Raw genomic sequence first — 72,089 nt, forward strand, 5'->3', positions numbered from 1 at the left:
TCTAATGGTTCATCCAAATTAATTTCATTTAATAGTGCCCAATCAATATGTAATGAGTCATCGTCATCATTATGTTCTCGTTGAACATTTTCACGATTTCCCGTAAATGAAAAGAACGCGGATACACTTTTATCACTCACTCGCTCTAACTGCTCCTTCTCAGAGGCCATATAATTTAAATATGACATAAATGCCGCATCATACAATCGATCTTCACGGAAAAAACCGTGGTCAAAGAGGTCTATAATGTCCGCTGCTGAGCGAACATTATTCAGTATGATATATTGATTATTTTTAAAATACATGTACAAAAGCGATAGTAGGTCACTTACAATTTCAGAAGATCCAATATACCCTGGTGCTTGCAGGTCCACTACCTGCTGCCACGTATGTAAAACCCCATCAGCATTATCCAAGCCTCTCAGTTTTCCTTGGAAAATGGTTTCATCAATAACGTTAACTTCTTCGAAGTAAAACTCCATTGTCTGTAAAATACAAGATAAAAAAGTGCAATCAATATATGTATACAATGAATAAAAAACCTGAAAACAAACAAAATTTTGAAAATAATAAAAATAATAATAATAATACCGAATGTTAGTTTATCCCTGTTTAAGTAATGATCCAATTGAAATCCACGTCTTTCGTCGCTCTCTGCTTTTTTTCTCGCTTCTATCACTTATTATCTGCTTCAGCACCTAAAACAGAAAGGAAAAAAACTGTAATTAGTTACCGTATTACGACTTTTCAAATTACAAAATATGATATTCAACGTAGCACTAACGTTCTCAACCATATTGGCTTTGCATATAAGAGAGCCATGGTTCGATTCGCGGTGCAGTTTCTGTTAACTACCTCTCCAATATAAGTTTGTTCATACACAGTAACAATATACCATTTATAACTGAGAAAAGTCTACAGTGCAAGCAAACGTGCGGTTCTCCACGTGTGACAACCCTGGTACGAGTTCCGGCAGTGTCATGGCTCCCTACCCAATAAAACTTCCTTGTTACCATATACTTTCTAAATACCAGTTATACGTCTTACACAATTCATAGCTACATACAAGTAACAATACCTGTTAAGCACAAGGTTTATCGTACGGTTTTTCACGTGGAAGAGTCCTGGTTCGATTCCCAATGCGGATTCTGTTGACTTCCTGTTATGTCTTACAAAATTCATAGCTATATATAAATAATGAGTTCACACTTCAAGCATAAATTTTAGCGTACGGTTCTCCACCTGGGAGAATACTCATTCGATTCCCTCTACCCTCAATATTACATTATACTATATCTCAGTCAAGTTATAATTCCATGAAAGTACACCGAGTCATATCATTTTCAATGCCGGAAAATCCGCAATCAATTTCCGATAAAACCAAACACTTCCGTCCCCTTATAATCTCAACAATTACAATATGTTTCACATGTATTTCATTTTCCAATGTCCCTTTCCCATATAAAAATGAACAAGTATAATACAAGAAAACTACAAAGTTCGTACTTACCAATCTTCCAGTCTCTCCTAGTAGTAAAATATCTTCGCAAACTTAACACTTGTTCTTGGTGCACTCTTCTTTGTAAATGTACACATCATGCAAATGCATCAGTATTTATATACCCTTAAATCTTTCCAGAAGTTTCGAGTATGTTCTTTCCCCTATTCCAACAATAAGAAATTTAAAAAAAGACCTCGAAGTTTCCAGTACTTTCTTTCACTCATTCCAACGATCAAAATTCCAGAATATTCTCCAACAGCTGCCGCGTTACATGTGATGCATATTAATATATTAAATTCTTCTACGTGTGTGATCTGCATATTTTATTTCCGAAAGGTCTTTCTGTATTCTGCTTCTCCAATTAACATTTCTTTCACCGGAAAACATTTATTATGTGTCATGTTCTCTATACAGCTGCAGGTGTATACATTATCGTATTTCTTCTGTGTCATCACTATGCGGAAAAAAGGGTGTATCCATTCTTCAAACTGTCAACCGGCCGTGTATTACCAACTGCTACCATGTCAGAAAAGTACACACTCGTGAATATTCATGAGTGTTTACTAGATGCCAACAAACTACTCTCCTTTGTTTCCTTTTTTTTAAAAAAAAGTCCAGCCACTCGCGTCATAAACCACGTCAATCTAATTGCGTTTTCCACACCATACGTGTCCCCTTTCGCCTTGACATAAACAAAATACATTCTCATGTATACACCCTCCCTATCAACGCTGAGTTGAGTTGATTTTGAGTTTAACGTCCTTTTCAGTAGCGAGGCTATATGAGATGGTACCCACTGATTAACGTGGAATCCGAATCACATGAGCTCCCTCCGGGAATCGAACGCGGGTCTTTCATGCCAAAGGCATGTACGCTAACCGCTTAGCCACGAAGGAGCTCTTCCTATTATCATATTCGTCTCCAAAATACTAGGTTTCTTGCCACGTGTGTATAGTCAAGTGCTCCGATAGCACCCGGAAATGTATATTGTTCTTGCCACTCTGCCTTTGCTGTTTGCATATTACTCGCACTTCCGGAAACAATCAATTTTTAGATTTCGCAATAATCGCATCCATTACACTTGTAGTAGTCATAGACACAGTACTTTGAGCCACACCAGAATCCCCTGACATTCCGACCTGAAATCCCGGATCACTCACGTAAAGCAAGAAAACCCACATCTTCTCGTCATTACGTAATGCACCATCCCAAATTTAGGTTGATTCTCGTAAAAAAAATGTGCTAACCACTCTACATTTTCTTTCATGAACCTATCATGTTTTTTGTAATCTCCATTTGCAAAATTTCTATGTAGTTTATAAGTTTTCTACGTAGCAAAACAATCATATACTCTGCCATATTTCGCACGGAGTCACCTTGCTCCACAAATTTGGAGAAGTTACTAGCATCACAGAAGAGTCTTTGATTTTTATTGGTATCAAACGCGGAGTAGTTACTCGGATCGAGAATAGAGGTGTGGTTACTTCAAAAGGGCGTGGCTTCTCCGAGATCAGCCGAGACGACTATTGCTCAGCTCTCTTTTTATCGATACCAATGCGAGTAACTACTACAAAATTGGGAATAATGAGTAACTTCTTCGTTTTATTGATATCACCCAATACGTGCTCAATATATCCATCAATTCCATTTGGTTTCGTGGCACCTTCGAATTGGCTTAAATTCGACTTGATGAAGAACAGACTCTTCTTCAAATCAAGGCGTATTTCGTAGATTAATTAATTTCGGTGCAGAACTTGACAGCCCTCTAGAGTCATTTAGAAATCACAACAATTTTCAAGAGTACGTCAAAAATCACACAAAATAAGCTTCCCCATTGCATGGTTGAAGCATGCAATGAAGAAATCGCTATTATTATGTATAACAGTGGCGGAGCCAGGGGGCGATTGCCCCCACAGAAGAGGAAACTTTTATTTTATATATAAATAAAATCCATCTCAGAGTTTGGAGCTTTTAAAAGTATCTCTAAGTAGCAGTATTACAACCCACCTCCCCTAGAAGTCGTCCTGGATCCGCCCTTGATTTATATTATTATTATTTATATTATTATTATTATTATATTATTTATAATAATAATAATAATGAAAAAGGAGAGGTCATCCATTGTGCATCCTAAGATTCAAAGCACGAGCCGCCTGATATATATATATATATATATATATATATATATATATATATATATATATATATATATATATGAAAAAGGCAAAATTCAACGAAAAATATTTTAGCGACTTTTCACCCCAAATTGGAGTCATTTCACCTCCTATTTAGCGAGTTTTTGTAACAACTTGTTGGCAACACTGACACTGAGGCAACCGGTCAGTGATGCCAATTGAAGGGAAATTTCCCTTGGCGCAGGGAAATTTTGAGTAAATTTTGGAGAAAAGGGAAAAAGGGAAATTGCTTGTAATCTCTCAATATTGCAGGGAAATTTGAACCTCTCTTCAATCATTTACAGATTGAATGTATTTACGTATCTGACTAATCTAATTAAAATGCAGTATAAATTCAACATCCTATTTGTTCCAAACATAATCCGTTGCACATATTTCACATAAATTCTCACAAGTTATCTTGCTTTGCATTCGTTAATATTTATCAACATTACACATCGATCAACATATTCAGTTAAATTCGAAACATTGCAACAATGCTTATTTAAAATCTTTTATCAAAATTAATCTTTTACATTGTTGAATTAAATGCAATGCAATAAGATGAAATATTTCTCAATTAAATTATCACTCCAACTATTATAACAGTTTGGTTTTCCCAATCAGATGATGTTTTTCCCAACCAGAAAATTGATTGTGAAGAGGATTAATCGATGTAAGAGAAGAAAATCTGCCCGTCGTGAATGTAAATATGTATATATGGGCGAATACTGGGTCATTAGTGTATGTGTGTTTGTGTAAGTTTACAAATTTTCTGGTAACTGTGCACACAGAATTATAAATTCTTAAGAATTCCGCATCTCTAAACTTTGTATTGTGCTCACGAACATTCCTCGTGTACAGCCAAAGATAGTAGCAGCTAGAGTTTTCTTTGTAACTGTTCGTATTCGTTTCAGTAAATATGGGAGTGCTGTTCTTAAGTACATACCAAATATACACTTAATATTTTCTTTGTATCTTAGGTTACATTAATATTAAAATCTATCATGATATCTAGGATAAAAATTAAATTTACATAATATTTATTTTATATTTTTAATGATTTATTTAGGTTGTCCGTCCTGACCGAGATATTTATAGGGTTTTTCCTCAGTCACACCAGGCAAATGCACAGATTGCACCTTTAACATAGGTCCTGGCCTACACCTCTCCATATCCTTTCCCCTTCTCTATCGCGACGCCTTAGATACCTAAACAACAAATCAAGTTCAAATTCTGCGTAAGCTCAAAGGAAGGCTGTCAGGTATCTGCTTATATGTGGTTATAAGATTGGGGTGATGGGGTGGAAGCGAGTTGAGTTGATTTTGATTTTAACGTCCCGTTCAGCAGCGAGGCTATATGAGACGTGGACCTACTGATTAACGTGGAATCCGAACCACATGAGCTCCCGCCGGGAATCGAACCCGGGCAGGGGTGGAAGCGAAAATGATTAAAAATACATGTACTTAATACAGTACTTGAACAGTTTGAATGAAGGGAAATTTTGTCCGGAAAAGGGAAATTCTGAAGCTTGTGAAGGGAAAACGGTTCTGAAGGAATTGGCATCACTGCAACCGGTTTGCTGTTGCAGTGATGCCAGTTGGCGGGAAATTTCCCGTAAAAAGGGAAATTCTGAGCACTGCCGGGAATGCGGGAATTTTTCTTTAAAATAGGCTGAAAACGGGAAATTCTGACATTCTCAACTTTTCTGGTATGTTTTATCATTCATTCATTTTTTCTTCTTTTGTTCTTCTCTCTCACACATGAACAATTCCTTCACTGACTTATCTCAATGTTGACGAACTAAGCAGGCATATAGCCAGCACAAACGTGTAGTAAAGACAAAATAAAACAAAAAGGGTCTGGTACTATGGACTCCTGCTGCGAACTGACCGTGAGTAAAAGCTGATCTTTCCGCTGTGCTACCCTTCCCCTCGCACATGTGAGATTGGTTTATTGTTTCCAAAACAAATTGGTACAGTTGTCTGGTGGTTCTGTATTTTGGCACGCACACTGGTGTCACTGCTATGTTTCGATAATGAAAGGAAATATGAAACCCATCCGATACATATGATAGGAAAAAGCAGGAATCGGGAATCGATACCAAAGTTAGGTATAAGACCTGTAACGTCGAGCTCTTTTGTAATAAAAGTGAGCTTCAGTATCACACAATAAACTTTAAGCATCTAGTTAATGTAATGCAATAGCAAAATACCTTGTCTATTGCTACAGGTTTTTTTTTTTCTTTTCTTAGCAAAGAACGAGTAGTGCAGCAAAACAAAAAACTTGTTAAGACCAGAAAATTGTATTGTGTTTTTGCCGAACACAACATTCCCTTCCAAACCATAAAGAAAAACATGGTGTTCGTTAAAAAAAAAAGTACACAGTGTTCTTGAATTATTTTTTTTTTTAATATTATGCCAGCATCTTCGTGATATTATCATGCATAACTGTAAATAGTGGCTTCTACGTTACGAGAATGAGTTCAACTGCACGTTACAGGCCCTCTAAAGTGATATTTTCCAAAATTATTTATCACTAGGTGTTATAGATTGTATCTATTTTAGTTGCCGGGAAATTTTGCGTCTAATCGGGAAATTTCATTGCTTCGGACGGGAAATTCGCTGTTACAAAACTGGCATCACTGTGCTGTTGTAGTATAGGAAAGCACGGGGTAGCTCAGCTAATAATGGAAAATGATATACTTGATTCTTTGGATGATATAGGGTAAGAATACCACATAGTTGCAAAAGTTAATTTAATATTATTATTTTATGACTACAACCAGAAACACTCTGGAAGCATTAAAATTATTGGACACATCTTCCCTGCGTGTCTGCTGCAAGTTTTTTTTTTTTTTTTTTTTTTTTTTAACCCACGTTTATGCTCCGAGACAACGTAAGACGATAATGATAAGGAATGATAATAATGGAATTACGAAAATAGAAGGAAATGGAAGAGCCACGAAAAAACCCGTACACTGTTTTTTCGCTACAAAGCACACTACGGAAGCTGGAATCGAACCAGGGCCCCGTTTGTCAGTTGTGAGCTCTGCACTACTGACCAAACTCCAATACAACATTAGTACCAGCGTAGATGAAATTCAGGAGAACTACTGGCATTTAATAAAAAGCGAAAGTTACTTTTGATTCATCTGTACTTTTTACTAGCAAAATTTAACTCCGACAAACTGTAAATGAACGCAGCGTCTTAAAAGGGAGTCCCCACATTGATGTTAAGCCAGATTACTCACGGCCATGTCTACACTAGATAAACTTAATACTTTTTTTTTTTTCGTATGTACAAAGGAACGTGCAGATTGGCAGTACACCGTCAAATGAAAGGAAAATGGGCTAATGTTTAGCTGAAGGGGTCCAGCAATTGTTTCTAAAAAACGTTACAATTTCTGTTTACATTAGGTTAGATTATGTCAGTGTAGGTTAGATTATGTTAGTGTAGAGGTCCAGTGTAATTTTCCAAAAGATAATAGAATTTCGTTTATTTATACTAGTATTTGGTTATGTTATATTACGTTTAAGTACTTGCGTAATCCATTTCTCCTTCAAATTTTGTGTTTTTTACGTGCTTCTGGACCCCTTCTGCTAAACATAAACCGGAAAAATGAAGATTTTGCTCGAAAAGTATCGGACGCCCAACTTCAGAATAAATGCCCCGGAAAATGTATAGACCTGTATTTTTTTTTTTTTTTTTTTTCGTTTTTTGTGTTCTAAATGATGCCCTACGACATTCTCCATCCTTATTCCCTTATCGCTTACTTAAATAATTGCGTACAGATTAATATAAACGTGCAAATTAATTGATCCGTTACGGGTATAGTTATGCGACCAGACGCATGCCCTAAACAGTAAAAGTAACCCGTGCTAGGTGGACACTAAAAGACACCAACGCTATGTAACCGAATCGGTGGAAAAGCACAGTAAGTTCACCCGCACGGAGGTGCAGCCATAGGAAGCAGATGCGTCAGCGACGGAGTGTACGCGGACAGGAAAGGATAGTGGAAACATACTTTATATCGCATAAAAACATCCATCTTGTTTAGATTAGGGCTCGTGTCATGTTTCACACTGGTAACTCTATAGCCTAATATATATATATATATATATATATAGGGTATATATATATTCCCTACATTGTGCTTCTCTTATGTTGTAACCTTCTTTATAGTTACACAGGACCTCTTTTGGAAGACGATGCATTGGAAAAGGCAGTAGATGGAGGCCCTAAATCGGTTGACTATACAGAGTTGGTTGCATGGCTTTCCCAGGAGTTGAAAACATTATGTAAATTGGAGGAGTGTGTCAATGCTATTTCTTCTCCAGATGATTCCAGTTCATTTGTTCTTGAAGTAAGCAGCTTCCTAAAGGAGTTAGGTGAGGAAATACATAAGATCTGTAAGTATATAATTATAACACCTGTTAGAAATTTCGGTAAGGGTGCATTGAATTAGCTTCTGCTGTTACTGTCGAGTCTCTAGTAATAAAAAAATCATGTAATGTCTCTAATAGTATGCGTACACCTAGCCGACGACCTCTGACCAAAACTCTTAATTTAATGATTTCGTTGCGTAGAAATAGCCTTAATTCCACCGAATACTGAAAATCTCAATCTAATACTTCTTATTATTGGAAAACTGATAGCGTGGATCTATCTTGTTCATTACTTCTTTTTAGAGTTTCTTGTACTGTGGTTCTTGACACTTATACTGTGACCTTTACATGAATGTGGAAACATTTTATGAAAACATCTGACCTCTTGATAAACTTGTTTTCTGTAGGAAAAAAATTGCAGAGATTTCCATCTGAAACTACGGCAGATTTTACAAATCTAAAAACATGAAGTAGCCTACACAGTAGGGGTCAGTGTCACTTTCATATTATTTATTTCATTTCTTAATTTTAATTTTACAGATATAACATCTATGCAGAATTAAGGAAGAAAAATTAGTAATTTTACGTAATTGACAACATTGCAAATACTAAAATTTCATGCCTGTGTTTTATTAACTCTGACAACATTATGTTAACAATTTTGAACTTCTGATATAACCATTATTCTCTTGTTTTGCTGTTGAGTTGAGCTGAAGACTGAAGGCAAACTAGAAAACCACCAAATCTTGACCTAATGTTGACAAAAATCTTGCTATGTTTACCATATTGCATTAACGGAAGTTTGTATCATATTTGAGGTGTGCGAGTCAGAATGCTCCTATTTAAAAAGCCATTATGTCTAGCAGATAAAAGTAGAAATACATGATGATAATAAAATTCTCCTTTCTCTATCCAGGAATTAAATTTTAAAAATTTGAGATTGTAATGCCATTTTCAAGTAATGAGGTATCATCATTCCAAAAAATAATTTTTGTATAATGATATTTCATAATTTTCATAATTTTTGTGTAATGATATTTTCTCATTTAAAAATTCAATAAATTGACTTTGTTGTGAATCTGTGATCATCAGATAACTAATGTGTTAGCTACTAAGAAGAACCAATCGTAGAAAGTATATACACTCACGAAATTAGTTGGCTTACGCCCGTAGTGAACACCTTGAGATGGCAACAATGTATCTGGATCGTCTGGCAAGAGTGTAGCAGATTTTGCTATCCTAACACAACGAATACGTATAACAAACGATATACAGTTTCATTTGGGTAAAGTGATATGATATTTTTTGTATTAATATTTATAAGTTTACTTACATAGTGACAAGTCTTCTATTTCAAATGATGATGAGAAAATTGGGGTACAATTTCTACCAAAAGCATAAAATTGAAAATTGCACTAGCTTGTTTGTGAGCACATATAGCCTACTATTGCCTCCATAGCATAGTGGACCTAGATTCAGCGTCGGATTATTTATCGTAAATCCTTGTTTAAATGCTATTTTGTACGAATCTAGGTCCAGAATTTTGCGACAATTTTCTCATCATCCTTTGAGATTTAGGATTTGCCACTTCGTAAGTGTATAAATAGCAATACAATAAATATTATACGACTTTACCCAAATGAAACCTGCATTTCCTTCGTTACACGCATTAGTTATGTCAGAATACCAAGATCTGCTAAAACGTTGCCAAACTTAGCAGGTACATTGTTTCCATCTCATCAAATAATATTCATGCAAAGGATCAAACATATGCGAGCAAGCTTACAAACAGTAACATACAGGTGAGTAAGCAAATAGCATTTACTTCAGACGTATTTACTTTAGAGAACATTAGCATTTTCGTCATGCCGCTATTAATATATCACAGAATTAAAATGACTTAGTCATAGTGTACTTAATTGCATAAACATCGTGACATTATTTAATATTTCATTTTTTTACGCTGAAGTCTTATATTAACAATATATTAATTCCTTGATGTATTTTCCAGTCTCATTATTGAGAATACGTTACTGTTAATAATATTATACTAGTAGCAGCATATACTATCGGTATAAAAATGATACACTTATATACGTATTAATTCATCACACAACAGCATGCTTCATTAAATTAGATTATTCATGATGTATTTATAATGGATCTCTGATTAAGGCATTGGTATGATTATTTATTTATTTTTTATTTGGGGGGGGGGATATCAGTTCAAGGACGAGATATCATTTACAAGCGCATTATTTTCTTTCTAAACTGTTCACAAGACATTATTGTCGCAGTCGTTCAGAACTAACTTTGATTTAAAGCTCAAATTATGTGTATAGCGACGATTTGACAACCTGAGTTAAAATATTTTATTCAGATTTCACTTTTCTCATTTCATAACAATGTTCTTGTATATTCATAACTGGATATATCTGTAGATAACTTGTATATAATAAAAGCACAGAATGTTATATACGTTCTTCATATTTATATCTAGGTATGTCTTGGTTCATTGGTAATATAGCATAATTTAGATATGACATGCTAAAATTAATGACTAGGAAAATCAAAAGTGAAGTACAAGTGAACGTGGCAAATAAATATCTCTTGGCGCACACAAAAAATAATCTTTGAAACAATAAACACAAAGAATCGTGGATGCAGGTGAGAAAGCAACAGTATCCTACAGTGTAGTCGCAGGTCAAAATAAATAATCCGGGTCAGAGAAAAACGAAACGCAACTACCAAGGCAGTACACAGTTCGCAGTAAGGTGGCAGTATTAGAAGTGTATCAATATCTTTATCAGACACAGATAAGGTTCACACAGACCTTGAAAGTCAGGAAGATTTGCTATATTTCACAGAAGGGTCCGGATTTTTTTTTTTTTTTTTTCCGTCAGCTGTCTACATAAGATATGAACACTTCAAAGATTCAAGTCAAATTTAAGAAGATGATAAGAAAAGAGCTCAAAAGACTATCTTTAGAAGTAAAAAAGCTTGAAGTGCGCTGAAATGCACTAAAACTTTAAGCTTTGGAAGAAGAACAAATTAAAAATTCAAATGCTACAGAAGAAACAAAATAAGTTAGATTTGGCCAAATTGTAATGTGTTTGCTTCTTTGTTTATGCATATATTCAGATGCTGAGATAATAAAGATAGCTGAATATATAATTATTGTTTGACATTAGTGTTATATATATTACAAAAGCAGGAAGTCTGTCTGCTGATAAGCATTTATAGTAAGAAAGTAAACTTATACTGTATTTAAAAATAAAAGAGGAAAACGTTGGATATCTATGGACGTAGTGGAGGCCTTTTACAATAAAAAAAAATTGAAATGAAATAATGTGTGTATATGATGTTCACTTTCCTTCAGACTGTGGACTGTAAATGTACCACTGACTGGTGGTCGCGAACCTACTGGGCCCGGTGCAGGTATGCCACCAACAATCACCGATCCATTCAACAAACCAGTTGTTTCTGGAAAATAGAACTCAAATATGCCCAAAGAATATGATTTCAGGTCCTCTTCCATCTCAACTCGCAGCTCGGCATCTAGGCCTGCAGTCCGTCATCCGCGAACCTTCGAGTAAAAGGTTGCGAACCACGAACTACCGACACAGGAAGTCGACCTCCCAGTGGAGTTAGCAATGAGGACTATGGAAATCTTAAAATTAGTCTGTAATGGCCCTACCAGACAAAATAAAATACTTTTAATACAATCCCAAACTGAATTTAGCGCAACGGAAAAAAAAAAATTCCAAACTGAAATTTTGGAAAAGAAAAATGATTATAAACTAAAAGAATGAATTTCTTCAGGATTCGGTTATTTTCGTCTCCGGTCGCACTATACTCTTATTTCCTAAAATAATGTAATATTTTCAATTAAATAAGCGAAATTCTGAAATGATAATACTACATATATATATTTTATTGAATATAAATGAATATTATAGTTTTGGGCAAAATTTATGCAAATTTTGCGACTCTCTCCTATAATTCTGTGATAAATCGAGACATATATTTTTGAAATCTCTACTAATCGAAATCTTGCGAATATATATAGGATGTTTCAAATTCTCGGACCATGTTACATTATACTAAAGTATAAGGTAACAGGCCTATAAAGATTTTTTTTTTTTCAAAAACTTTGCCATAAAAAGTAGTGTTCGTGATTTCACGGGTCAGGAAAATTCATAATTCAGAGAAATCAGTACCATTGCTGCATTTTATTAATTTAGTTATCTGATGTCACTTCTCTTGCTTTGCCGACTTCAATTTGAACCCTTTTCCACTTCATTCTTTGAGAAATTAGTTTTCCCTCTCTCTTTGTATTGAGAGTTTAATTTCGAATACATGCAAAATATAAGCTTCTGAAGCCAGCAGTTTCGGCTGGGCGTTGATGTATGGCTGAGTGAGTCATCAGTTGCTTTTAACAGATTGATTAACAAGTAAATATATTTACAGTTTAAGGATTTTTTTTTTTTTTTAAATCGATTTCAGTAAGGTTTTCACTTGCATCTGATACCCCACTCGAAACCAGTTACGTTTCGAAAAGCACTGTAACAAAGTTCGTAAGTCATAATTGATTATTAGAAAAATTCAGAAAGAATAGTGTTTCATTCGTATTTATTAAACGTTGCGGTATATATTTACTAACTTTTGTCAGTTCGGGAAGTTTAGTTTACACACGGTAGCTTTTCAAAAATAGCATATAATGCTTTAGTTCATATTTCGTAAATCACTGTCGTTAATGTCAGTGAAATTAATGATTGGTTGGTTTGGAGTTTAATGTCCTTGTCAGCGCCTTGACAATATGAAACGTGGACCTACAGCTTAACATGAGATTCAAACTACATACCCCTCATCAGTAATCGAACCCATGTCTCCTGCGTTGATGGCACGTACATTAATCATATAGCTACGAGGAAGCTCTAATGAAATTTTGAGTTTTATATCCTATGTTTTGTCTTATAGGCTAAAAAGGACAGATGATTAACGAAACACAATAATTACGAAAAATGGTGAAAAGAGATTGTGGGAGGACACGGGAGAACCTCGAGGAAACCCACAATTACGATGGGGTCTGCTACAAACTCATTTGACCTTGAATCGAACGAGGGCTTTCTTACACCAGATTTGATTACTTTTCCACTGAGCGACCATGTCCCTTCATTAGATGTCAAATTGAGCAAGAAAGTTATATGATGTATCCGTGCTTTTTTATGTATGAAATGAAGCTCATTCATGTGACATTGTAGTGTGGTCCAGAGCGTAAAAGTTACTTTATGTTTGTTTTGTATCGTAATTTGCAGATATTTTTCAAGATGTGCAAAACCTACTTTCAGATTGGATTAGGAAAACTTCAGAAGTATTCAGTTTTTTTTTTTTTTTTTTCAACACAACCGAGAATCGAATTAGGAACTCGGACAATAATGCCGAAGGCTCAGCTGAATGGAATCTAAATGCAGATTAATGTAAAGTAAGATTACATTTATAAGCGAACTAGAAATTGCATATTAAATTACACAGTTCCTTAAATTTTTAAAATATAACAGGTCGATTTTCTTTATCTAAACGTAAGTCATTGGCTTCTCTAAAACTTGTTCCCATTAAGGGTACGCGTAAAATTCCTGCTGATCTCATGTACATCTTCTCTGGAGAACTTACATTAAATAGCGCGAAAAAAACAGTAGAATCGAGTTCTTCACGCCTGGAAGTTTGCTATCAACAAAGAACACATGCATTTGGTCATCATAGGTAACATGACCATTTTGAGATTCCAGTGAAGAGATTGGTGAAAGTTACATCGAAACTAATCGAGTAGTTTTTATTTCGTCCATACATAACCTATCCATTAAGTGTTGTGTAGAAGGCACAGACGAGATGAAGTAACTTTAACAGTTTGTTGTTTTCATTGTTTGCAGGATGTCCATATGGATCTCTTACCGAAGGCCACCTGAGCGACAGGTTACAGACCAAAGAAAGCCGTTTGCTTTTGCTCGACTTCCTGTTGTCTGAACTAGAAGCTGCAAGAATGCTGCACGTGAATAAACCTGAATTAAATAAAAGTATGCAAGTAGAACTGGTAAGATATAATACTGCCTAGTGAATGCTTTGAACTAATTGGAAATACTGACAACACACATCGTTTTAGTTCCTATCTTTGGAACCACATCGTATTTTCATCTCAAGCTAACTTGCAAGGGTCACATATAAATTCACATCAACATGTAGTTGTCATATAATTCTGTTCCTGAATGGTTTTTATACAAAGAAGTAAATGCTTAATTTTCAGCGTATACTCCGCATAATTTATAAATTTAAATTTAGGGGACGCGGTGGCTCAGTGGTAGAGCGTTCACCTCCGGTGCTTGGGGTCCCTGGTTCGATCCCAGCTCGCGCCGTGTGGACTTTGTGGTGGACAAACGCCGTGCTCGTGGATTTTCTCGGAGTTCTTCCGTTTCCTCCCACTTTCTTCATTTCACTCGTTTCTCATTATCACCGTTTCCTTCAGCCTAACCGACATAATCGTGAGACATTGAACTTAGATTTCATTTCATAAATTTAAATTTAATATACTAGGCTATAAAAATGTTGGGTATACATTGTACACTGTAGTTTTACATCACGTGGTTATTCCTTGTAGGCTAAAAGAGACTAATGAAAATGAATAAATATGAAGTAATTTGATGGATTGAGAATGTGGGAGGGTACGGAAGAAACCCGAGAAACAAGTGGAAATGATATAGTCTACCACAAACTCACGTTACCTGGAATTGGACCATAGAACCTCGCACCAGAGATGAACGCCGTACCACTGAGCCACTGGTTTTTGTTATAACTATTTTCAGTCCTAATCTGAAATAAAATTTAACTAGGTATGTAATAATTGCGAATCTGGAGCGAAGCGATCGACCTTTATTGATTATTCATAGAGTTTTTTAGTGCATCAGTTGTTTTCGTGGTCGAATACGACACACAGTGGTGCGAAATGCCTAAAACGTGGCCAAAAATGAAAACGTGAAAATTCGTATTTGATTATCTTTAAGTATCAGGTTGGCTAGTGACAATTCGTCTCTTAAACTTCACCCATGAAAACAGTCTATCGTTTATACCAGAGCTCGTATTGGAAGTCAGATTAAACCTACTTTTGTGCGTCTCGTAACAGCTGATGCGCGCGTGAAATATAGCTCAAATCATATGAAATAGTTCATTGTGTAGTTTTGCGATCTATTTAAATCAAAATGGACGTTGTTCCGGGAGGTTTGTGAAATATTTTAACATCATATATTATTTATAATACATTATTTGCTGTACATTCATTTTCATTAATGTTCATATCAAAAAAGTGTTGAAATTATTACAAAGTGGATTAAAAACTGAACTCAAAAGTTATATATGACGCTCCATTCCGCTAAATTTTGTATTGGCGCATAATCTATGATCGATTTACTACAAGAATGTGATAAAAACATCTGCGCTTTTTTTCGTACGTCACGAATGAATAAAAACTTGCAGTTAATGAATATTTAAGCATTTTGTAAATGTTGAGCAAAAACTAAAAAAAAAAAAAAAAAAAAGTTACAATTATTATAAAATAAGTGAAAATGATGTTTATAAGACACATACAAATAAGATAGTGAAGGGCAACAAATAAAGAAAGAGAAAGAATACTTCAGTATAACATAGAAAAGGATAGTGGATGAATACATATTTTAGTTTCCATTATTTTATATTTCATATGAAATATATACATAGAATTGAACTAAATAAAATTAAATAATTTAGCAATACAAGAAGTGATTATTTGACAATATTAATTATATTAATTTCAAGTTCAATAGATGAAATCATCCAATTATCGAGAAAAGATATTTATTTTGATGTAAGATCATTTGAAAAGCGATCTACAAATCATACTTGAAAATTCGGAAAATCACCTACCTTCGAGGAGTGTTAGTTGTATTAAAATATGTGACGATATGAACTGAAGAAATTCGCAATAATAATGACGTGAATACATTAGCATACGTTACGCAAATGAGTCTTCGCTCTTCCGGAAAATTGAGCACTTCGAAAGTTGTCAAAGATGTTTTATCGTCAAGTCCATCAAGAGCAGAGAAGTAGATGAAAGCTGTGTTATCAATGTCTTCACACACAATATGTATACCAATGATGAAGCGCTTTTTCTTGATATGCGAATATCAAGAAGAAAATATCAAACGTTGAGAAACAGGACATTGGTAAAAGGTTTTATATGTGCCCACCGTATTTAAATTTATTTATTTGATCTGCCATATTGGATCCACTATTTTCAATTTTTCCATTTTGATGTCAAATTTGCATTTAGTGAGGTGAAAACCTCAGTATACATTTTTTTGTTACTTTATTGCACTTCCAAAACTTGATCCGCTATATTGGATCCGATATTTTGAAGTTTTCAATTTTGATATCAAGTTCGTGATCAGTGAGGTCAAAATCCGCAGCATACCCATTTTTTGTGCACTTTGAAAGAGAGTTTGAATTTTGGCCACGTTTTAAGCATTTCATACCACTGTGCGACGTGCAAATAGTTGAATTTAGCAGATCAGCGAAAAACATAATGTTTGAAAAATTGTTTTCGCAGAACAAGACGAAAAGGTTTTCGCCGTATTTCTAATGCTGAAAATTCTATTTTCTATTGTTTACAATGAGAATTCGCGCGCCAAATGCTTTTCTAATGTTAAGTCTAGAGGTATTCTGCTTTTCGGTGATTATTCCTCAGTGGTATGTCCGATCGGAACATGCGACCTCTAACAACACACAGCGCGCACTCTCGAATCACCATGTCAAATTTAGTTAAGAAAGGTTCAGGTATGTCGTAGGAGTATCCGGACAAACAACTGCCTGAGTCGTGTAAAGTAGAGATTCACTTACTTCGCTCCAATTGCTTCTGTCCTTGACATTTTTACAGCATTTCGTTGCATTTCTAAATAAAGTTACCTATTTCCTGTTGTTTTACTACAGGTAAGAAGAATTAGGCATATTGGCAGCGTCATCTTTCCTATAAGCACGCATATGCAATTTACTTTTTAAATGTAAAATTAATGCTTTTATAAGTTTCAGTTTCTTTAATGATTTCAGGTTTTGATGTACTAATTCCTGAAATGGATAATCAATCAGGTCGAGGATCATCTTTATATACAAAAAGATTTTAACTGGTTCATATTAGCTTTGCTATCTTAAATAATTTGAACTAGAAAACAAATCACTGAAAAGAGCAACGTTTATTTTAAAATAATAACTGTAACAGTTTCGCCAACTAACTGAATATATTGGCTTCATCAGACACTGTAAAAAGAAGAGAAAGTTTTTATCTAAATATAACAGGCTATCGGAAAATGGTTCTGAACGCTTAAACGGATTCAGCAAATCATAACAGAAGTTGATAAAAGTGAAACTAAACACCACAAATCCACCTCCCTTCCTGGTCTGGTAGAAAACTCAGCTACAAATTACGTCTTTTCAACAACTTGCCCTACTGTTCGTCAATTATCTCAGTTGTCTTCTCCCATACTTTCTATTCCCCACCATGTCTCCTTTTCTTCCTCACTATCTCCTTCTGTATTTTCCTTTCTCTTCTTGCTGTTGTGGTCCTTTCTTCTTATTCTTTCCATCCTTAGCTTTCCCTTATCATATCCGTTGGTCTCCGTTGCTTGTGAAATTCCTCTACATTCTCTTCTGCCTTCCTTCTGTCACTACTAATCCACATTATATGACTTGTTCTCAATATACATCATCATCGACGTTGTCCGTTTCATTATCGCGGAAAATCTGGTGAACCGTTTGGAATGATTTTTTGAGTAGTTAGCATTTGCCTCGAACTTGCTTTTTATCTTGTTATTTTCTGAGAATGGATATTCTAAGGGGGGAAGGGGTTAACATTTATAACAAAAGTATTTATCTCATGAGCCCTTCAACTCGATGTACATTATTGTTATCGAAAATAGGTTAAGGCATGTCTCAGGCTTTTCGGAAATTCTACCTGTAAGGGAGGAACATTTCTGTAATATTTTAATTTCTAGTTTGTTTGCATAAAATGTCGAAAGTGTGGACATGATCGAACAGTTTAAAATGAATTTTTAAACGTAACTTGGGTTTACCAGGGTATTTATCTTTAGCTCTACACTTGGATTGAAATGCATATTTTAAGGAGAAAGAAGGCAGATTTTTCGCGAACAACAACGACCACACGATTTCAAAGGACTTTTTAAAGATAGCATTTGAGTTGAGTCGAATTTCTGTTTTTTCATTTGGATTCAAATATGGATCCTAAGGGGATGGAAAAGAGGGTTAAAATGTGTTTTTCACATATTTGGCATGGACTAATTCTTTTCGTATTAAGAACTAGCATTTCAGCTAATTGTTAATATTTTAAATAGGAAGAAAAATGTCAAATATATTTTATAATAATAATAATAATTAAAAGAACATTCTTCATTAGAAACACCTTACTGCGAAAAGATCTTACATACTATGGTATTATTTTTGTCATACTGGCTATAAATAACGTGAAATCAAATATTTATATTCATACACAATTCATGCTTGACCTTGAATATTTTTACAATTTTTAAGCAAAAAATACTGATATCTACTATAAGAAAGTTATCATAAAAGTAGTATAAAAAATTGTATTCAAATTATATATGTATGAAAAAACTTTCAGTAAATATATATACTCGCTGTGCAATCCAATCCGAAATTTTTGCAGTTTGCAAAATTGTAACATTTAATTCTGCATATTCTACTAGGTTCTTTACTGATTAAAATCCTTGAAAAGGAATACTACTATGATTATTTAGTTACCTTCTTTCGTCTAGTTATTGTGAAGGAAATTGTGGGGATCAATGTGAATATCCGATCTTATATGTTGGGAGAACAATAATGTACTGCTACTGAGTAACTGTCACTTGAGAGAAACACCTTGAAAAAAAACATGAATATCAGAAAACTCCAGTAATTTACCGGTTAGAAAAGGAATACATTTACATTGTCCTTTGTTTCTTTTTTATTTAAAAAAACATCTACAAGTAATTTAAATAAAAAAAATCAACAAAAATTATTTTTATTTTTTTTCAATACTGGTATAGAGACTGGACATTGTGTACATTAGTCATATTTTATTTCGATGAAGGCAGTTTCCCTGTTCCCATACACTTTCTTCTGAACTTTTATCTTTCATTCGCTATTTTTTTTATCGTCTTAATAATGCCAACTAGGTATTGGTGAAAATATGATACCACTTCAATTCTCATTCAAAAAATAGAGCATCGAAAATAAATGATAATTTATTAGTATTATTATTATTATTGTTAATCTTTAAGCATAAACCATTTCTGAAGGATTTAAATTAAAGAAAAAATTACGTTTGTCTACTAACTTTTAAAATGTTATTTAATTTTATGTATTGAAAAGTTTGTTTTCTGCTGTACTTACATTTCTTTTTCTTATTCTCGTAGCAAGAAAGTTCAACAGCAAATGATCTGAAAAATATGCTTATAGCTTTAAAATTTCCAAAGCCTCCTGCTAATATAACTCCTGCTTTACTTTTTGGAAAAGTTGAACAGAAGGTAAGTAATTTTATTTTATTTTATTTTATTTTTTTTTTAATCTTTTTAACTTTGTTTGTGTATGTTCAAACATAATTGTATTTATGTATTATTGAAGTGTTCTCTATACAATTCAGTGTAAACATTACACAGTGAAACCTCTCTGTGTTGGCTGCCATCTAGTCCATAAAGAAGTGGCCAACTTAGAAAAAGTATGTGTATTTTGAGGTAATAACTATTATATATGTACTAGAATCAATTACCTGCTTCGCTGGATTCAATTAAGAAAAATATGTCCCGTTAGTCAGTCACTTTTTACTATTACTAAAGCACTCTTTGATATCGGTCATTTTCGATGATTTTTATATATTTCGCTCTCCTCCCCATGTTGCGGGCACGACATCGGAAGTGTCATTGCTTATCTCAGCGACCCCGCAAACTATGAATTCGACACTGATATTAGTCATTTTCAATAATTTTTATGTATCTCCTCCCTCTCCCTCCGCCAAGTTGCGAGGTTGAATTTGTATTTAAACGGGATCGGAAGTGTCACTGTTCATCTCAGTGACCTCAAAAACTATGGATCCGACACAAATATCAGTCTTTTCGATCATTTTTAGATGACTTTCCCTCTCCCCTCCCTTAAGTTACACCGTCAGAGTGATATGACAGAAACCATCTCCGGGTCGAACTTCATCTAGGTTCAAAATTTGATCGAGATCGGTCGGGTGGTTCAAGAGTAATGAAGTCATAAATACAGTCACTTTCATTTGTATTTTTAACATTATCTCCCCTCTCCCCCTTCCCTACATTGCACCGTCAAAGTGAAATGACAAAAACATCCCAGGCCCGAACCTTATCTATGTTGAAAGTTTGATCGAGATCGGTCGAGTGGTTCAGGAGTTATTAGGTTTTATTCCTTTTCATATATTTCCCCTACTCCCCTCTCCCTCTTCTAAGATCTACCGTCGAAATGAAATGGTAAAAAAAAAAAAAAAAATCCCAGGTTCGAATCCCATCTATGTTGAAAATTTGATTGAGTCACTTTTATTTTTATATATATTGATTTCTGTTAGTTATTATCTCCCCCTCCTCTACGTTGCTCCGTCAAAGTGAAATGCTAAAAACCATCCCAGGCCCGAACCTCATGAATGTTGAAAATTTGATACAGAGCGGTCGGATGGTTCAAGAGATTAAGTCACAATCATAGTCACTTTCAGTTTTATAATATAGATTAGTTTGTTTTACAAATAATACATATCTTAGAATGGTTCAAAAATTTCGTGTTCCGAACAGTTTTTTTGTTTCACTCCCCAAAACTGTTTCTTTCTGTAGAGGAAAATTTTCTACAAAATTTTATCGAAATTTGTTGCTATTTACAAATCACTCATCAAGCATGAAGTATGCTAGATTGGCGCAGAGTATTGTTTCATCATGTAACGTTTCAGCGCAGCTTTACTGATAACAGCAATCCTAGAAAACATAGGAAAGCAAGTCAATGATTATTCTGTAAGTTACTCCATTATAAGAAAGGAGAAATAATAGATCCGCTGTTATTTCAGTCAATGTGCAAGTGCAATTTTAGCCAGAGGGATCTCTGATTATACACTAGGACGTAAAGTTGTTTGCAAGATATATCTAGAAAAGTTTATTATTATTATTATTTGTAAATAGTTTCCCTGCGTATTCTTTATATTTTCTTCAGAATTGATTGTTGCATAACTGCATAGAGCTCTTGTTTAGAGAAAGGTTTTTGTTGGTTCTAAGAAAAATTTCAGATGAAAGTGTGGCAGCGAGGAATGATAGTCTACTCTGTATAGAACACAAAATTTTCCCCCTCAGTCACATTTTGTTTCCCTTTTAAAGAAGTCAGCTGAGGTTTCCCCACCGGGGATGCTCGCTTTTCCCCCTCCCCAAACTATGCTTAGTATGACGCCAAATTTCAGTGATTTTTGTAATCTCTTGTAAGTTTAATCTTCAAGCTGTATTTCGAAGTGAGCGATGAAAACTATTCAGTTTTGGTCATTTCTACTTATCACCGAAATACACACTATTTTCACCGTTGTTTAGTTGAACTATATTATTATGACTACGGTTGTTACTTACAACCGTACCTTCGTACCCTTCAGTTCGTCATCGTTCTTCAATTTGAATGTACTAATTGCACATAACAAAGTCATATATGGATTTATAAATGCTCTTAGTGGTTGGCCAAGAAGAAGTAAACAAATAGCTTCTTCCACCATACTTGGCGAATTTCGGACATGTCATATTTATCCTCGACATTTGTATCGATTATCATCTTATTTTAATTTCTGTTATATTTTATTTTCCAGTGTATTCTTTGTTAGCACATGGTCCTCATTCCCTAGTAGTTTACGTGTGTGCAACTCAAAAGTTGCATTTAATTTATAGTAATTAACATAGTAATAACTGCTTTTTATAGTTTACGGAAGTGAACTTTAGAAACTGTAATCAAAATCTGAGATATAGATATTCTCTCGTAACTATATGTTAACTTACATGCCGGGGATGTGACTGTAGTGAGCAGACATGTTAGTGAAGGTGGATAAGCGCATAATTCAAGATTTGTTTCAGCATTTGTTAATACGACTGGTCAACAGCGTATTTAAAGGGTGACTATCGGGCCCAAGCCCCACCCAATAAATTTGTTATATACACAACTTCATTAAAATTTGTCTGTAGGGACCATTCCATACGAAATCAACAAATCAAGGTGGCTCGTGTGTTTTAAATTTTCTTCAAATTTTGTACAAATGTTGTGGTATTCAAACATAGCACTCCTGTCAAATTTTACAGCTCTACCTCAAAGGGGACTGCTGTAGGAGCCATTCGAAATCTGGGAGTTTTGTGCAAAAAGTACCTAAGTTCGCCTTCGACTTAAAGTACTTAAACCGCTAGATCTCTGGAGATATTGAAGCTATTTGAAAATGACTTTCACTAAAACAATCTTAGAATTTGTAGCATTTAAAACATTGTAGTAATGAACTGCCCAAGTGGGATTAAGCATATGAATTTCACCGTTAAAGAGAAAAAAAGAAGATAAAATGTCAAAATTTGACAACTATTTCTGAAAAAGGCCCACCTAACATCAACCTCAAATTTTCAAAATAAGTAGCTTTTATGTTCCTCTTTAACATATAAAAAAATTAGGAGGGTATTTTTTGGTATGTTCAAGAAAAACAAATTATGACACAATGTAAGTTGAGGGCGGATTTAGGCACTTTTTGCACAAAACCCCCAAATTTCCAGTGTCTATTTCCAATTTTCCGTGTTGAAAATGTTTATAACGCTCAAGACTGAGGTGATTGAATAATTGAATTGTGACAGAAATTTGAAATTTCAAGTACCATTGCTGAAAGGACTCAGATTCTGTCATTAGTTCCAAAATCATGGACGACTATGAAAACTATTGAAACATTTAAAACAACCGAGTATCTCGTTCGTGCATTAGAAGAACTGGCTCACTCATAAGATATAAGTACAAACAATGGATTGAAACTGACAAAACTCAAATGGAGACAATGATTAAAGATATAGACGACTTTGTTGAGATTTTGGTAGGAATAAAATGACAAATTAGCGCAGCATCACTTCATAGCCAAATCCCAGAGCAACTACTTCAAATACACACAATAAAAACTTTGGATGACAAATCATGCTTAATTATGGTTGATTTTGCTGAAAACTACTCCTCTATTATTCAAGATGAAGTTTAAGAGTAGCACTGGACCAACATTCTACTTAACTGTGCAACATTCTATTTTTTTTAAATGCAACATCTCAAGACATCCTGTAACTTCTGTTATCAAATGTTTCATTATGTTGTATCAGTGATATGTTAAAGCAGGATACAGTTATATTTTATGTTTTGCAAGTTATTCTTTTGAAATATGTTAACTATGTTTTTCCTCATATTAAACACGTTATCTACTTTGAAGACGGGTCAGCAGCCCGATATAAAGGCGCTATATATATATATATATATATATATATATATATATATATATATATATATATATATATATAAACTTTGTCAACTTACGCCTGCATGAGTGATTTTGGACTCACTTGTGAAAGTGTTTGCGATGACATAGTTGAGACGCTGAAATGTCTAGCGAGACATGATAGTTTACAGTCCACTGGATGACCGGATTGTTACTGTTGCCGATTTTTTCGAATTTTGTCAAACTATAACCAAACGCTTTTTTTATGCTGGAATATGTTGGAAACCTTCGTCCAATGCTTCAAAAGAGACTGGAAAAGCCATAACGTTGCAAGGGATGTGTGATATTCATCATTATGAACACATCAGCCTGTTGAAACTTGAAGCCAGTCGTGTATCTTCTTCAAAGACAACATTCACTCTAGATACTTGAGCAGAATCGAAAGAATCTTTCATGTGAGCAGTCTATTGCGTGCATTTCTGAAGAGAAATGGTGGATTGCAAAAATAGTTGAGAATTCACAAGAATATCGTGACTAATGTGAATTTCCTTCATCCCCATGGACACAAGTTTTATTATTATTATTATTATTATTATTATTATTATTATTATTATTATTATTATTATTATTATTTGGACAAAAACCACTGACACATGCTGGATTCCATACGAAAATTGCATCATTCAGGACATTTTTTAAACTACCTTTTTGTATCCAAATGGATACCCAGGCCCAGTACTTGGATACCCAGTGCGCTTCATAAATCATTAAATTACGGAAAGAGAACTTGAACAATACATTACTTAGTTGGGTTTTGCGAGTACATGTATTAACTTGTATTCTGTGGATAGGTATAAAATTGGAGAGCTTCAGTCTTGAAATTTCAGATACTCCTCTTTCCTTAGTTTCGCGTAATCATTTGTCTACCTCGAGACACTAGCACTTTCATTCTACTCCAACACAGAAAAAGTGCTAGCATCCGTAACATCCTTACTATTTGGTGTGTTTGCCACAGATCTGATCTTGCAATGGAGGACATTTTGGAGACTGTGTCCCTGAAGTGACACAATGGCTGTCAAGTTTGAAAAATGTTGCAACGTACTTCAGAACATCGAAAATAAAAACAAAAATGCTGCACAAAACAATACCTAATTTCCACACTGTTCCTGCCTATTTTGAGGTACGATTTGCTGAGCACTTGCGTACATTGGTTGCCGCCATACTCCACAACTTACCTGGATGCAAGATGGTTTGAGGGGACAATTGTCAGGGGGAAAGAAGGATCGAGCTGCTGCCAAAGGAATGTTAGACGGGTGGGCCGAAAATTCATATATGACATCACGCGTATCTTCCATCAGATGCAGAAAATTCTTCAACAGTCTGATCTACTGCCTGATATTCTTGCAGCAAGGGATTCAGCATTAAGGAAACTGAATTTAATGTTGAAGAATTCCTTTCCCGGTGGACAGGAGGACTGCGTACTTAACAACATGAATGACGATGAACAGAGGTGACAGTGCTATACAGGTCATAATATGCATGTGACTCGTCGGAACAGAAACTTCGCTATCTGTTCGAAGAGAAATATAGTGCAGTCTTGCTTAAACTTCCTTAGTGTTCGACTGAACATAGAAGAAGACGGCATTCTCAGATCAATTCAGACTTCCCGCATCTTCAGCACAGTCGATGATGAATGCTGCTCGTTCATTAGTAGAAGCAATATTTGGAAAAGGAGGAGTACAGACTTTTGCCTCATATGTATGCGACAGCTGGCCAGGAATTGAAGAAGTACCTTACTAGTGGTGCTGATGCAGGAATGTAATATTCTATGAGATTGAGGAGACTATTTCCAGTCTCCTCTCCAATGTTGCAGAAATTTTTTGCTGCCTTACTTGCAGTATCGCCTCACAGCATGTCAGTTGAACAAGCTGTTTCACACTATAACCTGCTTCGAAGTATTCATCGTTTGTCGATGAGTGAAAACACGACTACTGATCGACTTATGATATCACTAAATGGAATGGGTACTGCAAACTATGACCCAAGACCGCCTTGAGTTCTTGAAACAAAAGGACAGACGGGAGAGCAGGCCTGATAGTGGTATTTATAAAAAAAGGGAGTTTGTGAAGAAGTTTTTCAGAGTTGAATAATCTGTTATATTCAAAATCAACATATTTATATCACATAGGCCTCTGTTGCAATTTATTATCAGTCAATGCCCTTTATTCGGTGATAGTAGATCATGTATGAATTGCCGTGACAGTAATATAGGTGTTAAGACTGCTAGTGATATTAATGGTTCCGTCAAACCTATGGTAACTAGTTGAGAAACTTACTCAAGTATATTCTAAACGTGTAAGAAACCAAACACTGCAGAACACATTTAGATGTAGAGTGTGAAAATAATAGCAAGAGTGCAACTAATAACAACTGGGATAACACGCTTTAGAGCACATGAGAAACCAAACAGTGTGAAAATAATATCAAGAGTATTATTAACATTAACAAATAGCCTAAAATGTTGTAATACAGGTAAGAAACCAAATAATATGGGACAAGTTAAAATTTGAAGTGTGAAAATAATACTAAAAAATAACCAGTTACAAGTGTAATAACACGCTTGAAAACAGGAGAGAAACCAAACAATGTGAAACAGATTGAGATTTAAAGTGTAAAAATTATAGCAGAAGTGGAACCACTAACAAAAAAAAGCTTACATGCCATGATTTAAACCATTGATAAGATTTAAACCATAAAGATAAATTTTTGATTATATTTTCTTTCTTAAAAATTGAAGTATTGTAGTAATATTTAGTATTGAATACATATGTACACATAAAATGATTTCGTTAGAGAAATGTTTAGTCGAGTTCATGTATTGTTATTTCCTTGTTGAGTAGTTTCTGTCTTGTATTGTGTGTGTTTTTTTATCCTCTCCATCTGTACCAGTCGCATTTTTTGTCTTTGTCATGTCTATGCCTAACTTAAAACTATGGATGTAAAAATAATTAAACAAATAAAGAAAATTATCAAATTATGAGAGCACAGTTCGGTTTTATCTTTAAGTACCGGCGTGAAGGTGGATTTGAGCTAAAATGTAAAAAAGATAATGCCCGCTCCTGTATTGATGGCGATGTGTTGAATCGGAAATGAAACGGTTAGTAGAAGTCTGACATATACGTTATTTTGTATGTCATTATTTCAAAGGTATACATTGCACAAAAATGCACTTTAAAAAGATCTCTGTGCGTTTGAATTTTGCTGTGTGTGACAAGGGCTCTTTTGTGCCTGGATACCCAGTAGAGATTTCTTAAAAAAAATGCACTGGCATCATTAATAGTGAAGTACCCAGTATTTCAACTGGTACTGGCAGAAATTACAACATTTCTGAAGAAGAAATTCAAGTTAGTGAGAAGACCTTCTCTAAAATTAGTGATAAGAGATCTTAGGCTCAATATTTCAAATTGCTCACAATCAACCAAACATGTAAATGTTATTTGTGTATTACATAACGATAGTTCACTATTGTTCACTGTTTCTTTTATTAAATCAAACAGCACTATATAGGTTGCGTAATAGGCACATATTGTTTTAAAATAACTTTATAAATTACATTTAAGGAAGAGTTTCTACTTGTTTATTATTATTATTTCTTCATAAGAATCATCTACCATTGTAGAGGAACATACTTAACCATGCAAGTCGTATTACTAGAAAATTAAATAATATGAGACTTGAATTATGTTTTTTTTTTTTTTTTTCCTTCAACATATCAAAAAACACCCTCCGAATTTGTTTTTATATGTTAAAGAGAAACACCAGAGCTACTGATTTTGAAATTTTGAGGTTAGGTGGGCCTTTTTCAGAAATAGTTGCCAAATTTTGACATTATTTTTTCTTCTTTTTTTCTCTTTGACGGTGAAATTCATATGCTTACCCCACTTCTACAGTTCATTACTACAATGTTTTAGATGCTACAAATTCCGAGATTGTTTTAGTGAAAATCATTTTCAAATAGCTTCAATATCTCCAGAGATCTAGCGGTTTCAGTACTTTAAGTCGAAGGCGGACTTAGGTTTTTTTTTTTTTTTTTTTTTTTTTTTTTTTTTTTTTTGCACAAAACCCCCCAATTTCAATTGGCCTACAGCAGTTCTCTTTGAGTTGTAACATTTTACAGGTCTGTTATGTTTGAGTACCACAACACATGTACAAAATTTGAATAACATTTTAAACATATGAGCCACATTTTAGTTCGAAATTTGGTGATTTCATATGGAATGACCCGTACCCAAAAGAAAAATATAAATGCTTATTCACGTGTTGTGCATACTCCCCCCGAAACAAAATCCTAAATACGCCACTGCGACTGGTTGTTCGTGTCATTATTGTCCGTGTCTGTATAAACACTTCAACTGGAGCGGGGTTTTTAAAGTTAACCCTTCATTTTTCCATTTTTCCTTTCGCTGTACAGTTTACCGTCCACGCCAATAATGTCTGAAAAACTTCAATGTAATGTTTATACTCTATTTAAATAACGTAGCACATGATGAATCAACTCATCTGTAACAGTAAAGTAATTGTAAGTGTTGACTTCCCGAGCTCCGTCACGGAATCGATATTTGGAGGGGAAAAAAGCGTGAAAAGCGCAGCTTTAGCGGGGAATAGAAGCTCAAGCTCGAAATTTGAATTGAGAGTTTTTAAATATTTGGACTTCGATTTGACCTTGATGCCAGAAATCGGGACCAGCACCAATCCATTTCTCGTATGATACCTAGATTTTTTTTTTTTTTTTTTTTTTAAGTATGACCAGTTTAATATAATTTTTAATTTTAGTGGTTTTCATAATACTGAGGTAGGTTTTCTTTTGCAAGGCTGTGTATAATAAAGTAAAGTGGAAGATTTCAATATAAGCAGAAAAATTAACATATGCTTGTTATCATGGTTATCTCTTCGGCCGAATTATTAAGTAAATAAACCTTAGAGAGCTACGGAGACAAGAGTAAGTACAACATTTAAACACGTTCAGAAAGGTTCGGTGGGGTGTGTGCATGTCAGACAATACGTACATAGTTATTGTCGGTGGATTTATTGAATTAATAAATCTCCTATTTATTACAGATGTCATATATATATATATATATATATATATATATATATATATATATATATATATATATATATATATATATATATATAGATAGATAGATAGATAGATAGATAGATATAGATATAGATATATAGATATAAGCTTATTATCTCAGTTTGAATTATTGTACCTTTAGACTTTACGTCCCGTTTGTCTAATTTTATCCCCTCCCAATATAGATTATCTAATTCGGACACTGAGCTTAATGATATACCGCCTACCTTTTGCTGCGAGAAGGTTTTGGTTCAATCCTGGATTATGTCTTTTTTAGCCTAATGATCATAACCGCAAGTCGTTAAGAATTTCATTTTGGTTAATTTCATTACATCCTCCCGTCCCATGTTCTCTCGTTTGTGTTTCATTCCACCAATGCACCAAGAAGGTAGTGTAAGTTTTCGGAGAACGTATTTTTGTTTTGTGTTATGAATAATCGTGTAATCAGGGATGCATGTTCTTTCACACCAAGAAAGTAAGGATTTTTTTTTTCTTTAGTACTCAAGAATGGCACAGATACATTTAATAATTTATCTATTAGTTCTAAGCTGGCCAATAACTTCCTTTTGTTTTCAGTGTTGTGTGTAGTGATAAAATATTGTTATAGCATTATGTACACTCATGTCCAAAATGATTGTCGCATATCTATAACTGTCTTCTTGTAAGAATATAATTTGATAATGATTTTGCCTGGTACTTTTAATACTGATACTGTGTGTATAATCGAAAAAGTGATATTTGTGATAAATTTCATAGGAAAAGAATTATAAATACGAAAACTAGAATGAGTAAAACAAAATGTTGCTAAATGGACAAGGAACCTTTAATTTCGTTTTATTCGTATTTACTGCTCTTTTGACATTAAATTTGCCATGTTGCATTATACCTTGGTATAATGTATCCATGATCTACATACAGCCTGTATATATAGATTCACATTTTGTTACAAAATAAGTAGAGATTTTGAAATATGTAGAAATTAATTCTTGTACCGCAGAATTTAATTATGAAATTTTAAATACTATGCCAAAAGAGCAATATTCCTCTTTCCTTTCTCACGACGGGCTGTGGATGACGGACTGCGGGATGCCGAGCTGCGGGTTGTGATGGAAGAGGCTCTGGAATCATCATCATTGGGCAAATTTGAGTTCCATTTTCTGGGGACAATTGGCCCGGTGAATGGGCTAGTGATTGTTGGTGGCATACCTGAAGGGGGCCAGTAGGTGTCGCGGCCACCAGTCAAGTGATACATTTGCACAGTCCATAGTCCTAAGGAAAGTGAATATCATCACACTATTACTTTATATATATATACAGTATATATAAAGTAATGTGAGATTAATTGTTGTGTATAGTGTGATGATGTTCACTTTCCTTAGGACTATGGACTGTGCAGTTGCTCCAACGACACATACATACATGTCTTTGCTGATTTATACACATATACTAAAATTATAAGAAATACTGGGCAAATTTGTTATCAAATTATATTCTTACAACAACATATTTTAAGACATGCGACAATAATTTTGGACATGAGTGTACATGAAAAATGAAAATAATTTAATGCTTCTTTCTTTGAAAGAAATATTCTGTGGAATGAGGAACTGTATTTCTGGACTATCTGAAATTATTATGACTGATTTCAGTGTTTGTATCTCACGGAAAGTTTATCTTCATTATTTCCAGTCAGATTTCAGTGCCCTTTTCTTGTATTATGAATGAATTAGGTATATTCTTGGATATACGTATCAAAAATGGTAAAATTACATTACCAATTATAAGCTACAGAAAACGCTGGAAAGTACTTTTTTAACCTTTACAAAATGAATATACCTATATGAATGTTCATATCTTTGGTACGAATAATCCCTAGGTTCAGTTCACTGGGAGAATATAATTTTCATGTTGACTCAGTATCGTGAAGCAATTATGGGGCTAACAAATTAAGAAGTAACGAATTCCAGTCTAGTGTACCGAAAGAATGATGGAATTTATGTGCATATCACACATTACCTAACAAGCAGTCTGACGGGATATATCATCCATGACAGTAAAAAACAGGAAGCGCAATTTATCATTCATATATGCTTGATTATTGTTTCACGCATTATCTTCGCTGTTAATCGTAGAGTTTACTCCACAATAAATGATCTACCGCATCCTGCTTGAGTTGAACACTATGAAGACCGACCATACAGCTTTTAGTTGAATGATGTGTATTCAGCACATTGGTTCCCATTGGTGCTGTTTCTGACTTTTCGATCGATTATTTATTGAAGTTCATTTCATTTATTTAAAAATACTATAATGCTAATATATTTATTTCGGATAGTAAAAGTAGCATATTATTGTTTCATTTCAGTTGAAAGAAGTAATAAATAAAGCCTCACCGGAGTTAGTTGGGAAACCTCTTTTCACAGGAGTGTTAACAGAGAAACAATGGCATATTCTGGGAGAAATCCAAAGTGAACTACAACAAGAGTATCGTATGAGGAGAGAGATGTTAATCAAGAGATTGGATGTAACTATTCAGTCTTTCCAGGTAAGATTTTTCTCTGCAATTGTTCTCTCGTAAGTATAAAACTTCCTGTCGTCTAATATAGATTTCTGCGATTAAAAATACGTTCATAGAGAACTACACGTAATGTAAATAAAAATACACGTACCAGCCTTTTTGACCGTTATAAACGTTATGAAGCTAGTATTAACTTACACTGCAAAAAGTTTTGGTATTCCAGTAGTCAGACGTAAGATTTAGTCGTATTGCGTCATGAAGGTAAGTCAGTTTTCTGGAAAACTGCGCTGCATTTTACAATTTTATTTCGATAAAGACGCAAATGTTGCACAGGTCCGTGAAAAAATGTGTACTCTTTATATGATACGGTATCAAAAGCAACAGCCAAAAGATAATTCTCTCGTTTTCGTTCTGGACAATTAGATGTGCAATGTGCTTCTCGCAGTGTGCAACCAATCACAGCAAAAGTGGATGATATTCTGGCAAAAGTTGAGCAAGACCGGCGTGAAGCAAACATGACATCACCAGTGACCTAACATCCATCACCAACAGTGTTAAGCCATTTGGAGAAAGCTGTCTATAAAAAGAAGCTCGACGTTGGATGTTACATAATCTAACTGAAAATTATTTACTCGATCGAATATCTCTCTCCGAATCTCTACTGAAACAGAACGAATTCGAGTTATTTCTGAAGCAGTTGCTCACGAGTAATGAAAAGTATATAACCTACGATAATAGTGTGCGAAAAAGGACCGTAGTCGAAATGAGAAGAAACTCCGCAGTAAAGTCCATACTGATACACAGGAAGGTTATACTGTGCGTTTGGTGTAATTGGAAGGGTATCGTGCATCATGAGTTGCTACCGTTGGGCAGAAAAATAGACACGGACCTGTACTGTCGACAGGAAGCGCAACTGCATCTAGCAATTTAAATGAAACGGCCGGAACTGATCAACTGGCATAAGAGTGTCATATACCACGCTGACAACATCAGACCGTATGCACTTTTAACAAGCTGTCAGAAATTGAGAATACTTCGCTGAGAGGTTTTAATGCATCCACCTTATACAGTAACCCCGATATGGCACCATCAGACGTATCATTTGTTTCAGTTTCTACAAAACTCACTGAATGATGTTAAGTTAATTTCAAAAGGGGCGTGTAAAATCCACGTAGTGCACTTAGTTCTGTAGTGAAGGATTGTGGTGTTGCCGGAAAAATTGCAAGTCATAAAAAAATGGTGCATATGTGATTTCATAATGTATTTTCAAATGTAATAAATATCTTCTCAATTTTTACCTCCAAAGGCTCAATACTCTTTAGGCAAATTTTGATATTGGGCCATTCCACACCCAATCATCCATCGGAAATAAAATGTCCATTTCACCCCATGTCAGATTTCTATAAAATTTACTATAAAGCATGTATAGTAAAATATAAAACCATTTTTTTTCTCACATTACCTCCGGTTAATTAGTTACTGCTTCCGAATGATTACTGTGCTCGGAGGCTTTGTGAACGTTGATGTGAAAAAATAGAACATGTTCCTTCAATTTAGCAGTACAAAATCGTGATTGAAGCAAAAGTATTGAAATTCACCTTACTACAATAAATTTGATTAGGATTTCTATGTAGTGTGAAACGACATGAATGATTTCAAACCCATGAAGTATCTGTCGAAAGTGTTGATATGAGGTCATACTGAAAAGTAATGTTTTTAGTTGAAGTTACGGGTGTAAAAAAACACATGGATGAGAATATTACTAAAAGTTTAGTATACAGAGAACAGTAATTACACTGTGCAATTTTTTTCCCTTCAAATGAAATTATGTGATTTTAACTAAATGACAGGTGCTGAATTTATTGGTGAAAACCAAAATGTTCCATCACGTCACGTTTTTGTTGGACAGACCACAACACATTATACGAAATGTACATATTTTCGTATATTTACTATCTAATGTAGGCTAGGAAGAAGTATTATACTACTATTAAATTTTGTTTACTTACCCTTTAAAATGCTTTTTTAGTTGCTTAGCTTGTAGGCATCTTGTGGAGTCTCTATGATGATAGAACAGCAATACTCAGCAAGCATACTTTCAGTCCGTTTTCCACTGTAGTGCTTTTCAAATGTGCCAATGTCCTGATGAAACCGTTCTCCGTCTTCATCACTTACTGCGCCGAGATTTTTAGGAAAAAGTCAAGATGAGTGCAAGAAGTGTAATTCTAATGACATGTCGCATCCCGTGAGTTGAAAACTGCATACCACGTCACTTGCAATAGCTTCATAATTTTCAGTCTTTACATTTCCAAGAAAACCTGAACATACCGATTTAAATGACAGCCAGCTAATTTCTTAATTTCAGAGAACTTAATTTCAAAATCATCATCCTGCATGACTGTTTTAATCTGTGGACCACCAAATATCTCTTCTTTAATTTTTGCTTCAGTGAAGTTTGGGTATTTCTCTTTAAGGTGCGTGAAAGTAATACCTTCTCCATCTAGTTCTTTAACAAAAATCTTAATCAACCCAAACTTAATATGTAATGGCGGCCAAAATACATCTTGAGGGTTCACAATTCGTTGACGAGATATAGTCTTGGTGCCAGGAATGAAATCTTATCTTCGAGGACAGTATTTACGGATGTAGTACTTTGCTTTGTCACGGCTATTCATTACATTCTTGTGAGGATACTAATAACTTTCAAGTCCACACACAATGCCATTTGAATTTTTTATATTCAATGAAATCCAATATCCCACTTATAATTTGATACATCTCCTTTGTATGAGCTGCGTATACCACAGAAAGAGATGCGTGAACATCTTCAATATGGAGAAGCACTACCTTCAGACTTAGTTTTGAGGTGTCAATAAACAAGCACTAATCAGTGGAATTATGTTCATGTTCCAAAGACTGAAATAAGCCATCTATATCTTTGCAGTAAACAATGCTTCCATTTTCAACAAAATAGTCCTCAAAATGACTTTGTTTCCTAAGAAACTTATTTTAACATCTTGAGCTGAGAGATTCCAACCTCGAAAAAAATAAAAAAGAAAAAAAAACTGGAGCGCAGTAATTCCGCTTTTCTTTTAGAAAGATCTAAGTCTCGTACAAGATCGTTAAGCTCTTCACGTGTAATCAAATGTGATGACCTTAACTGGGATATAGATGGCTGAAAGTTTATATCTTCACTCTTGCTTGAAACGTTTGTGATATCTTCTTCTGAATCAGTAGTGTAATGTTCTGGAGATTTAGGTACTGAAAGATCCTCACTGTGGGGAACTGGTCGAATAGCTGACTTGGAAAACCATTTACATCTGTCAAGCAAAAGTAGCAGTCAGTCAGAAGATCCATTTGTTCACACCAAATCACAGGAACATTAAATTTCATAGAACTACGTTTTCCTTGTAGCCAGCTTCTCAAATTCCTGGAACACGTAGTGCAACATATGCGTGGGGCCCAAGGCTTATCCTGGTCTCCATCCCTACATCCAAAGTACAGTTCATAAGCTTTTAAACTAAAAGTGTAAGTCTGCTATTTTGAGTTTTAAATGTAAGTTCATCACACGCAACAAGTCGATTTTATTTTTACAAGCATGGAACATTGTACTCCACTGCACGTAGCTAAACGTTTATTCAGCACTTTCTTGAAACTCAGAGACACAGCACACACTACCACAAAAAGACACAACGTGGCAAATCTGACCCTCCTAACGAAACACCGCGCAGCAAATAACAATACAATCGAACCAAAAATTACTCAAATGCTAAAACATATGGCAGCAGAGATAGTCAACACAAATCTGAACTTACTTATCACGAAATGTTGATGGGTTACTACCTGAAATGAAGAGTGAGGAGAAATATGGGCAACTAGTATTCTCTATTATAACGCAGAAAAAGACTCTTACGCAGTAAGAAAAAATTGGGGGCGATGAGGAGAACCCCACTTTAAGCAGCGTATTCCTTCAGTAAAGAAGAAAAATTGCCACTTGGATGATTAAATGAGCGTATATTATAAGGTATATTGTATTACATATGGAAATTTTTTATTTTAAGCACATTTCTGCCCTCCCTGCTGGTCTAGTGAGTAGCACGCGCGCCTTCGGTGCACGGAGTCTCGGGTTCGAGTCCCGATAGGAGAACACTGAACGACACGGTGGCTCGGATTACACCTTAAGCTGTAGACCCGCGTTTCATATAGATTCGGTGCTGAAAAGGTACTGTTAATTTCAATAACAGGTACAGGTTCAGTAACAAAACCAAACATTAATCATATTTCATCATCATCCGTAAAAATATGGTATTTCACAGTACAAAATTTGAAACTTTCCAATTTTTCACGAAATTTGTATGTGATACATAAAAAGTAATTACAGATTTGATTTTCTTATACAAAAATACACAAGAAAACATATTTTCATATAAAGAACAGATTTCATGTTGCACAGTGTTATTTTTGCACATAAGTATCCACGTTCAGACGATCAACACATTTCTGCAAACTATTGACCATTTTCATAATCTTGTCGTAAAATTTGTTTATCTTGATAGGACCACAGCCTGATTTTCTGCTTCACTCCCATCATCAGAATCAAGATGCTCTCAGGTGTTTTTTAAGTTTCGGAAAAAGATGAAGAACTGATGGAGCCAGATTCTGAATTGTATTTAGGATGAGGTATGACAGTGGAACTAAGGCGTTGAATATTCTGAGTTGTCATTGCATTAGTTCAGGGCGAGCTTTGTTATGCTACCTGAGAGGTTCTGTTTTTGGACGAACTCGTCGAATCCATGGTTTCAGTTTTATGAGAGTGTAACTGTACTGATCAGAACTGATGGTCCAGTAAACGTCCCAGAAGTTTGTCAGCACAACTTTCCTTCTGATACCACAGTCTTACACATTTTTGGTGCAGCTGATCCTTTGTGGCGATATTCCATGGAGGTGGTCTTGTTTTCAGGGTCTAAAGGGTGTACCCAAGTTTCATAACCTGTGACAGTGTTGTTCAAGAACTCATTACCTTCACATTCAAAGCGCTGAAGCAATTGTTTGCAAATGTCCATTCTGTTTTGTTTCATGTTATGAGACTACTTTATCGCTACCCACTGTGCTCAAACTTTTGGGTATCCCAGATCTGTGATTATCGTTTGTACCCGCTCCTGCGATTTTCCATACTTCATAGGGGTTCTCGCGAATCAGACCATCAACACGATGGCGATGTAATTAATCGTTGCAGTGCGTGGCATCCACATCGTTTTTTGTCAGTCAAGATAAAGTTCGCTCCCATAAAGTTCTCTATATGAGCACGAACAACCCAACTTCTTATCGCACTGATGACTACACATCCCTCCCCGTAAACAGCCATTCTTCGATGCATATCAATGAGGGATATACCTTCTGCTCTGAGAAATTCGATAACTGTATACTGTCAGCCACACCGACACAGTGTTGTTATCTGCTCTGTTTCTTGTTATAGCTCTTGAACTCCAGTACTGTTCAGTTTGAAACCTGCAACATATCAAGAGTAAAGTGTCACTAATATATTTGTTTAAATCCTAAAAGGAAATAAGAGGCATTACTTTCGGGTTTTCGAACAGGGTTTAAAATATCATTGGATATTTGCTGTTAGCAATATACAGAAGGTATACGGTGAGTCAAAAGTCTCAGGACACTCTTCTTTCTTCGAAATGGGTTGAAAGCTATTTCAGGTTCACCGTTGTGCATCAGATACGGTACCTTATGTTTGAAGACACTTCCGGTTCAAAGCCGCTATCTTGAAATTCGCCGTATTTGATCGAGGATTTGATTAAAAAATGAAAAGGGGGACATGCGGGGTATGGTATATCACTTATTATGTTTAGATAGACCAAGATATTTCGAAAATCTGACACAGCAATATTTTCGTTGTTTCGTCCCTAATGTGGTCTTTAATTCTGGTTGCTGTTTTGCTTTTAGTCATTCCAGAGTATTATTCGGTACACTTACAATTTGGCTGATATGTCTGATTAATGAAAGATTAATGATGATAATTTTATTATCATTTTAATATCTCGAAATATTTTAATTTACCTAGACACAATTGGAGAAGTTAAAGTTTTACATAGTACGTCGTCTTACATTTATTTAGATGTATATATATATATATAAAGTTTTGTCATTTTTAATCAGAAGAAGGAACTCAAGTTGGAATCTGGACAAGGGAAGTTTGGATATGCCATGGGATTTCATCATTAATATTAATAATTCTTATATTCAAATAAGAATCTTTATTAACTTAGTATGTCAGATAAAAAAGTTACATTAAAATCAGATAAATAAAGAAAACAAAAAACAAAATTTTCTCTTAGTCATTTTATTAGCCGAATACACTTCTCAAAATCCCAAAAGATATAGGAGCAAAAATGAAAATAGTCACGATTTAGTTACTACTTACAATTTCAACAAATCACGACGAGACCCAACAATTAATTGAAGAAAGATTCCCATCAATTCAGCATACCGAAAAAAACACAAAAAATCACGATTTCAGAGCTACCTTATAACTAGTTCGTTAAGTATTTATTACATAATGTAAATATTTGTATAAAATTCCACGACATATAAAAGAAATGTATAATCATCTAAGTTTAACGTGCAAATAACATTTAACGTAGATTTGAGATTCTCTTTATAAAGTTAGAAGTGAGCACAGTTTCACAAAATTGCATTTTTTTTAACTTTCGATAGAAACACCTGAAGAACGCTAGTACTCACTGAACTTTAGAAAGTATAATTAATTGTATCATATTGTTAGATTTCAAAATCGCCTAAGCTTCTTCGAGAAATTCGCATGAGAAGTACTCACTCGCACTAGTATAATACCTCTGTTGTATTTTTCAAGAGAAACGGTTGGTGCTGTATGCAGAATTATTAATTAAATACACTCCCAGCCCCCGCCAAGTGAACTTTGTAATGGACAGACACCGTGTGCGTGGGTTTTCTCGGGGTTCTCCCGTTTCCTCCCACTTTCTTCATTCCACCATTTCATTCATTACTCATCATCACCGTCTCCTTTAGCCTAACCGGTATAACCGTGGGACGTAAAACTCAAAGATTTCCTTTTCCTTTAATTAAATACACATTTATTTATGAAATGAACACAATTGCCCGAGACGTTTTCAAGAAAAAGATGGTTTCTGGATTTCAAAATCATTAAATTACTATACCAGGATATTTTCTTGAAAAGCAGTGATGGTACATTGGCGATATTAATGACTATTTAATTTTTAAAATAAAAAGAAAATCGTTACAGCGATTGTGGAGTTTCACTCTATTTTTTTACATATAAGTAGAACATCCGAAATCTCCCTTTAAGAATGTTTATATTTAAAATTTGATCTTTATACGTTGAATGATGTCGCTAATGCTTTGAACGTAACGGACGAACGTACGTACATAAAACATTTTTTGACGTCTAGCAGTCATGAAACATGTAAATCGGGTGAAACGATCACAATACTTCCTTCACATCTATCCTTTGCATGCTTGATGGTTGGTGCTTCTTTTACGGTAAAGTGGTAAAGGGGAATTGTAGGGGTTCATTCCTACAGGAAAGCTGGATTAAATTCTGTATTATCTGTGGGCATAGCCTTGAACAGTATTTCAATTGCAAAAATTGGGTAGTATCTCAGATCCTTAGATAGCTCGTTAACAATAATTTGGACTATATGTTATGTGTTCTTATGATATAGTCAGCCACGCTCCTATTAGTTGTCGGTAGTGTGCAGGCAATTTGCCAACGAAACGAAAGCTTGAGGAGACATTGTTCTTAGTGTGGTAAGTAGCAGTCGATTTTTATAGTAACAAAATAAACAATAATAAAAAATAACTAGCTGAACCTGCGCTCTCTACACAGTGCATCATTCGCATATGAGCATAAATCTCCTCATTCCTCACAACATCTGTACATGTCCCTTTACAGACACAAGTAAAAGACGTATTGATTAAAAAAGCGAAGGAGTATCATAAAAGGGAGACTTTTTTCGATTATTTTTTCTCAAGACCAGTGTTTTCTTTCTAATTACATGCAGTATGTAATAAATAGACTTCGGATTTTTGCATATTTGCATGTTTTATTCCTGATGTGATATTGGTATGCTCTTGACACAGAAATTCGTTTCAGCTCTTTTGGGATAAAATAGCAGAGTTTTATAGTGCATATATTTGCATGTTTCAGAGGTTAATGGATGTTTATGTCGTTATTGCATATAAATGCATATTTAAAGGAATGACCAAATTGATAATTTTTAAACAACTTTCCTCATAAATGGAATTTCGAGTTTCTAATATAAATAGACTGAAGACCTTGAAATGGATCATTGTTGTCAGTTTAGAAAATCTTCCAAGGCCATGTTAAGGGATAATAAGAAGGGATGAATGATGTATGACTGTTACCTGTTTGGGAGGAAGTATAAATAATGGTGTCAAATCATGTACAACAAAATTTTCATGTCACCCATCTCAGAAGTTAAATCTGCTAGTGTTGTGTGTGTGTGTGGATTTGGAATTGTGTTGTCCTGTGGCAGTATAAGAATACCGAAAGAAAAATCCTCTAGAAGCTACGTTCTGAAACAATGGATTGAAGAAGAAAATATATTTTGCAAAGTGTATGTTAACAAGTAATATTTTCAAAGTAAGCAAGCTTGTTCTCAAAAAAGGACATTTCCATTTTCTTCGACAGTAAAAGCTCAAACTTCAGCAGCGCCCTATCTTTCGGCATTCTTATATTTTCGTAACAGTTTAAGTCTGGTAAGGAGTTTATACAACTATGAAGTAACCCAGATGTTGCGTTTTTCGCATACTCGACAGAGTGATTTAAATGTAAACTTGTGTTGTTTTGATACACACCTAGATCTCTCGAAACTTAACTTTCCTACTATTTAAATATAAACTTGTGTTGTTTTGATACACACCTAGGTCTCTCGAAACTTAACTTTCCTACTAAGTTTTCTGTTATGTTTTTGGTAAATTTATCTTCTTCCCATTCATACTCCATGTTTCCCTCAAATCAGTTTATTCCATTTAAAGTATCAATACTATACGTTGTAAATTATTGCTGTTTAAAACGGACAATGTTACGCTAAAAGAAAATATTCTATTATCCACACATAATTGGACACAAAAAGTAATTTCAAATAGATTTATTTTTTAAAAAACAAGAACATAAGGTTTTGAATACAGGCTTTTAATCCAGTAAAAACTAACTTAACAAGCCCTTTGTAAAACGGAAATTTATCTTAAACGGAAATATTTCACGGTCCCGTGAATTTCCCGTGAAAAAAGTGTTAAATTCTCTTGATTAGGCAGAATTTGTGTTGTGAACAACAGATGTTAAAATATACTTTGTAACGGAAACTTTCATGTTCCGGAATGCAGCGTTTAGAAAAAAAAAATAGACATTATGTGAGAGATTAGGGATATGAACTACGTTGGTTGTAAAGGTCTTCGTTTCTTTGTTACCCTACTTACAAATTTAACCTTTTGTCCACCACCATGTAAGGCCCTAGATGCCGTGCGAGTTTTTGAACGAAGTGCAATTTCCATAGTTTTTTCAAATACCAATTACTCGTTCTCTAGCTGGTCTAGAGACATGAAACAAGGAGCATAATATGCAAAATAGATCAAAAGAGAGCCAAAAGTAGAGGAAAGAACGCCGAAAAGGGCATAGCATTTACGTTTTGTCTTAGCCTTGGAAATAGTGAGTAGGCTTTTTTTTTCACTAAGTTTTATGCGTATTAATTCGTAGCATAAATAAATACTGTAATTGAATACGGTATGTACATTTTATTTTATCTCACTATGTCCATTGTATGTATGTACATTATTTATTTTTTTAAGCATAGATCTATCTTCTTTAATTTTAAAACCTTTAACGGGAAGGACCTGCACAATCCTTACGGAAATTGGATTTCAGTGGAATTGCTTGAAACCGTGATATGTTGTAGATTTTGTGATCCTGAGAAAAAGACTCAGTGGGCTCAATCACCAACTACTGACTGGCCACTTTTTTGAAAACAGCAGAATGTAACAGTATTCTGGATTTCGGTGGAAATGCTTGGAACCATGATACGTTGTAGATATTGTGATTCTGAGAAAAAGTCTTAGTGGGCACAACCACCAATCACTGACCGTTTGACCACTACAGGGCTAATTTTCACGAAACATTTCACAAAACAGCAGAAGGTAACAGTGTTCTGGATTTCGGTGGAATTGCTTGAAACCACTACGAGGCCTTAAAAAAACACGAGAAGGTAACGATATTCTAGGAGTTCGGTGGAATTGTATGAACCGTGAAAATGTTTAGATCTTCTCATCCGATCACACAGCCCAGTAAAGGGAGGTGGTGAGTAGCAGCTAACACCATTTAAGCATTGGTAGCATACCGATATTCATCTTGCGGGACAAAGGAAAGCCCCGGAAGTCATAGAGAAGATAATCGGCCTGGGTCGAACCTTCCGAATGTGAATAGACGCTCTACTAACTGATCTAACGTTACTCGGTAGCCACAAATTAACACAGCATCTACAACATATCAACAGTTTCATTCATTTTCACTGAAATTTAAAATATCGTTATACTCGGCTATTTTTAAAAATGTGAACCAGTAATGCCCAAACAGTCAATGATTGATGATTATGCCATTTAAGACTTTTTCTAAGCATGACAAGATCTACAACATATCAGTTTCATTCATTTTCACCGAAATCCAGAACATAGTTATACTCGACCATTTTTCAAATGACCCTATAGTGAGTAAATGGTCAGTGATTGGTGGTTGTGCCCATTGAGACTTTTTATCAGGATAACAATATCTACGATATACGGTTTCAAGCAATTCCATCAAAATCCAGAATACTGTTACCTTCTGCTGTATTCAAAAAGTTACCTTCTAGGGGAAAAATGGTCAGTGGTTTGTTTTTGTGCTCATTGAGACTTTTTCTCATGATAACAATATCTACAATATATCATTTTTTCAAGCAATTCCATCAAAATCCAAAATACTGTTACCTTCTGCTGTTTTCAAAAAAGTAGCCTGCAGCCAAACGGTCAGTGATTGGTAGTTGTGCCCATTGAGTCTTTTTCTCAGGATCACAATATCTACGATATATGGCTTCAAGCAATGCCACCGAAATCCAAAATTCTTACTTTCTGCTGCTGCTGCTGCTGCTAAAAAAAAAAAAAAAAAAGTCCTGTAGTGAGCAAACGGTCGGTGATTGTTCTCTGTGCCCATTGATACTTTTTCTCAGGATCACAATATCTTCAACATATCACGGTGTCGAGCAATTCCACCGAAATCCAATTTCCATAAGGATTGTGCGGAGTTTTTTTGTGTGAGTCCTGTTCAATTTCGCTATGCAGGCTTTACTATATGCTTATGCCAGAAATATTTATTTACTTCTTTGAGTATATTTATTATTTATTCACAGGTAATTGGCGCATTTTAATATTTTTTATTTGTAAATTACTATATATACGTATTTTAGTTTCACATACTGAGCTGTTTGAACCGAAAGAAACCAAATGTATTCAAGAAGCCGTGGACGCTTGCGGAGCTGAAAATATTAAAAGTGAACTTGTGTTTATCAATACTCATTTCAGTTCAATTTCAAAGATCATAACGAGGTTTGAAGAGCGATGATTAGGACTTTGTAGTGTATTTGAACTGTTTGATTCAATAACGAAACAGACTCCGCAATGACCAATTCGACAAGCATTTCTTCGATAAGAACAGTCAATTGACGCGAAAAATCCTGGCATATAATTCTTGTTTAATGTAAATAAAGTGTTCCTGGGAACAACGGCGCATGAATTTCAGATTTATCGGCAGTAGCATTGCTTCTTTGAAATACTATTCCTTAACGACCCGTGACACGGAAGGAACATTTTCTGTGTTTTGAGTGACAAATGCAGGTTTTTACCCGAAAATACTGAAAACTACATAGCTGTGTATTGTAGCATGAATGCATCATAGTTACACACCAAGTATATGTAGTTCATGTAATACACCTTTTTTCTCTACATATAATAAAATTCATCATTTAACTTTAGCCTTTGAATGGTGCATATTTATTCTTTTCAGTGCATATTTGCATATTTTCAGTGCATATTTTGCCGTTTTTAGTGCATATCGATCCGAAGTCTAGTAATAAGCAAATACATTACATACACAATTAATTATAATGTCAGTTATATATGGTGTTCATTGGGCAAAACACTCCCAAAAATAAAGGTTCATCTTAGACTGGAGAAATGGTTATCCTTCCTTTTCCATTATTATTTGGCCATGAAACAAACGCCTGAGACATATACAACCCCTATATACAACAATGTGGTGTTGGAATGTATAATACGTAGGATGTGATGCTTTATTTATTTATTTATTTATTTTTTTTTTTTTAATTTCAACACTTCCAATGTACCCGCAAAAATGTAATAAATAAATAGTGACCATGTTTTTTAAATATTCAATTAGAACTAGACAGTCTACTTGAAATTTCCAATCGATCAATGAAAATGTCATCTTTCTAGAGCCTGTAGTTTCCGAGATCTCATTGTCGAAAGAATTGTCCACAAACATATAAACGTCCACAACATATAGTTTAAAAGAACTCGGAAGATGGCATCACAATTCACGTGCATTGATTTTAGAGAAGGCTTATTAAAATACAAAGGCTTTGAACAATAATTTTAAAACATAAACTTTATGAAAATGATGTATTTAACTAATTTATTTAAAGTTCACATACTCAAAATGTTACATTTGTCTCTGTTAGACGTGAAATCACACATAACCGTAAATGAAAGATTTGAAAGCCAAAGTTATAAGTTGGAGCTCAGTCGCTTTTAATTGCTATTGTAGCATTTTAATAGATAGACTAGCTGAACCTGCGATCTTTACAGCGCATCATTCATATATGAGCATGAATCTCCTTGTTATTCCTCACATCTGTACATGTCCCTTTGCAGACACAAGTGAAAGAAGTCTTGGTAAAAATCGGCAAGAGATACCGTAAAGGGGAGATTTTTTCGATTACTTTTTCAATATCTCGTACCGTTTGCAAGATTTGAGCCTACTTCCGGTTGCAGTTTTTAATTCATGCATGATCTGTGTTTTCTTTCTTCTTGCATGTAGTATGTAATAAACAAATACATAAACTAAGTAACTCTATGGCCTATGGAACCCGGAGGTTCAATGCCGCGTTCACAAAAGCTCTTCACTGACTTCTATCCTTAGCCAATTGGATACAGTTTCTACTTTGTATTCCTATTTCTGCGAGATCCATCTTAATATTGTCCTCCCATCTGCGCCTACGTCTTCCTAATGGTCGTTTTCCGGCTGGTCTTCCAGTTAAGATTTTGAAAGCGTTCGTTCTTTCTTCCATTCTGGCTACATGACCTGCCCACCTGAGCTTCCTAGATTTGATGACCCTAACAATGTTGGATAAACCGTATAAATTGTATATAGTTCCTCATTACGAAGATTCCGCCATCCCCTATACCTGTTTCTCTTGGGTCCGAATATTCGTCTCAGGATCTTGTTCTCAAATACTTTCAATCTATGTTCTTCGTTCCGAGTAAGAAACCATATTTCGCAACCATACAGAACAACAGGTATGATTATCGTTTTATACATTTTAAAATAAGCTAATACATTACACATACAATCAATTATAATGTCAGTGATATGTGGTGTTCATTGGGCAAAACACTAAAAAAATACAGATTTATCTTAGACTGGAGAAATGGTTATCCTTCCTTTTTCATTATTATTTGGCCATGAAACAAACGCCTGAGACATATACAACAGTGTGGTGTTGGAATGTATAACGCATAGGGTATGATGCTTTAGTTTTTTTTAAAAAAAATTTCAACGCTTCCAGTGTACTCTAAAAAAATGTAATAAAGAAATAATGGCCAGTTTTTTTTTAAAATATTCAATTAGAATTGGACAATCAACGCAAAATTTCCAATCGATCAGTGAAAACGTCATCTTTCTAGAGTCTGTAGTTTCCGAGATCTCATTGTCGAAAGGATTGACCACAAACATATAAACGTCCTCAACATATAGTTTAAAAGAACTCGGAAGATGGAAGCATAATTCACATGCATTGATCTTAGAGAAGGCTTATTAAAATACAAAGGCTTTGAACAATAATTTTATATCATAAACTTTATGAAAAAGATATAGTTAACTAATTTAGACTATTTAAAGTACAAATACTTAAAATGTTTGTCTCTGTTAAACGTGAAATCATACATAACCGTAAATGAAAGATTTGAAAGCTGAAGCTATAGGTTGGAGCTCAGGCGCTCTTAATTGCTGATGTAACATTTTAATAGATAGATAACAAAAAATAGCTAAATAATACTCGTTTAAAACGGGTCCTTTTGTAAATTTTTCTGCTGTAGAGAATGGTGCCCTTTACAGAATTGATAATAGCAACAATAGCTAATTAACTAATATTTTTTTTACCGTGAACATCTACTGGTGGGGAGATGCAGTACTTTTTTTTCTTAAATAGCAATTTTAAGAAAACGCCACAAAAGTAATCGTGTCAAGATCGAACACTTGTAATTGTATTAGGACTTCAAATTGCATATAAGGCTTTCAGTAATTAGAATTATCTGATCTTTTGCAGGATAAGTTTTTCTTCCTAGTAGTCTTTAGGACTAAATAACTACCTTGCGTAGTTGTGTTCAGTACTTCGGGAAGCCTTAAAAAGAAATGCGTAACGATATTTCTTAGTCATAGTGCACGTATCGGGTCGTTCCACATGAAATGTGCTTTTTTTGTAACTGAGAAGCTGATTATTTTAAAATAACATTCTATTTTAAATGAAACGAAACTTCGTGTAATATTTGAAATAATATTCATTCTGTATAATGTTAGACGTTTTGAAATGAAATCCTTACATTTTTGTTTGCTTTTAGGTATAAAGAAATCATTGACAAAAACAAAGAGTTAAGTATGATTATCCTATACGAATACAAATTTGGACATAATGGTGAAGAAGCAAACTCAAACATATGCCACTTATTTTGTGAGGGCATAGTAAGGGCATCGTTCAACATTTGTTTGCCAAATTCAGGGGTAGAGACATGAATCTTTAAAATAAACCCCATGAAGAGCATTCATTTGTGATTAATCTAAGGATTTGGAAGCAACTATCCAGCAAGATCGCACAAAATAAATCCTCAAAATTGCAGAGAACTTTCATGTGTCTACTGCAAATGTATCCTTTAAATTGGCTGCCTCCCGTAAACTGAAGAACCCTGATACGTACGTACCCCAGAAACTGAGGAACTGACTATGCTCGAAAATACATTGCTCGGAAATCTGCAGTTCGCTTAATTTAAGGAATCAAAGAGCCTTTTTTGCATCAAATAGTCACCTGTGATGAAATATAGATGCAATGCGATAATTGCTGCTTTATATTAGAGAAGCTTCTACTTCTAGACTTTTCTATAGTGGCATGAAGGGATTGGAAAAACAAAGGCACAGTCACTGAAGCACAAGAGTGCTAATTTCAATAAATTCTATATATGTGATGAAAGGTACAACCAGGGCCGGATTTAGGCATGGGCCACGTGGACCCGGGACCAGGGCGGCAATTTTGAAAAAAAAAATATTTAGAAAACGAAAAACTATTAAAATTACATATTTCATTAACGACTTAATAAAATAAACAAACGCCATTTTTGAAATGGCCGTGACTACGATAATGTTGTAAGTCGTAGCAAATATTGTAATAAGTCAGTTGATTATTATGGTGGTTTGATCAGTTGTCGGTGGGTCTGTTAAAAAGGGCGGCAGTAGGCAGCTCGACGCTCGTACTTTCACAAATTGGTGTGTATTTATTTATTTATTCAACAAATACCAGATACAACTTGGAGGCCATTTTACACTGGATATATAACAACAAGGGAAAGAAATAGGAAAAATCCCAGTTAGGATGATCGGCGGTGACGATTGAACCCACGACCTTCCGAATTCGAACCCAACGCTCTACCAACAGAGCTATTTCGCTCTGAAGCAGTATGACGAGGAATGAAAACTACATGATGTGCCTCGAACTGATTGCAGAGATTGACCCCTTTTTAAAATCACACATTGATTAATATGGAAATCCTAGTCAAGGCAAGTCATTTTACCTTTCATCTACAATATGTGAGGAGTTGTTTGAGATAATGGATAAAAGTGTTATAGAAGCTATCTTTAAAGAAGTAAAACCATCAAAATACTTCTTAATCATTGTAGACTCAACGCCTGATGTTACTCACAAATTATCTTTTGTCCTAAGATACGTAAATGAATCCAGAAATCCTGTGGAACGCTTTGTAGATTTAAAAAAAAAAAAAAAAAAAAAGTCATACAGGGAAAGAACTGACTGAATCAGTATTTGTATTTCTTCAGGCTCATGGCTTAGACATTCTGAATTGTCGCGGACAATCGTTCGATAATGCATCAAATATGTTCGGAATATATTCTACAAGCTAGACTAAAAGAAGCAAATCCTTTAATATTTTATTTGCCATGCTCTGCCCATTCCCTTAATTTGGTAGGATCTGGTATGTTGTTATATCTCCAGATCATTTTTTGACTTGTTACGAGACCTCTAGATTTTTTTCCTCCTCGACCCATCGATGGAATATTTTAGAATCATTTTTCAAGCCTGACGGTAAGAACATTTCTATCAAATCACTGAGCATAAGAAGATGGTCCGCCGGGGAAGTTGCATGCTAAAGCTTCAACAGAGATTTTGAGGCAATTGCAAAGCTCTCAAGTGTATGATTCTCAGCCAAGATGAAAATGAAAAAAACAAGGACAGAAGCTTAAGGGCTTTTAAGAAAACTTGTTTCGCCTGAAACTTCGTTTATGGCAGCCTTATGGGGAGACATTCTCAGTAGATTTAATTCAGGGTGAAAAGATACAATTCCGTAATATGATTGTAACTACAGTTGTGAGTCTGTACATACATCTCTCATTACATTTGTAGATGAACTGAAACGTATGTTTAAGTTCTAAAGATGACTGGTGAGAAAAGCCTAAAGACTTTTCAGACTGTTCTTGAAACTGATGGTGAATGCATAGGAAACAGGCCTAAAAGATTAAGAAAAGGAAGAAATTCTTTGAAGAATCAGAAGAGCAAAAGGAGATGGAAAACTCAGATCATCGTCTTCAAGAAACCTTTGTTGTGGTCATTAACGAGCTTCTTTCCGAATTGAACAAGAGAATCGCCGTCTACAATGAACTTCTCAGCAAATTTTCCTTCTTAACAAATCTATGCAACTTGAGTGCCGAAGAAATCATCACAGCAGCGCCTTCTCTGCAAGACGTGTATGCTCCTGACATCGAGGAATCGTGCCTTCATTTAAAAGGATTTTTAGCTCAAGAGAAGTTTGAAAGTGGTGAAGAAATGTCACTATCGCAACTTAACCGATTTCTCATATCGAAAAATCTTCAAACTTATATCCTAACATAAGTATTTGCCTTAAAGTGTTTTTATGTACACCAGCAACTAACTGTGCGGCGGAAAGATAATTTTCCACACTGTCAAGAATCAAAAACTATTTGAGATCTACTCTTTCTCAGAAGAGACTGGTTCATCTAGCTGTTTTAGCCATCGAAAATGGCTTGACTGTTAAACTTGATTTTCATGACGTTAATGATTTTGCCAATGTCAAAGCAAGTTTTGAATCACAAAAGTTTTAGAAATGTCATTTTGTAAATTTTTATTTACAATAATATAACTCTTTATATCATTTGTTTTATATTTTGCCGTCTTTTACATCATGTAATGTTGAATAGGTTAGGCAGAAGCCAGGTCAGTTTTAATGAATCTACTCCAAATGCTGACCAGATATAGGAATTAAAATATATCACTTAAAATGAGTAATAAGAAATAAGAACACTAATAACTAGTAACAGCAATAATTATAATTTAGTAGCAAACGTAAAAGTAATATTTTAAGAAGTGGATCCAGGAGAATGGAAGTTTTGGAGAATGATGTAGTTAGAGGCGGCAATTTCACTAGAGCCCATGGGCACAAAACATGGAAATCCAGCCCTGGGTACAACTATTTATTTTCATACTACCTAAAACACAGTTTCATATATAAGACCCAGTAATACATTGTACTTTTAAATGTAAAAGGCATTAAGTCTTTGTACTGCTCTATACCGAGCTACTCGAAGAAAATTATTTTTTCCTTATAGGTTTAAATGTCAAGTTAATAAAACGGAAATGCTTCTACAAATACATACTACGATACCTATGAGTTCTGGGCTTTGCAAAAATATTCCTTAAATTTAAAAAAGTGTACATCCTTGACATATCAGAGAGACTTGACTAGTTTTTTATGATAATTGAACACACTGAAATGTTCCTATCATCATTTGTAAAATATTCTGCTCAGTTTTACTCCAATGTATACTTCTTTTTTAATTATATGGTGGAGAATTGTAATGCTATTTCTCAGTGAATAACGTAAACTTCGGTTGTTTGTAAATTATACTATATTTTCTTTCAGTGGTCAGACCGAATTAAAAACAAAGAAGATCAAATCGCGGAGATGTATCTTGCGAAAAGAAGACCTCTTTTAGTGGAGCCAAGTGTACATCTCTCCGACTTGATGGCTGCAAGGGAAGATCTGGCAATTATAGAGAAGACAAGTAGTGCATCTGTTAGAAAGAATACTCAGTCTTCCATCAATAAAGTTATTATTGGAAGGGTACGTCAGTACAATTTTCTCTGTATAGAGCTTATTAGTAGCTTAATTATTTATATTATAAAATTTTATTTAGGTTGTTGGTGTCATTCTCATTGATTTGTACTTTTTGCATAGATAGATAGACCGAGGACAAAGGAGCTGCAATAAAACATGCATGCTGCATGATCATTAGTAATAAATTCAAGGATGATTATCCTCATTATCATTTACTGTTTTGTTAGAATAAACCAGAATATATATATATATATATATATATATATATATATATATATATATATATATATATATATATATATATATATATTCATTCCTCCCGAAACATAGCACAAAGATTAAAACTGTTGATGATGGATCTATGTGGTTAGCATTCGCTTCTTTTGTGTGAGAGACTGGGGTTCAGTTTTCGGTGGGAGCTTATGTAATCCAAATACCACGTTAAGCTGTAAGTCCACGTCTCATGTCATAGCTTTTTCTTGGACTCTTCTTTGAATAAAAGTATTTTCTGTTTTGTTATCAACTACCAAACGTCAATAAATCAGTATTATGTTTTCTTCCGTACGAGTGTTTATAGGACAGCCCAATTTAGAACAGAAAACTATACGTATTGTTCTTCCAGTTAAAGATTTTAATAATATAATAAATTTAATCATTGTTCTGAATGAAACCAAGAAAATTTAAAGTTAAAAGAATTATCTCCGTCAGAAGTTTTGCGCCCGGAATTGTTGGATACAGTCATGTTAAGGATATTTTAGGCTGTTCATAGACTTCCTTCATAAGTAATTTTAATAAGAAAAAATTCTAAGTATTGGAAATGTAACAGAAATCTTTAAACAAAATAAATGTATTTATATGATTCTTGATTAAGCTGAACTAAGTTATTCGTAATTTAGTTAAATTAATCTCAATACCCTTTGATTTTCGAAATCATGTCATGACCAGCTCCTTCGTAACATTCTTCACATTTGAAGTTTAAAAATTTGAATACAATCGCCATTCTGATTAATGGTCAGGTCATTAGTTGAGCAGATTTAGTATGTTTGCAGTAACTCTTGTATTCCATCATTTCCTTTATGCTGGATTGCGTATTAGTAGGAAGCACTATTAGACATAGGCTGACATTGCAGAACCACAACAACTTGAATTAATTAACTCAAATAGGTAGAAAACAGTAATTATTGAAATAGTTTTAGAACTTTTCAGTTCTCGGTGTTCGAAGAAAGATCTATCTGAAAACAAGATATAAAAGAAACGACTCCTGGATTTGCGAGACGAGCCATATTAAAACGATAACTGAGCCAGTGATATCTGTAGAAAATGCAAAAATCACACTTTTTCTAATAATTGCGTGTGAGTTAAGACCAATTGCTGTACAAATATTCATATTTCAGGTACCCGATAGAGGAGGTCGGCCAAGTGAACAGCAACCACCACCCCCTGAGATGCCATCTTGGCAGCAAAAACCATCAGGATTTCAAGGTTTGTTATGCTTCAGTTTATTCAAATGTCCTATGTGGTTTCTGTTTTGATTCAGGACCTAGAAATTATTCAGTCTGTTTTATTACCCGAATATAACAGTTAAATTCAGGTCTTAGATTTTTACATCCTGTTTATGACGCTTTTTTTTAATCTCCAAAAAGAATTGATTAATTTGAAATATTTTTAAAGTTTGTTATCTGATAGGTTAACACAGCTGTCAGAAGATACTGAAAATACTGTTGAGCTATTTACATGCTTAAGTAAGGCTTGGATTTTTATGACATGTCATATTTTTATTCTGGCATAAGTGCCTAATTAAATATGAAGACATTTTTGACTTGTAAAAGCGAAAATACTGTTTTCATTGGTCATATAAGTGCATATTTCGACCACATTTTAGCTTTAGGTCAAATTTATATAAAAGCATATTTTTGGTTATATTTTAGGCGAATTTCACTTATTGTTCAGAAATATATTTACCAGTGTAGCTGAACGAAACCCTGAACATTCAACACTGTACAATTTCTGACATTCTTTGTGTGCAAAGAAGCTGAATTGAGCAACTAGAACTAGAGCTTGACGCAAGAGTTAACATGTTTTAAGTAGACCCATGTAAAAAGGAGTTTCTTCAAACACAAGACCATTGTTAATGCTGATCGAATATCCTTTCAGTTCAAGATTTTGAAAATGCATGGTGTCATCCAGTTCAATTCTACTGAAAAGGAAAATTTTACTTTACTGTTCACGCTAAAATAAAAACTACTTTCGTTCATGTTTTCTTTTTATAGAGTCAGCATTGTGCTGTGATGGCTACGTTACGGCTTAATGACATTCATTAAGAAAACTATACTTTTAATTAAATTTTTATAAAACGCCATTCAGCTTTTCTCTCTTTATAGAGTCAGCAATGTCCTGTGATCGATACTTCATCAAAGGTTTTATTTAGTTACTCACGATAAAATAATTTCGCAAACTTCTTAATAAATTCCTGCTTTTAGATTATTATTTTTAAATATTTATTTTCTGTGGGTCATTCTGTCATATCTTAGGTCATATTTAATCATTTTTAGTGTATTAATGCGTGCATAGTTTCAAAGTTTTGAGATTATAGAAATCCGAAGCCTATATACAAGGTGACCCAAAAGTAGATGTACAGTCCCGTACTGATCTGTCATGACATTTTGTATCATTTACTTATTGTTATCCATACAGGTATTGATTTAGTTTCTTCATTATTTGTTCTTAATTTATTTTCACTTATACCTTAAACTACTGTATGAACAAACCAAAGTAAATAAATTCATATGTCATACTTGATCGATGCTTGTCTGTATACCTACTTTTGGCCACCTTGTTTAATTGATTCGACAAAAATTCGCAAAAGTTTTAATTCATTTAGGATATGAAGAATTGTCGTACGTTATTACCTTAATAGTTTGTTTAATTTACTACGTCTTTGCTTTGTTTCAGGAGGCCGTGGTGGTGGTGGTGGCTTCCGTGGCGGCGGTGGCGGTGGAGGAGACCGTGGAGGCCGGGTACAGGGAGGCTGGAATCAAGGAGACAGTGGTTACCAAGGCGGTGGAGGAGGTTATCAAGATAGGGGCTATCAGGGCAGTGGAGGAGGCTATCAGGATAGGGGTTATCAAGGCGGTGGAGGCTATCAGGACAGAGGCGGCGGAGGATACCAAGGGGGTGGCTACCAGGATAGAGGCGGTGGTGGGTATCAAGGGGGTGGCTATCAAGACAGAGGAGGAGGACGGGGAGGTCGCGGAGGTAGAGGCGGACGAGGAAGAGGAGGATACCAACAGAATAACTATCGGTAATATCTCGAACTTCCGTACTTCACCATTTTTCGCTCCATTCCTTCTTCCACAGGCAACTGGAACAGAGTGCTGCTGACAACTTAAAACGATGCTATATAAATAATTGCGCCATGAATTTTATGAAAATCATGATCGCGGTTTCTGCTGATAAGATTGTTGTCTTTTGTTTTCTGTAATATTAACTTACAGTTATGTAAGAAATACTCAGTGTTTAGCGATTTTATTTCAGTTATTTGTATCACTGCAGACTAAAGTTCTCATTATTTTCTTTAATTTTATTTGTAATCCTCAAGCCTCCCTTGTTTTGTTGAGGATTTCTGACGGAAAGCATTTTGATTAAGGTGCTATATATGCATCGTGGTATTTGTTATACTAATATTACATTAATGTATTCAATACGTACATAACTGAATAAATGTAGATAAGTTATAGAAAAGAAACTATGATATCCTTGAAAATCACGACAGAAAAAAAAAGCGTTCTGTATGGTTGTTGAAAATTTGAAAAATTACCTGAAAATAAAATCTTGTGCAAGTATATCTGTTTCTATTTTTATTTCAGATTAATCAAGATTAGAAAAGAATGGGAAAGTATCATTTATTTGTGAGATTAATCACATCATTATAGTTTCCGTACTAGTCATTCACAAATTTTATTTGCGAATAAACAAGTTTTCTTTGTAGTAAAGCTGTTGAAGCGGTCTTGGTGATTCAGTGGTAGAACGTTCACGTCTGGTGCGTGGGATCCTGGTTTAATCTCAGCTCGCACCAAGTGGGATGTGTGGTTGACAAACACCGTGTGTATGGGATTTCTCGGCGTTCTCAAACTTTCTTTATTACACTACTTTATTCTTTCTCATCATCACGATCTTTAGCTCACTGAAGGCCAAGGATCGAAATAAAACTTACGGACTTGAAACATAGTAGTTTTGAAATCTACTTTAAAAGAGTTGATTTGATTTTGTAGTTTAGCGTCCCTTTCAGCAGCGAGGCTATATGAGATGTGGACCTACTGATTAACATGGAATCCGAACCACATGACTACTTTAAAAGAAAAAAATACACACTCTTAAATGTGAACAGGAGAAAGGGCGCGTGGCCTTTGGTGTTATTTTTCGTCTGAGCAGTGCTGAATATGAAAATGGTCTCCAACTTTGAAATGCAGGACAGACTTAAAAAACTTTACTCAATTACAGTAATTAAAACTTTTGTATTTTGAGACTTTGATACATTTATTTAAAAGTATCTGTAAGTCTGTAGTAATTAATGGGGTATCCTGGAAATCTGAACAGGTTTGTCGCAGCTTATAGAGGATAAAATGTAAACAATGCAGCAGCATTTCTCATTGTTATATTTTGATGTTTTACAACGCATGAATAAACACTGTTCTTACAATAATCATGTAAGTGCTATAAGTTAACATTTTACCTGAAAGTATAAATGGCGAATTGAGAAAGAAGAAAAAAACGAAGGTCTTTTTTAATAAGAAACTTGAACTGATTTAGAATACAGTTTTACACAGAGTAAACTTCATTTTATTTTTATTTTTTTCTTCATTGAATTCCTCTCGCAACATCGTTCCTAGATAGGCGTTGAATACTCTTTAACTTTTTCCCCATCCATCTTCTGAACATATCCGAATTAATGTTATATTTCGAAGAAATACGCTGATCGGCATTAAAACTTGAATATACTAATAAAAACAATCTCTACCACCACCAACGCATAAACAACAGAAGCTTACAGTCACAAGTTCTAATGTATTTTTTTGTTTTTCTTAGTCTAGTGGCCAGAGTGCCAACAATCGGTTCATCTGTTCCTGGATCAAATGCACCCCATTAGTCAGACCTCATTTTGAACTGTAGGTTTCGTCTTACATAGCTTCGCTGCTGATACAGAAAGTAAAAATCAATCAATCATTTGTTTTATTTCCCCACACTTTATCTCATCTGCTCTATTTCAGACGATACTATCCAAAAATACATATGGAAAACGTAAAATATTGCAATCTAAGTATTATATAGTCTTTCCTCTAATTTTTGGAAATAGATGCTGGAGAAATTTAACCACTGAATATGATAAGTATACTAATACAATTAATTGTGTGTTCACAGAAGCAATAGATTTTACGTCGTCTGGTTATAATTTCAAATGATTTCCAGGCGAGTACCAAAACCACTTTTTCTTCTGCACAATTGAGCAGGAAGTTAAGAGGTTCTCGCAGAACTTAGCGTTAACTTGTCTGCTATTTGAAATGTGTTACTCAACGGTCTTCCGCAACTCGTAGCATTGATACGTATAGGATGGTTGTTTGCCGTATTGTAGCGATATACTTTATTTTTTATTTATTTATTTATTTATTTCACCAGAAGGTGGTGCCGTTTCTGCTTTAAATGAAGCATAGAGGACATCGTGAAGAAAAGATGGATATTTTTAAGTTATATTTTGAGGAATTTCCGTAACAAATTATGCTTTAATCATTTGTTTAACGGCAGTAAATGCGTTATCACAGAAAAATCGCCACTGATTGTAATAAGTCCAACAGATCTTAGTAGTGATGAATAAAATACTTTTTTCTATCGTCACAATCGTACTTTTTATTATTTATTTATTTTTTCGTGTTGATTTCATACGTTCTAGTGAAGTTGAAATTTACACAACAAAAGCACTGCAGAAAAAGTTATGAATAGTTTATTTCTGATGGATATGAATGCAGAGAAGCATTAGCTTGTTGCGAAAATAAAATGTCTCAGAGTAACAAGCTCTGCATTTTCTCCTTTCGTGGATAACCTGCCCAACATTGTTATATCAGATAATAGAAAGGACTCACTGAAGAGTGTCTTCCAAGATGAATGTAATTTGTAATTGCATTTCTCCAGTTATATTGACTGAGATTAATGCCTGTTTGAAGCATATTTATATTTCTGTTTTTCAGCTAAATTACAACAGAGAGGTGTTCAACTGTCAAGTATTTGTTTTATCGTTGCATGTGGATTTGGTTTCTTTAGTTTTCTACGATTTAATAACTACTTTTGTTTTGCAGTATTGTGTTGCCTCAAAATTTAGAAACTGAATCAAGTTAGTAATTATCTTAAACATTTTATTGTAGTAGCGATAAAAACGAGATCTGATCATGAACAATGAATGCTGAAAACATTTCATTACATGAGACCTAATGGAAATTTATTTTAGCATTTTTCTACTTGAAAGCTATTTGTATACTGGTAGTTATATTTTATTGATTCCAATAGCAATAAAACTAGACTACTCACCTAGCAATATTAGTAAATGTCTTGAAGCAGATAATTTCAGTCAAACATACTCATCATGAGAAATTAATGTAATCGAAATTACGGCTTTTCTTATTACACAGGAGCTTCTTTTTGGCTAAGCGGTTAGCGTACACGCCTTTGGCGTTGGAGACCCGGGTTCGATTCCCGGTGGGAGCTCATGTGGTTCAGATTCCACGTTGCGGTCGCGGTGGCTCAGTGGTAGAGCGTTCACCTTTGGTGCTTGGGGTCCCAGGTTCGATCCCAGCTCCCGCCAAGTGAACTTTGTGGTGGACAAACACCGTGTGCGTGGGTTTCCTCGGGGTTCTCCCACTTTTTTCATTCCACCATTCATTCATTTCTCATAATCACCGTTTCCTTTAGTCTAACCGGCATAACCATGGGACGTAAAATTCAAAGATTTAATTCCATTTTTTTCGGATTCCACGTTAATCAGTAGGTCCATGTCTCATATAGCCTCGCGGCTGAACGGGACTTTAACTTGAAATCAACTCAACTCATCTCTTATTACACAGGTCATTTCTGTTAAATATTTGTTTATGACAAGTATAGTAAGCTATGATTAATGCCTTCCTTTTCAATCACAGTGTGATAATACATCCACTGGAGCAGAACATAATATCATGTAATGATTGATAATGCTCCTGTTGAAACGCTACCTCTTATGCTGCGAACAGCAAAACAAATATTGTACTACTAAATTGTTTGTTAACTTGAAAAATATGTTCTTTTCAATTTAATTGACTGCTAATCTTAACACCAAGAAAGTTACTTTAACCAGAGAAGTTGATATTTTTATTATATACCATATCACGGATCGACACTATTTCGTTTTCTTGCACTTTAAATTTTATAAAATAGTAAAATTAATAAGAATTGAAACAATGTAACACGGAAGGTAATGCTATTTAATTTTCTCTTCAAATGTGACATGTTTACTAATGTAAGACACTGTATAGTCATGATTTGTTTATCGATGCCCTTTGCTGTTTCGTCTTTAGAATGAAGATAATAATTACGATATGAGTTATCATGGTTCCTAGAATAGAAATCTAGGATGAACCGCCGCTTCAACAATGTGATTTTATTAACATTTGATATTTATATCGCCTTAGAGCTCAGCAGTTGCCATTCCAACGAATTCTTTAGCTCCAAGAAAATACAGGCTTCGCGTCATGAAAAGAGGCGCAATAACGTAATCAGTAGGGCATCTGTGTACCAAGTGGGTGATCTCGGTTCGATCCTTGGAGTGGGGGATTTTTCTCTCTCTCTCTCTCTTCGTTCCAATGCTGCTCTAAGGTTCACCCAGCCTCTTTAAAATGAATACTTCGACAATCAAGGGAAGTAAAGGTTGCGGAGGAAGGTATTGACTACATAAGTTTCAGTCTGGAATAGTCATTCCCGACTGTTTGGTGTATGACGCACAAGTGGGCTTTTGATAATCAGGATAGAGCAAACAGGTTGCACAAAGGGGAGGGAACGAAATAAGTGGAATAGAATAAAACTAGTAGACTTATTCATGAATCCTTGACCAGTGAATCTACAAAACCATCAACGTCTTGTTTGCCAGTATCAGTAACTTCTATTAACGTTAGGTTTACTCTCTTGTGTGTGGTTTAATGAGAATATAACTAGTAAACCGTAACTTGACAAAGCATCCATTGTAAATGACTGGATGTAAAGGATATATGAATTCATACCCTTATTCTTGACTGAATTTAATTCCAAGTACTGAAGATGATTGTATACATCATATTTAACCAAAATCAATGCTTTTTTGCGAAAGATAAAGTAGAACATTTTATTCAGCTTGGTGCTAATTCGACCCTCATTCTTGCTACTTTCAACCCAAACAATGTTGTAATTGTGAAACTTCAGGAACAATATACTACATATTGCATTAAAATAGGATATATTATTTACGAAAATTAACGTGAAACATAATTCTCAAAACGCAGGAGAGGATAATTCGTTTGTGATTGAAGTAAATTAAACTCCTTTATTGTCTTATTGGAACTCCAAGCAGAAAAGCTTCAAAAGAATAGATGTACCATATTGCATAAAAGTGGAAAATATACATATATGGGGTGTGGTTAGGAGAAAAAAGGACTGTTTTATTTATTTTGTACAATATGAATATTATCCCCTTCAGAGTACTCTCCCGTACGATTCCCTTACCGTTCCATACGAATCTTCCATTGCTAGAAACAGCGTTGCAGTCGTTTCCGGAAAGCATGTTCATGACATCCGTCAGTTTCTTTGTATAGCTTCTACTATCTCAAATCTGGTTCTTTCCAATACTGACTTCATTTTGGAGAATAAAAAAGTCGTGCGCAGCAAGATCCATGAATATTGGGGATGAACTAACACAAGGGATCCATGTTTGACCAAAAATATTTTCACTGACTCGTATGGGCAGAAGATTGCCTTGCTGCATATTCCACAAATCAGTTCGTCGTCTTCTTACTTGTTCAAGGAAAGTCGTCAGCACAATAAGGTAATAGTATTAGTTTAGAGTTTCATCCTCGGGTACCCAATTACTGTACACAATTCCCCAGATATCGAAAAAAAGCAACTGTCATTGCTTTGTATTTCGATTTGCTTATTCCAGTCTTCTTGTGGCAGGATCTTCCAATGCATTGATTGGCATGTGGTTTCAGGATCGTACGTGAAAACTACTATTCGTTACAGTTACTTCTCTCCCTAAGGATGTAGGTTCTCTTTCAATATTTGCAAAAATGTTAGACAAATGTTCATGCGAATATCCTCTTGTTCCAATGCATTCAAATGTCAGGTTCCTTGGCATAGTTTCGAACATTCTTCATGTTAAAACTTCCATGTAAAATTTGACCAACACTTTCATTATCAATTCCTTTGATTTCAGCAAAGGGTCGAACACTCATGGGAAGATCTTTTCCAATGACATCGCCGAGTTTTTGAATGTTCGACATGGAGGTCTTCAAGTATGTGGGTCGCATGTGATCATTTCTTGTCTCTCTAAACCGTTGAAACACTTAAAAACTAGTTTGCGAGATAAACAGTTCTCTCTCTATGCTATCTTTAGCAAATCTTAAGATTCTGTCGCGGATTTTCCTAGTTTGAAAAGAAGCATTACAATGATACGCTGTTCTATGCTTCGTCCTAAACTGTCTTTTTTCGATGGAGGACAGACGCACGGGAGCTTCGTCCAAAGGCCACAGTGGAACTGAGCGGAGATAGAAAAATCAATCCCTTTTTTCTAGCCTCACCTTTTATTTTCTAAACAACTAAATAAAGGGCATATGAGATTGTTCTCTCTCTCTCTCTCTCTATATATATATATATATATATATATATATATATATATATATATATATATATATATATATATATATATATTCTGTTCCGTTCAAATTGTCACGATTCGATTTTCGATTCCAATTTGGCACCCGGTGTCTCTCGTACCCGACACGGAATTCGACAACATGCAAGAGGACTTTTTGTCTTCTTTTGATATCACGAATCACCTTCTAGAGTTTGTGCACATCTTTCTGTTCCTTTGCGATTGTCATGATTCAATTTTCGATTCCAAGTTGGCAACCCTGTCACTCTTACACGACGCGGAGTTCGATAATATGCAAGAAGACTCTCTTCTTTTGATACCACGAGTCACCAACCGAAGTATTTGCATTACCTCTCGTTACACCCTATATATATATATATATATATATATATATGTGTGTGTGTGTGTGAGTGAGTGTAAGAGAGATATTATTGTTTTTACTTCTAAGTTTTTTTTCCAGTTTCACCCCCCAAAAACGCTTCCACATCAGGACAAAGTAATATATGAGAAAAGCCAGCTTAATTGAATAATATTAAATGGTGCTACAAGCGACCTCAAGTTTCTGATGCATTAGGGTATATGATCAGAAGTTAGATGGTAATGCTAATTTCATGTCAACTGAAAAATCATCATACTTAAAGTATATTCTAAAATTTAAAGAGATTTCGAAACGATTGTGCTTAATTTGTGCGCACGAGTGCAGATGGCTGTTTTTTTAACTAAAATGTGAACAGCAATGTCTCCAACCAGTTAACTTGTAATTAATCTATCACAGTTGTTATTGTCCTATTCCTTATAAGCCATTAACGCACATGTTCGAGTTAAGACAAATACAGTTCCGAAAGTTATTTCCAGAACATTTTATGTCACCTGTAAAAACGTATACACACCTTCTATGTTCGTATAGTAATAACTTACGAATAAATTTACCTCATTGTTGTACAAAGAACCAGATTCTCTCCATGGCAAAGAAAATTGAGTTAAAATTTATCGATTCGACTCGTTCCGAAGATACTGATCAGACATGCCGGGTATGCGTTATCTCAATGATCGAAGATGGCAGTGAAAAAAATGTTTGTAAGTCACGCGGTTGATTCTTACACCAATTAACGGAAAAGATAGATGATAATGTTAAATACATATGTTCAGCATTGTTAAAATAAATAAATAAACTAGCCACCATTTTCTTGAAACCATATGTAGCTCATTTTAATACTTTGACTTGAAATAAAGATCACAACTGTTCAATACAATTTACCGTTGGTTGAATTCTGTTGATGATACTACATGACTTCTCAGAGAGGTGGGGGAGCAGGTTTTATTTAACAAGTACGTACATTGATACTTTAACCTATAAGCTCCTTGTGCTTCCGGCCCAACTCAGTCTTTTGAAGTCAATCGGCAAGTCATTAAAAAAATAATCAATAGAAGAACCTGTTACCGATATTTTGTTTCGAAAGGCACACAGATAGCACTAGGCTCCCAAGTATGAAAACGGTTAATAGACTTAATTCTTTGCCATCCGAGTGCCAGAATCAGAGATAAATTCAGAGGGGGGGTCAAGGAAAATTTCTGACCTTATAAACAAAAACTGTTAAATCTATTGTATGCTGAAGCAATGATATTTACTTTACACCACCTATACCCTTTCAAATTTTATCCCAACTCTAACAAAGGGTTGGCTTTCGATAAGGATCCTAAATGGAAGACAAACTCTAATCAAATTTTACAAATCAATTCCGAAAGGCAATCTTGCCAATCCAATACTTCTTTTAAAATGTAGGAAAATTTGTTCGTTTTTGCCTTTTTCCTTAACGGATTCACATTCCTCACAAAAATATATTTTTTAACATTCCACGGATATGCTCTTCCCAAGGGCAGAACTTTCTTCGTCTTTCTGCGATGAGCTTTTGTAAGTCAAAAATTTTCTGCAGGAATAATAATAATAATAATAATAAAATGATACTATCATGCTTTTATTACAAAGTTACATGAAGCATGGTAAACAGTTTTCACGGTATCCGTAGTTCGAGTTATTTGAAAGTTTTGCTAAAAGAAGCAGATTTAAAATATTTATGATACGATATACCGTATTTTGTAATGAAAGCATCTTTAAGGAATTTTCTTGGCTTTTTTTTATATCCTGATGAGGGTCCATTTAGGATAATACAGTATATGTAAGCTGGTCTGTTGTTCCAATATCATCATCACTAAGTCCATCCTTTCCTGCTGGCCTTTCTCCATCATATTAGTAAACACTGAGCCCCAGCTTTCACATATGGCCTCAGACAATGGTATACTCAAACAAAACATCATTAGGGGATGGATGATTAATGAAAGTAAATTAACTCTTTGTGCTCTCCCACAGAAATCAAACCCTGGACCACATGGATGAAAGGCACCTAACCACCAGACTAGACCAACGAAGAGAACTTTCACATGTCTCGAGTGAAAACATATTTGAATTTTCTGCTGGCTGAAACTCGAGAAGAAAATATGTCAGTCGAGGAACATATATTAAAAATACCAATCCAACCATCGTAAAGTTTGTTTAGTCTTTCATTTTAATTTGATTTAAACTTAGTTACAAGACATTGCGTAATTCTCCAAAGCAATGTTTTTCAACTGTTTCCTTATGACGACATCATATTAGTATACAAAGTTTACACAACACCTGGCTCCCACCTATAGAAAATTTTGTTAGGGGAATCCGAAGTCAAAAGTTTGGAGGGTCCGGATTGAGTCAAAAGTTTGGCGTGCGCACCTGCCACAGATAAAACACAAGTACACTTTAAAATGTTACGATGTTTTGATAGGGTTCAGATCCAGTGGATGGGTGTTCTATGCGACACCCATTCACTAGTTTTTCCTCTACGTATTAAAACACACTGATATAGGACAGACACCCTTCACAGATACAGCACGCGAAACCAATTTTAAAATGTCTCGTTATGCAGTCTGGATTTAGTGTTCTTACAACATTAAGAACAGACATATCTACTAGTATTATTGAATATTACATGAATAAAATTAAAGAAATCAACATGTCGATCGCGTAGTTAATTCCCTGAACGGAAATTAATAAGGATAACTAGTATTGCTTTATTACAGGTTATTCATTCGTTTAAAATTCGTTAACAAAATTTCGCGACACCTTCGATGTACCACACAACACTGAGTTGGAAAGCTATGTTCTAAACTATCAACCGTAAACTGATCAATTAATCGTTGACATCGTATTTTATTTTTACAGGTTGTACGTTTTCATTATTGCAGGAATAGCGAACCATTCCTACATTTGATAACAACTATACAATTTTTTTTTGAGCGCAAACAGTTCAAGTCATTTATAACATCTAAACTGCAACTTTGAAAAAAATGTTGGATACACTGCAGCAGTGAGACTCTCCGCTACTCCCAGCTCTGCACCCTCCCGGTAACTGCGGTACACACGAGTGCCCCAACCAAAATCGGCACTGCTATTCTGGTCACGTAGTATTATCTGAGCAGAATAGCAATTTCGATTTTGCAGAGGGTACCAGCGTTCTTTACAGCAGTTTCTGGACTAGCGTGGGGGACAGGGGGGGGGCCTGAATCTCACTCCTGCAATATATCCAACCGTTTTTCAAAGTTGCAATTTAGATGTTGTAAGTAGCCTAATCTGTTTGCGTTTAATAAAGAATACCACAAATTATGAAGTGTGTCCTTTAAGTAAGTACCGTTTTGAAATTTGGCCGCTGCAGCACTGCGGTCCGCATACTGCACGTGCACACTGTATACCTACATCTATTGGCAAGCCACAGACGCCATTACAGAAACTGTGTTTAACGTTTGTCTGTGAGTAGTTAAAAATCTGCGCCGATTGAGAATCCCGCCGACTGTGAAACACGTGCTGTGATTCGTTTTCTTAGTGCTAAAGGCGTAAAAGGCGGCTGAAATTCGTCACCTGATCAGTGAAGTGTATGGAGAAAATATTGTAAGCGATGGAATGTTAAGGAAATGGGTTAGAGCTATTGAAGATGGGCTCACGAATGTTCATGATGAGGAACGAAGTGGGCAACCTTCTGACATCACTGAAGACGGTGCAAAAATTTGATTCTGGCTGCAAGAATTTTAAGCATTGTTGTGAACTTGAACAGTGTTTACCATATCTCCAGAACATTATGAGATATCAAATTGCTTAACCGGCATTATGATCTTCGCATCTATTGAAAATCATCTATGCAATAGGATGCGTACTTCTCTAACCAGTTTTTCGAAGAAAAAAAAAGAAAGAAAAAAACGCTTCTGACTTTTTCCCAATCCCTTGTAAACTTTGCTCTTATTCATTCGAAATCCGCCATATCATAATCATAGTATTAGGCACTAAAATATGTTGGATGTGCACTAGGGCGGGCCAAAAAAAAAAAACAAAAATTAATTGATGCAAATTTAATGAAGATCACTGCTCTTACATGTGCTAAGCACACTTTCAGTATGATTTCTAAAAAAATCACACTTCTACTGGTCACAACTGGAATTTGATTCAGTAATTTTATTATTTTGTAATTTTCCAATTTCTTGCTAGATGGCACCACAAATGTCAGTGTATTTTTGTAAAACAAAAGGTTTTGCGTGTAGTTGCAGAATTTCCTTACCACATATTTTAATTACAGTTTATACATATTTTCATTTTTTTCTTGTTTTGCTTAAAATAAATGTTTTTTCGATGCAATTAACGCAGTTTTATCCTAAAACTTGCAACAAGTATTTACCAAAAATCTTGCATTAATATCTGTACGCCGTTATTTTTATTCACATGCCACAGAGAGGGCGTAACCCTCTAAGAGGCAGGAGAATTCTATAATTTTCCAGAAATATATCGAATTGATAAGAGTCAATTTTCCTATTCTCCTTTCAAAAAAGAAAAAAATATTTTTATTTCGGTTCGATTGATAAGATTGTTTCGAGTTCACTTCAGAAAAAAGCAGAGAGAAAGGACCAGGAAGAGCGGTTTAGGAAAAAGCATTTGCAAAGCCTAACTACGACTAAAACTACTGCCTGTCAGTTGAACTTTATGGAAGAAAATGAAGCAAGTGGTGTGGCCTTGTAAGATGAATCACCTTATGAAGCAAACACATCCGACTCTGGGGACACAGATTCCGAAAAACGGTCAGCGCAAAATAGGCATCAGTACCCAAATTTAAGCCAAATGATGGAAAGAACTGGCGTTAGTAATCAAGATGCTTGCAAATTAATTAATGCATGCCTAAAAGACCTGAAACTGGATAAACCGGAAAATATACTAGCACCAACAAAGTTGCGGAGACAGCGAATTTATTGGAGAGACAAGGGAGCAGAATCTCATTCGTTTGACTTGCGCAGGCTAATTTGTGTTGGTTTTGATGGGCGCATAGATGAAACCAGACTATTTGGACCAGATGGAGGACAACTAACAAAGAAGGAGGATCACTACGTTATTATTGCATATCCTAGTGAGCAATACGTGGATCATATTGCTCCACAAAGTGGCAAAGCAGAAGATATTTCAAATGAAATAATCTCTGTTATAAGTGACTCGGATTCGACAGTTACTTTGCGTGCTGTGGTATGTGATGGAACAAATACAAACACCGGCGAACATTCTGGAATTATACGTCGACTGGAAACAGCTTTAAATCGACCTTTACAGTGGCTCATTTGTATATTGCATCTGAATGAGCTTCCACTAAGAGAAATTTTTAAAAATATTGATGGCAAAACAACTGGTCCAAAGGGATTTTCGGGGCATATCGGAAAGATGCTAAGTTTTGATCCACGGGATGTTCCGATAGTTGATTTCCAGCCCGTCACTGGAAATGTCAACGAATTTTGTGTGAATATCACAAGAGATTTTAGCGCTGATCAAAAGTATTTGCTGAAGGCTTGCATCGCAGCACAAAAGAGAAAGGACAACGCTGATGCTGCTGTTATAAAATTTTTACAAACTGCTTCTCCAGGTGCCCTTAATCACGCCAGGTGGTTGACGCTCGCCAATCGAACCCTTCGTTTGTTCATGAGCATGAGAAATCCATCCAAAAACCTATTGCAGCTTGTAACCTACATCGTTAGAGTGTATGCTCCAAGTTGGTTCGAGATAAAAACCCATTCCAACTGCACTGATGGATTACGTAACTTCTATTTTATTTTGGAGAAAGTTAGAAATTTACCCGATAGTGAGATGAAGGAAGCTGCAATAAGATCTCTAAAGTTAAATTGTTATTTTGGCCACAGTGAAAATATTCTTCTTGCTGCTCTTGCAGATCCAGACATTGAAGTAAGAAAAGATGCAGTAAACAAGATTGTTGTTTCAAGAATGACCAATCAAGCGGGAGTGAGAAAATTTTGTAAATCAAATATTATGATTCATCTCGAAGCAGAAAACTACTACAAGATGATTGATTGGGATGCTTCCGTCACAACGCCACCTCCACTTGTAAACTCAATGTCAGATGAAGAATTGCTGGCAAAGATTGAAATAGGACCACTGGAATTTACAGGAATTCAATGTCATTCACAAGCAGTTGAACGAGTCGTAAAAGAAGTTTCCACAAAAGTTTTTGGTCATAAAGCCAGACATGGAATGATTGCTTCATCCGAGGAATCAAGAAGGAAATTTGGATACTAAGCATGCGTTTCTGAAAGCAGATAATTAAGTAATACTTCTTTTAAAAAAAATATTGCATGTTTTAGAACAATAAACCTACTGAACAGAAAAAAACTACTTTTTATCATATGCCAATAATAGCTTCATTGTTAACTCAAAGTCGGGACTCTTAAATCAAAAGATAAAAATCTGAAATTTTACATACAAAATTATCTTTACCTGTATCAACTTTTGGAATTAGAGACAAAAGCTTCTGTTTACATTTCTTGAAGTTCGCCCCGCCCTAATGTGCACTGACCTGTCCATCTCACTTGCGTTATTACTGTTCTATAGAGCGTCTCACCCTGAGATTGCAGTACAGGAGTAAATGGCAATGCTTTTCCTTATGCTCATTGTTGCCAAACTTAGCCTGAATTTTAGAAATATTTTTTCTTGCTAGATATGGATAGATTATTTTAGAACATTGTATTCTCTATCAAATAATATGCTTTTTTCATATCAAAAGGAATTTTCAAGTATTGAAGTAAATTGAAATAGTGAAATCTTGCTAATGGCAAATTCTAACGTAGCGTTAAATATATGACATCATAAGTTCTGAACTATAAAAGATACAAAGTTGAAACTTATGCAGCTATTAATACCACATTTGGTGTCAATGTTGGAAAAGTTTGCATTTAAAAAACTTTTTTGAATTTTAAAATAAAAAATAAAATGTAAGAGAAAGTGCGCAATGCAATATCTAAAAAGTTGACCAGTGAGAAACTTAGATAGGGGTGCAAAGCGAAAAAAATATTGAGTAATGATTGAAATTATTTTTAAAACAATTCGCAGGTCGATATCTTTCTTTATTTAGGTTTTATGACTTTTAATGTTAAAGAATCAACTTTTCAAAGCGCGCGCATCTGACCAGAAGAAAGGCAGTGACAAATCTGGCCTATACTATTTTCCTCATATTTGTTCTAATGTTACTGATGTAGAGTGTAGAAGGCAACTGTAGAAGATATTTAACTTTATTTTAACTTCTGAGTTATCGACATTTATTTCTTTTCTACATCATTTCTTTTTAGTCATCCGTGTTTCATTTCCTAGAGATTAGTAGGCCTACTCTAGCTTCTAGCACATAAGTTAAACTTTTGTTTTTCAATATATCCGTCAGAGCGTACGTTTGTCAGTACAGTGAAACCTCTACTAACGGACACCTCCCTTAACGGACATATTTTGTATTCCCCAAACACTGGAATAGGAAAAAGCATATTGACAAACCTCTCTAAAGCGGACACTCTCTAGTACGGACACGGACAGTCTTTTCTGTCTTTTATAGGTATTATTTACCTCCGTATTACGGACACTTTCTCTAGAAATAAGTTGAAAAGTGTAGTAAAAATACATTTTTAGTAATTCATACATGTATCACCAAGGAAGCATTGTGACAACATTTTGCCCCCTCAACTGTCTGCTCTGCAACCCAGACGAAGCGTCTCTGTTTAACAACACTCTTATGTTCTTTGCTTGCATCCCACTGCCACCCAAGCTGTTTTAGACACTAAAGTGATTGACAGTTGCCCGCCGTTAGGGATTACACTTTATGTTACTGTCCCGTCGGAGTCTCTAACCAACCAGAAGACAAGTTTAGTACTTTTTGCCGTGATGTATACATGTATATTGTCTCAAAAAGGACACTTCAGGACTGCAATTACCCCACAAATTAAAGCGCCGTACTGAAAGCGAAGGAAGTACTGATAAGTGTAAAGTGCAGAGAACTATAATATGTTATTTCCATGTTGTGTTTCGTAAATACGTGATTCATGCCAAAATATTTTTTTCTAATTGTATATTATCTTGCTCACTAATTTACATAAAAAAATACTGAAACCTCTTGAAGGCGGACACCTCTCTATAGCGGACAATTTTTGATTCCCCGCGGCTGTCCGCTTTAGAGAGGTTTCACTGTATATCTGTGAAAGCGTACTTCCACATTCTTGTTATACTGTAGCTGTGCAATGATTTAGCAATAATCTTCCGGATACAAACTTGAATACCATTTTATACAAATAATCAGTAGCGGATTCAGAAAAGTATTTTGGGAGGTGTTTCTCTGCTTAATGTTTGTTTTTTCTAAAATTTCCTAATTTTTATTTGGGAGTTTATGAGTACAAGCATAACTAATATTTCGTTTTGTTTGTATATTCAGCAATAACCTTCAGGATACAACCTTGAAGACTGATAATCAGTGGCGGGTTTAGAAAAGTATTTTGGGAGGGGTTTTTCTTATTAATGTTTAGTTTTTCTAAAAATACCTAATTTTTATTTGAGAAGAGCTTGAAGTTTATGAATAAAGGCATAACAAATATTTCGTTTGTTTTAGAAATTCTGTAATTTTTGGATAAAAGCTTCACCCGTAAAACATCCACACCCTAACCCCTTTCGCAAATCCGTCACTGCTGGTAATTAGTAATAACAACGATTTAAAAACGATAAGAAAGGAAGTCGGCCAGAACTCTCAGTACATGCATTATCTCTACATTCACAGATACAATTAAGAAAAAACTTTTGTCAAAATGGTCGAATGCGGGGTTGAATCCCGGACTTCCCGATAGAAGCGCAAAAGCTAACCAATCACTCATGGTTGTTGTGCAGTTGTGCTTAACTTAAATATATTCTCTCTCTCTATGGCCTATTGAGTCCGAAGGTTTAATGCCGTGTTCACAAAAGCTCTCCATTGACTTCAATCCTTAGTCAACTGGATCTAGTTTTAACTTTGTATTCCTATTTTCGCGAGATCCATTTTAATATTGTCCTCCCATCTGCACCTAAGTCTTCCTAATGGACGTTTTCCGATTGGATTCCCAGTTAAAACTTTGAAAGCGTTCCTACCTTCTTCTATTCTGGCTGCATGACCTGCCCACCTGTCTCCTAGGCTTGATGACCGTAACGATGTTTGGTCCGTATAAATTATGCAGTTCTTCGTTATAAAATTTCCCTCATTCCCGTTCCTCTTGGGTCCGAATATTCGTCTCAGGATTTTATTTTAAAATACTTTCAGTCTGCGTTCTTCCCTCAAGCGACCATGTTTCCCAACCATAAAACACAACAAGCATGATTATCGTTTTGTATATTTTAAGCTTTAAATTCGTCGACAGAATTCGCAACGACAAAACACTTTGAACTGAATAATAACATGAATTTCCTGATTTCAGTCGACATTTCATTTCTTTGTGGATATGATTTTGATCCGGTGATATAAGCGTTTAATAAGGACTCTGCATTTCTTTCTATTGTTCTCCTATCATCCCCTATTAAATTTATATCATCAGCATACGCCATAACCTGGTGAATGCAATTGAGTTCTAGGGCCTGGTTGCTATCTTTAATTTTCCTTATAGCGTACTCCGGAACAAAGCTGAACAATATTGGCGATAACGCATCTCCTTGTGTCAGGCAATTCTGGACGTGGAAGCTCATGGACAAGACTTTTTCTGCTTGGACTTTTCTCTGGGATTCATTTAAATACTTTTCAATTAATCTAAATAGCTTTTTCGGTACTCCGAATTCTGTAAGAATGTTGTACAATGTTTCCCTCCTATCCGAGTCGTAAGTCTTTTTATAAGCAACAAACAGCTGATGTACTGGGTAATATATTCCCATTTCTTTTCGAGTATTTATAGAATAGTAAATATCTGGTCGATAGTTGATCGATTTCCCTAAATCCACACTGATAATTTCCAATAATTTCATCTGCGCATGGAATCAATCTTGTTAATAGAATGTTAAAAGAAATGCCTCGATAATTATTACATTCAGTTTTGTCGCCTTTCTTGTGAATTGGAACAGTGATTGATTTTTTCCACTCTTCTTAAATGTATTCCATAGTTTTTCTCTTAAAAAAAAAAAAAAAAAAAAAAAAAAAAAAAAAAAAACCGTAATGATAAGTTGAATTCCTGTCGTTAAAAATTCATAAACCTTTAGGACTGGGTAAACCTTGATAGTGGTTGTAAGTATAGGAAACCGCACGATCAGATGAACAGTCTATTACGCATATGATCCATTTACAGAAAATTTGGTACTTTCCCGATTCTGAACAAGCTTAAGGAGCAGTCAGTGCATTATACAATTCGGAATTTTACCGATTTTGCAGATTCCAAGCACCTTATAGGTGGTAACATTATTACGTATGTGATCAATGAATGAAAAATTTGTTCGAAATATTCATACAATGTATATAAAAGTTAAAACTTAAAAATTTCAAGAATGTACAAAACCACCCGAAACCAAGCTCTTGATGTGCAGCTTTTAAGATTATCATATAAATGTATTTCATGTTTTATTTTTTGCTTCAAAAAGAGGGTGTGTGATATTTTGAAGTAAAAATACTACATACAATTTTGCTAGTTATTTGTGTATCTTTTTTTTTAAAAAAAAGTACTTATTTTTGTGTATAAGAAGTTAAAAAATTATTATATATATATTGGTTAATCCTTTGGAATTCATGATGTAAATATGTTAAGAATTTTAAAAAAAAAATTCGTTATTCATGGTTTATTTTAGAGCTTCTATATTATTATCATCTACATCAACCACTAATGAAATGAGATCTTGTGCTGTAGAGAAGCGAAACAAAGTCTGCTTTATCAATTTAAAGCAAAATTTTGAAAAAAGCGCAAAATTTCCCAAGCAAAAAAGCGAAGCAGAAAAAACCGAGTTTTTTTTTTCGAAAAAAGCCGTTTTTTTTTCGAGCCCTTGCATCTCTCTCTCTCTCTCTCTATATATATATATATATAACATTCAGACATGGGGGAGCGTACAGTTTTCACTTTATCTCTTCCAAGAAAGACAAATTCAACAATAACATAAAGCACAAAAAAGCAGTTGGTACTCAAACAAAACCGTTTCTTCAGAAGATCAGTACCTAAGGAAGAGGACAAAGCAAGCCAATACACCTGTTAATAATAATAATGTATCTGTTAATAAAAAACAACTCACTCACTGGTGATAATAGAAAGTTATTAGTTTTTGCAATTGATTCATTTACAATTCCCATATGTTCCCTAATGTCCTTCCGAATGCTGACAATTTTGGCAATAAAAGTTGGTTTCGTTTGTAATACCATTTTTCTTATTTAGGTTGGATACGCAAATAAAGATGAAAAAAAAGCATTCATAACAAATAACTTCATGAGCTCATAAAAAAGAATGAAAAGGCTCTCGGTTCTTTCCCCCTATGTTTCTTTAGGAAGCATGAAGAAACAAAATGTATTTTCGGAGAGTCTGATAATTCTATTTGGTTTTGTTTCCTCGCCCAGCGATCTGTATTTTGTTGCCTGTCACTATATGTGATTTAAAGTCACAACTTGTGTATTTGTTTAGAACAGATTTAATAGTTTCTTTTCATTCTTCAGTTTCCAGACTGATATTGTGTCTCTGAGGTGTCAGAAGTGAGCATAGAAATCAGGGCGGTTCAGTTCCTATTCAGCATTACATTTGAAATTGTTGAAATATTT

The 72,089-nt window shown here is 34.8% G+C and overlaps 1 protein-coding gene across 1 annotated transcript; it reads left to right on the forward strand.

The window, feature by feature from the left end:
- The first annotated feature begins 6,261 nt into the window (after positions 1-6,261).
- LOC145660471 (protein FAM98A) lies at positions 6,262-53,895 on the forward strand. The gene is made up of 8 exons (XM_081725537.1): positions 6,262-6,402; positions 7,861-8,066; positions 13,994-14,154; positions 19,571-19,681; positions 31,134-31,313; positions 49,857-50,057; positions 51,446-51,533; positions 53,004-53,895. The coding sequence occupies exons 1-8, from the start codon at positions 6,365-6,367 to the stop codon at positions 53,354-53,356; spliced, it is 1,338 nt and encodes a 445-aa protein (XP_081581663.1). The 5' UTR covers positions 6,262-6,364; the 3' UTR covers positions 53,357-53,895.
- The last annotated feature ends 18,194 nt before the right edge of the window (positions 53,896-72,089 follow it).

The sequence above is a fragment of the Thermobia domestica genome, chromosome 9 (genome assembly GCF_964235325.1).
Source record: "Thermobia domestica chromosome 9, izTheDome1.hap1.1, whole genome shotgun sequence".
NCBI lineage: Eukaryota > Metazoa > Arthropoda > Insecta > Zygentoma > Lepismatidae > Thermobia > Thermobia domestica.

Bases quoted from the DNA above. Each gene is read 5' to 3' on its own strand.
- LOC145660471 (XM_081725537.1), top strand. From the start codon at position 6,365: ATGGAAAATGATATACTTGATTCTTTGGATGATATAGG. The intron at 14,155-19,570 runs GTAAGATATAAT...TTATTCTCGTAG, and splicing joins AAAGTATGCAAGTAGAACTG to CAAGAAAGTTCAACAGCAAA. The intron at 50,058-51,445 runs GTACGTCAGTAC...TTCATATTTCAG, and splicing joins ATAAAGTTATTATTGGAAGG to GTACCCGATAGAGGAGGTCG.